At 40.6% G+C, this 72,089-nt stretch overlaps 2 protein-coding genes across 4 annotated transcripts in view; one reads left to right on the top strand and one right to left on the bottom strand.

Annotated features, from left to right (window-relative positions):
- Window positions 1–1,696, top strand: part of ANAPC7 (anaphase promoting complex subunit 7) — a gene marked incomplete at its 5' end in the record, with an annotated part of 8,220 nt that extends 6,524 nt beyond the window's left edge. Inside the window, 2 exons of one of the 2 annotated variants that reach the window (XM_084271945.1) lie at window positions 144–290; window positions 1,132–1,696. In XM_084271945.1, the coding sequence (XP_084128071.1) occupies window positions 144–290; window positions 1,132–1,321 (337 nt within the window). In that variant the 3' untranslated portion in view covers window positions 1,322–1,696. Of the gene's footprint in view, window positions 1–139; window positions 291–1,131 lie in introns of both variants that reach the window. The other variant, XM_084271944.1, reaches the window with a different exon arrangement.
- Window positions 1,697–11,679: 9,983 nt separating this feature from the next.
- ATP2A2 (ATPase sarcoplasmic/endoplasmic reticulum Ca2+ transporting 2) lies at window positions 11,680–58,885 on the bottom strand (the record flags this gene model as incomplete). 2 transcript variants are annotated; one of them, XM_084271823.1, is made up of 21 exons in its annotated part: window positions 11,680–12,797; window positions 18,050–18,170; window positions 18,281–18,398; window positions 19,443–19,576; window positions 19,976–20,061; window positions 21,045–21,247; window positions 22,301–22,521; window positions 22,774–23,109; window positions 24,418–24,636; window positions 24,832–24,954; window positions 25,042–25,173; window positions 25,619–25,721; window positions 28,940–29,028; window positions 31,736–32,200; window positions 32,959–33,044; window positions 34,824–34,904; window positions 46,436–46,574; window positions 49,517–49,621; window positions 57,479–57,561; window positions 57,657–57,674; window positions 58,768–58,885. In XM_084271823.1, 21 exons carry the CDS (start codon window positions 58,883–58,885, stop codon window positions 12,784–12,786), a joined length of 2,994 nt encoding a protein of 997 aa, XP_084127949.1. The 2 variants fall into 2 exon arrangements, with proteins under 2 accessions (XP_084127949.1, XP_084127948.1); XM_084271822.1 differs by lacking the exon at window positions 11,680–12,797 and having other exon boundaries at window positions 17,901–18,170.
- Between the last annotated feature and the right edge of the window lie 13,204 nt (window positions 58,886–72,089).

The following is a 72,089-nucleotide window of genomic DNA, read 5'->3' on the forward strand; positions in this document are numbered from 1 at the left end:
GCAAACAGTATATTGCTACTGTCCCCCATGCTGACAGTTCTGAAGGAAGAAGTTGTGTGTTGTGATGTCTTTGTGTGTGCTCTGACCTTATAGATTTGCCTAAACTGTTAATTAAAAGTGTAGTTTTGCATATAAACAGGTAGAGAGCAAAAGTATGAAGATGGCATTGCTTTGCTGAGGAATGCGCTGGCCAACCAGAGTGACTGCGTTCTGCACCGAATACTGGGAGACTTTCTGGTAGCTGTCAATGAGTACCAGGAAGCGATGGACCAGTACAGTATTGCCCTGAGGTAAAGCAGAGACTGAGATGCCAGTGTGTTTGTAATAACCAGTAATCAATGCTGGTCAAATAGGATGTTCATCAGAGGTGGCTTTATGTTATTTTTCCCGTAGAACAAAGAAAAGCATGCAAATGGTGTCCTGGTAATGAATTAGTTGGTCATAAGGCTTAGAACTGAGAAGTGTGGAATTTAAGGACTGTGTTAATTGGCATGTCACTAGGAATGCGATTCGTTGACTAAGGAAAGGATTAATGCATGGCCTTATTTATAATTATTAATTATTCTATAGTTGGGCACCTTAAGATCCCTTCCTTTAGGCTAGATGGTGCTATATAAAAATGAACTATTGAGTAAATTTAAATAGTGTGATTCAATCTAACATGACCTAAATGTTATTTTAGGGTGTTACCATGTTACTGTATCTTGACTTCAAGTTAAATTTACCTTAAAGCAAGCACATTATGTCCACTGTGAACTTATATAGCTTACATAAGTCAGCTGTTTTATCCTTGCATGTAATTTAGTTATAACCACTTAAATTCTTCCTGCTTTCATGTTTCTTTATAATTAGTTTTGTCTGGAAGAGTTGAGTAAGTTTTCTGGAAGAGTGTGATGTTTAGATAAGTGCATTCTTGGGGATCAAAATTGTTTTATATAAAGATTTAATACTTGGTGTTACGGTCAGCCTGAGGTGAAGTTGCATCATCTCATAAATGGAACTTCTCGATGCTGTTAAACAGGAAGTGCAGGCAATATGATAATAATGGGGCTTCATTCAGTTTTTACAATGGTGTTGCAAAGAGAAAAAGTAAGTTCTAAGACAATGCTTTCTTTTCCTTACTTTCCTCAGTTTGGATCCGAATGATCAGAAGTCACTTGAAGGAATGCAGAAAATGGAAAAAGAGGAAAGTCCAACAGATGCAACCCAGGAAGAAGATGTGGATGATATGGAGGGAAGTGGAGAAGAGGGGGACTTGGAAGGCAGTGACAGTGAGGCAGCTCAGTGGGCAGATCAAGAGCAGTGGTTTGGCATGCAGTAATGGCCTCTCATCCTGCTGCTGCTTTTGGCACTTGAACGTACCACCAGGACCATTCTTCAGAGAACATGAACTATGGCTTTCCACCAACAAAGGACGTTCTTTTTTTTTTTCTTAAAAAACTCTGAAACCATTTAATAGTCCTATGCATCTCCATGTCCTCAGGAGTCTCAATGCTTTTTATTTATCAAGTGTAAGGGACTAACAGTACTGGAGGCTATTTGCAACTTTCATTTAAAAAAAAATCCCGCTGAAGCTAGAAGCATTAGAATCTGAAGTGTGTAATAGCTCTGTTTATGATGAAAACCATGTCTAAACTCTGTCTGGGGCTAAGCGTGCTTGATCGGTTTGTAAATACAGTGGTTTGTACTCCTCTGTGGAAAAGGTCTTACTCTTTTGTTTGTACACTACCATTTGGGCTCTGGCTCTGTTGAAGCCTGGAGGAGTTGCTGTGTTTTCTCTTGCTGCGTTTGAATTATTTTGCCTTTTTCTGAGGCGTTCCATGTGCTATAAAGGAGAAGTTTGGTACACTGGGAGACTTGGACTTACAGGACACTTTTGTAGCTGACTGATTTCTATGTGTACAGAATTGAGCCCATGTTGGGGAATTACAGTCATTTCCTCAGTCCTTACTAAACCCTGTGATCGCTTAAAGCCTGTACATGAACACTTATTTTTAAATGCAGTTTAGATTTGTTTCAGTACGTTACTAAAAGGTTTTACAGCGGTGACTCAAAGCACTTCACATTCTGTATACAGCACTGACATTTAAAATTATATAAAAAGAATTCATCCCTGTTCACTTGCATTGCTCTTGAAACGTTAAATTATGCAAATGCACATATTGTTTTGGATTTGCCATGTTTATATCCTTGGTGTTTTCATCAGGTAGTACTTGAATTCAACTGTTTTCCCCTCACCTTTTCGAAGACAAGTTGCATCGCTTCAGGTACAGATTCTCAACATCAGCATTTCAAGGGTGAGCAGCTTCGTGTAATCTAGAAACTGTTTCAGTTCTGTGGGCTCGATGTGTGGGAGGAGGAATTTGCTCTTATTTTTCTTACAGTACTGATTTCCTTACTCTTTACTAAAACACCCATTTTTATCTTTACATTGGCAATTTAATTCCTCTTGTATTTATGCTGTTACCACAGGTACGTTGGAGCCCACAGGCTTTTTTCAACAAAGCTAAAAAATAGTTGTAAATATCAGTTGGAGGAGAAATGACTATTTGATATAAATACACAACGTGGGAAAGGAGCTGCTCCCAAGCTGTAGATGCATAATGCAGATAAGGGTAAAATCTCTTTCTCTGTGAAGTATGGAATCAGACAATGCACAACGCAAAGACCAGGCAGATCACTTCGATTATCCTCTCGTTTGGAAATACTTGGGTATGTCACATCTTGCAAAGGAGGAGTCTACTAGTTTTCCATTTAAAAAAGAAAACAGCTCGGTGTCTGTTCTCTCTGGAATTTTGTGGGCTTCAGACTTTCCAAAATACCAAATTGAATTACGGTTATTTGAAGACTCTATGGGAAGAACAGAGACGCGGGTGCTGCTGTCTCGGTGGTTGACTTGGCGTGAGCTGTTACTGCTCTTTGTTAAACAAATACACCAGTTCAGTTTGAGCACTCTTGTTAATTGCCCATTCGTTTACGAAGCCTCTGTTTACACCGTTGCCCTGTGCCATAGTGAAATGCAGCTCACTGTGTATCTTTTGTAACAGAAAGAATTACACATCTACAAGCAAATTCAAAGCATCTCTAAAATAAATCCCCAACAACCCAAATAACCTGATTTGTTTTCTCCTCACGCTTGAGCCATCATCAGATCGTACTCTGCAAGTCAGGGAGCTTCACTGGCTTGCTAGTTGTATTCCAAGCCTCCGTTATGGATGAAAGAATGGAGTTCTTGGTGTTAAACTGAAGAAAGGTGGGTTTAGTTTTGAGAGAATGATATGAGGAGTGTGCTGTGTATTTCTCAGGCTGCTCAGCCATTTCACTCTAATGATTCCTTTAAATAGGTCGTTAATTGCAGTTGGAAACCACTGGCCTTGTGCATTTCTCTGAAACATTGACACAGAACAGGAAATCAGAGAACCACAGTTCTTCTAAAACCATTCTGTAGTATGTCTGTAGATAATCTGATAATCTCTCTTTTTAGAACAGACTGGAAACTAAACCAACTTCAAGCTGAGTGCTGTAAAGAAAACAGCAGCGTGCTTGTGTGTGGCTTTAGCAAACAAGCCTGGGTACCCCTGAGAACACCGTAAGGGAGTGGTCAAAATAGAGGTGTATCCTCAGCGTTTTGGTTTTTGGAGAGAACTTGGCTCCTTGTTGAAAGGTCCAGTCAGATCCTGGAGATAATCCCTCTGTAAGTACCTGGTGTATTAGGGTTATACCACGCCTGTGTAGTCCTTGCTAATAGTTGTATAGTGAGGAAGGAACACTGAGGTGCTGTACGTGTCAAGTGTGTTTCAGATTCTATAGCTAGATATATTTAGCACTAGCTTCACAATTCTAGAGGGATTCTTCTTGCCTGCTAATGAGCCTTCATTAGTGCTCTAATTTTAGCATGTGATCTCTGGTTTTGCAGAGATCTTGTACTCTCAAATTCAGTTACTGCTATTCTAGTTCAGGGAATATAACAATTAGCCCATAATAAGCAGCTGACCTCATTCTATCCCTTAATCATGTGCTGTGCACCCCAGAAGAAAAGGTGACCAAACCCTGAAGTTCAGATGTTGTCAAAGCTGTCCTGTAAGCTCAGAGGGAAGCAACTTGGAGTGAGGAGAAAAAGCCATTGCCATCCAGTTGTCTTCAAGTGCCAGGCTGGGTGAGGAGAGTGCCCTTACTTGCTTGAAATCCTTCACTTTCAGTCATAAAGTTCTAATTCTTTCCTCCTTGGCGACAGGAAAGGCACAAGAGTGATGCAAAGGGACACAATTTTTTCAAGCCTTGTGTAGTCCTTAACAGCTCTGAGAGGCTTAATTTACCAGAGTCTCAAATCAGCACGTTTATGATGGAGCAAAGAATTCTCTAAATACTGTGTGGTCTGTAGCAGTGATTTGCTCATGCTTTAATCTGTAATGTGCTGGTAACACCTGAAACATGGGCAGCTTTTCTGCTGCTGATTTCCAGACCTTGGGAATCCAAGAATTTTGAAGGAGAGCTAATAGAAGGAACTGAGTACTGCAGGCCAATATAAATGTTTTCTGTTTAATAGAGGTGCTTTTTCCTTTCCTGTTACCACTGATTACAAGATACTCTTGACTAACTAGGACTTTTCTTATCCTTTCAGTAAGTGTCATCTTTATTAGGCCTGGTTTTGTGTGGTGATTCTTCCTTCCTTGCTTTTCAGGAGCTCAGTGATGTGGGAACTGATCCATCCAGGGCAGAAGCAGGGAGCATTTCTTGATCAGCAAATCTTACTTCCTCAGCAGTAAGGAGATCTCCAAGTTTGCCACTGTAATTTCAGGTTGCACAATTACTCCATAACCAGATCCCTTTCCACAAACAGCCAGATCCAAACCAGTGCAGTCGCTACAGGTCTTAAACTTAGTGACTTCAGGTGGGCTTAAAGTCAGTATAAACCAATGATGGTGAGCTAAATAGCTTTAGGCAGGGCTTAAAGGGGTGTGTTGTAGATGAAGTCACTTCAGTAGCTCTCATCAGTCAACAGATGGGAGTTTATGTAGTGCCCAGCAGAAGTCGGGTACATCAGTCAGTTGTACAGTAGTTTCTTCATTGAAAGGATCCAGCGTGGGCCTAAAGAGTCATTCCCTGTACTCACTGTAGGGTGACTGAAAAGTAATCCTGTGAAGTGGTGCCTGAACCCACCTCAGAAAACATTCCCACTCCTGTCCTTTTCCTCTTTAACTCTGCCAACCTTTTTGCTGCTTGTTTTTAACTATGCTTTTAAACCCTTTCCCTGCTCGCTTCGGAGCCCTGCAGAAGGCTGGTGGTTGGTTTAAGCACATTGAGAAGAGGGGGTGAGAACTGCAAGGCTGTTGTTGGAACTGCTGGAGCTGTGGCCTGAGGCCTTGGTGATGATTAACGTGTTTGTGTGGGTCCAGTGACCAGATCTGGGAGGGAAGGGGAACAGAGCAGGGGTACAGCAGGGCTACTGCTGCAATTCCTGTGGCGTTCCTGGGGCTGGCAGGCTGGTTAAGATGCATTTGGAGGCAGGGCTGTGTTGTGGGCTGGGCACTGGGGGTAATGGGCAAAAAAATAACATATTCTGGTGCAAACACAGCTTAGGGAAGAGAGTTACATGGGAGTTCCCCACAGGAATGCTTCCATTTCTATATTAAGTAAAGCCCTTTGGCTAGTCCATGTCTGTCAACAGCAACAAAACAGAGTAATTTATGTCTTCATTTGCTGTCTCAAGCCTTGTGCTTACATTGTGAAGCTCAGTGGCTCTGCAGAGCTGGGTATAGAATGTGCAGGGGAAGCCTCTGCTGCAGTGTGTCACCAAGGGTTGGTTACACTTTGAAAGCCTCTCTAGCGTCCCCAGAGAGGCTGAGGGCTCAATAACTTTGGGGATCTGATTCCTTTTCCTCCGTTCTCTTTATCAAAACACTGTGCAGGCAGAAGGAGAGTTTGGGGATGTGAGGAGAGTGAGAGGTGCAGTTCCCTAATTCAGGATTTTAAAAGGGGACTGAAGTTTCTACACCTCACAGTGCTGTTTGATAAAGGGCAGCAGATGCCACCCACCGAGCTGCCCTCGGTGTCCCCTGGTGCAGTGTGGCAGGGAATGCTGACCTTGCATTCTGGATATTTCCTCATGGAGATCACAGCTGTCTCTTTTCCAGCTGTGTGCTCCAGGAGTGCTGTGAGCCTTGTCTAGAGGACAAAGGGGAGGAAAAAGACCTCATGTCCCAAGACTTGGACTCAATGTAAATTTCTTAAATACTTGGGCTGGATGGGCAGGGGACAGCAGCACACTCTACTTGGCTAATGGGGGTTTGTCCATTTGGAATATGTCCCAGTTGGGCTCCCTGGACTGGGAGAGTTTTTAATGGTTGGCAGAAGTGAGCTGCTTACACTGGCAGTTGATCCAAGAGCTTGGGTTGAACTGGCAGCACAAAAGGGCCAGTTCCTGTGCAGGAGAGGCGATGCACCACCCTGTGCTTTGCTAGAACAGCTCTAAAGATGCCAGCTCTTTCCATGAACTATTTAAGTATTTTTAAATCCCCTCAATTTTTATTGGTCCTGCTTTTTTTCTGAACGTTCACTCCAGAGTCTATTGTGTTATTCCTTGGTGTGCAGTATAGTTTGTTCAGTTGAAGCTGGTAACTTGGCTTCATCCTCTTGGAATGCTAAGTAGTTTTCCAGGAAATAAGTGTGATGACATCAGTGGAGCAAGAGCAGCAATCTGTGGATTTGCATCTTCCTTAGACTGGTCTGTGTGAGCTGCTGTCCATATGGTTCTTGAGACAAATGTTTGTCTGGAAGCCTGTAAAAAGCTGCTATTGCTGACCAAGGAGACTCTCTTTTGCTTTCTAAAACTTAACAGGGCCCTATTCAGCCTTGAGGAGTGGGAAGGAGGAATAACCTTGGTTTCTGGAGGTCCTGCTGAGATCCATAGCGAGAGGCAGGGACAGTGTCCATATGGGATGAGTTGTTTATGTCGATCTGGAATGTAGCCTGGAATGCAGGTATTGGTTTAACTAGCACAGGGAAGTTTGGCATCACTCTGAAAAAAACAGTCATTTCTTGTATTAGCCACAGTTCTGTCTGGTCAGGCAGCTCCCAGACTGGCATTGCTGCTGGCTGTTACAAGAGGGGGAACAGGATGCAGAGACAAGCTTTAACCTGCCCTCAGCTCGCCAGGACAGTTTGTAATAGGTAGGGAAGGAGGTGATGGCTCCAGCTAACCTCTCAGTGCCTTCTGTGGGGGATAATGCTGAAACCCAGCCAAATCGATACAGATGGAGAACTCAAGTGTTGCTCCCCTTATGGAAGCATTGGGCTCTTAGAAGTTTTAAGGTCCTTCCACCCATTGATGCTCCAACCCTGGAAATATTTGAGCTTGTGCAAAAGGGGTTTAACCCTTCCTGTGCTGTGCTTTGGTTTCTGCTTTTGTTCCTGCTGCCTGCCTAATTGGATGGGTTTTATCTCCCTTTGTGCTTTTGATTGATCATCCATGATGTAAATTGAGTGGTATTATGTTGTGGAAGGAAGAACATCCAACATCTGGCCTTAAGTAGGTGCAGAGATGTTGACTTGCTGCAGGGATTCCTTGGGTAGGATGCTGGGTCCTGGGTGTGCAGCGGTGACCCAGAGGTGAGTGGTGTTGCCTGTCGTGTCTCAGTGGTGATTGTTGTTAGCAACAGGTGAAAGAGGAACCCAGTCCCTTGGTGGGCCGCTGCCAGTGGGGTTTCACCCAGATGGAAGTGCCCTGGTGAAGACTTCAAAGACCAACGCCTGCCATGCAGCTGCTGAGGAGAGTTCATACTATTAGGCTTTAAGATCAGAGCATCAGCAGCTCTGTTGTGTGAAAGGCTGGATGTTGTTAGTCTTTGGAAGTCCATCTCTTGGGTAGAAGCCACCTCTAGTTTAGGTAGAGACCCCTTTATGAGCTCATGGAATGGAATGAGGTGTAGGGAAGAGCTGGTCTCACCAGTAGATACAGGAAAGTAACTTCAGGAGTTAGAGCAGCTTCAGAGAAAAGGGAAGAGACCTGGAAGTCTGTGTGCTCTGGTGAGGCATCAACTTGAGAAAGGAACTCAGGACTTCATTTTAGGGGCTTGAATTTCACTTCAACGCAATTATTAGCTCTGTCCTTCAGCCTGGACTAAGGCAACAAGCACATTGTTCCCTGCTGCGGTTGGCAGCCACAGGCAGCAGAAGCCATTCTCTGGCTGGTGCTGGTGTAGATGTGGTGCTGTGCAGTGCACATGCTCAGTCTTCAGGCCAGTTTTGGCCCGTCACATACAGCTCTTTGCTATTTTATTGCGGAATCTGGTTGACATAACGCTGGGATGTGGGTAGAAATGTTGGCAGTGCTGCTCAGGGAGGTTCTGTAACATTGGGAGGTGGAGAACTTGTCAAAGCAGGTTCTGAGTGCTTTGGAAACTTGGGCTTGGTTTCCAACAGGCCACCTGTGGTTTGCATGCTTTGTCTGACAGACTGGAGCTTGAGTTGATGCTACAGCGATTTCCTTCTGGGTTTGTTTTTGATCTGTGGGATGTTTGGGAGCTGTGTGCAAGGGCAATGGGAGGATTGGGAAGCAGCCCATCCGGAGTCGGTACTCTGGTTGAGGCTGAAGTTTCCAGGACCTGAGGGCTGGTTTGTGATCACAGGCAGGTGGCTGCAGCTTTGGGTTCTTGGGCTTCAGAGAACTGATAGCACCTCAGCAGGGGTGTCCTGCGAAGCAGCTGACAGTGCCCACAACCCAGAGGCTTGATTGTTTTTATTTTAATGGTATAGGATTTGGTACCTATAGCTTATGGCCTGAGGAGAACTGTGTCCACAGCGAAGCTGCCACTGAAACTGGGAGACTAGAATTGCAGGATAGCACGGTGAGGAATATTTGGCAGGAGTCCCTGGAAAGCTGATGAGCTTCACCATGGAGAGTTGGCCTGGCAGCCCCGAGTCAGCCCAGCTATGGACTCATAGCGAGGTTGTTCTCCCAGGAAGGGGACCCATGTGATGAATTAAGGGGTGGTGGGAGCTTTCCTGCTTGCCCTGGGTTTGCCTGGTGCAGGTCAGTCTTGTGCCTGCACTGAAGCTCTGCCTTGGTGCCCAAGTCCCAGCAGGAGAAACTTCTTTTAAGTTCCGACTTCTGCCCGGGGTGTCCTGCCTCACTGCACGTGGGGCAGCAGCAAGAGCAAGATCAAAACGCTGAGTGTTTTGCAATCAGGGTGCTCTGGAGCTGTGTGACTGGGTGGGTTCTGAAGGCAGGAGCTGGGTGCAGCCTGATTGCTGGTAGCTGCTGATGTTATCTTGCCCAGCAGTGAAGCTGATGCTCCTTGTCTGCCTCATAGGAAAAACTGACTCTGCCGCCTGCATAAATCGCAGGGTTGGTGTTGCAGCCTGGATGTGGTGGGGTTTGGGTGGTTGTTGTTGTTTTGAACTTCTGGGGGGGTGCAGGGACAGGGACTGTCCCTTTGGGCTGAGTGACGCGTGAAGGGCAGCTCACACTGTGCGTTGAAAGCTCTCTGTCTCTCATTTGCTTTCCTTGTGCTCCAGAACTTACAGGTGTAAAATCTGCCCCTTTGCTGTGCCTGAAGAGCCATAGGGTGAGTGTCACTTCTGCTCTTAAATCAATGATGCCAGCAAAACCCCGTGTCTGGATTATGTGTGAGCTGTGCTGCCCTAAAAGCAGGAATTCAGATGGAAGTGGCTCAGTGGTCCCATCGTGCTGCACGGTCCCTGCCAGCAGCTCCAGGCAGAGGAAGAAGGTAACTTAGAGATACAGCTGTACTGGGATGAGCTTTAGAGATTCAGCTCCTGCTGTCTCTAAACAAAGGGCAGGGACTGGACCTGACGGGGCAAATAGCCCGAGCCTGCTCATCTGATGGCTGCAGGCTTCTCTGAACTTCCACATGGATAAACTGTTGGGATGAAATATCTTAGAAGACCTCCCAGGCACTTGGAGCTCTGCACCCTGAGCAGGACAGGGAGTGTTGGTCTTTCTCCTGCAGCCCTGCGCATTTTCCTGCAGCTCTCATTCCTCACTGAGGTTGCAAAGTGAATTAATTTGCCATCTCTCCTCCCAGGCTGTTCCTGTTTCTTGCCCACCCTCTTAGGTTTGGATGTGGGTGTAAAAATAGTCCTATTTTCTGCCCTCTGTATTTAGAGTTTGATGTAATATGCCTCTCATGCCTAATAATTTGGGCTACTGGGAGCCGTTTATTTCCTTGGTGGCTGTCAGTGGGCTCCTCCATGCAATGCTTTAGAGCCAGGGGTTTGCAGGGAGGAGGAGGAGAAGGAGGAGGAAGATGAAGCTGTTTATCTCAGCATCTCTTACCACATGCTTTTGCACTTGAGTACCTAGCAACCCACTGAGCATCACGTTCTCTTCAGATGGCTGTGCTCCAAAGTGTCGTTTGCAGCTTAGCTGGGTGGCTGGTTATGAGTTAATCTTGCAGATCATAATTTTAAGAAATGTTTAAAAATAAGTTACAAGTTTGCTCTTGGTTTGCTCGGGGTGAGGTGCAGCCCGAACGTAGAAGTGCTGAAACCATTTATGGGACGTGACTTGCTGTAGCAGCAGCGCAGATGGGATGCAGGACAAGGACTTCTTTATATGGTCCCTAAACTTTACATTTGGTACCGTGCTGGGGCCGAGTGTCTGTGAGGTAAAAAAAAAGGGTCAGCGGCTCAGCCAGGTCCCTGGAGTAACTTTCACACTGCTGTATTGGTACAACACGGTGAGGGCAGTGGTGTGAGGAACTGGAGCCCAGCTGCCTTCTGAGAAAGAAGTGGGCGAGGAAGCTGGTGCTTCCTAACAAAGGCAAGGCCAGAGGTTACAAGGGGAGAAGCAGGTGCTCATGGGGCAGGTTCTTCCACTGTGCTCTGCGCAATTGACCTCACCAGTTTAGCACAGGCATCCATGTAAAGCCTAACAGGCCCCTTGCCCCAGGCTCTTCTGGCCGCAGTGGGCCAGCTCGGAGGGTTTGCTGGCATAAGCAGAGTCCATGTGTGCTGGAGACACTATAAATAATGGGGGGAAGAGCTGGAGCTGGAGATAAGAGCCGAGTGCTGAAGGGGGTTCTGACAGCTGCGGCCCAGGGCTTCGGCGTGGAGCTGGGCTTGCTTAGAACAACACTACCATAGTAGGAAGCGTCCCCAAGCAGCTCAGCCCTACGGCTTAATGCATCCTCCAGCATCTTGCAGTTCAGCTGGAGGCTGGAATTTACCCCTTGTATTTTTAAACCTCAGGCTGTTGTGGTTGAAGGGGCTCAGATGTGTCACCTCGTTTGGATAAGGCCGTTGGCTAGCAGCGCGCCGTACCGCAGGCTGGAGGGCGAGAGGCATTATGCTTAATTTAAAACACGTTCCTGAAGTTGGCTGAGGGTTGTTCTTCGGAGACGCTCCCCCTCCTCTGACTCCAAACAAAACTTAGTTTATGGCTTTGGAGCGGAGCGTTACAGACACTTGGAAGCCCAGCTCTTCCCCTGGGAGAGCTTTAACCTTGCCTAACACCGAACACGGGACGCCTGCGCTGTGAGCTGGCAGAACAACTCAGGGGTTGGGGAACAGAGTAAGCCACAGCCGAGCAAAGCTAAGCATGGTAGGCGTTTGGTTCATCTTCCTTTTCCCCTATGGCAGGGGGAAGAGGCTACCAGCTACTTCAGGCCGGGGCAATTTAGAAACTAGAAAAGGACAAAAAAAAATATTAAAGATGTATTTGGGAAAGAAATGTTTATTTTAAGTTTCTCAGAGGGGTTTTACAAACAATGGAGCATTTTAAAAAAATCGAGTGATCAAAGTACTTGACAGTGTCCCTTAAACACACACACAAGCCCCTGGACAGAGGAAATCACACCAGCGCGGAGGTCAATACTGCTGGAAGAGCAGCTGGCATCTGCATAGTTCTAGGAGGAAAGACTGCAATGGTAGTGGTGCTACTAAGTGTCATCCTGGCATGAATGTAAGAGCGCTGAAGTATGTACGCGTGTACCTGCGGAAAACAAAGTGCATAAAATAACACGCCAAGTATGTATTGTAGAATAAATTTATTTACCCCATACAAATGAAACTAGGTGTGATGCTTCTTACTGTCAGCATGTAGATAGACAACTGATCTTATTTACAACTTCTAAAGGTCACACATGCAGTCGTGGTAACCGGCTACGGTGGTGGTCGCTTTTTTAGCTAAATGCATCACGCTGTTTTGTATTGCACCAACATCTGTCTTACTGCCTTAGACTTAAATAAGTTACATTACAGTGCAAAAGAGGTCGATTTGCACACATGATAAAAAAAAAAAAGATCCAAAGTTATGAACTGGAGGCTTACGGTCCAACATTCGTCTGTAATCTCGTCGATTAAGTTTATAAATAGGATAGCATTGTACATAAGCCGTTAGAGAGTAGTACGTCTGGGTGATACAATACAGAGGTTTGTCTACAACCAAAGGCATGCATTATTTCTGATATTGTACACTTTATAAACTGACAGTTTTACATACAGAAATATGGAAAATTGGCTGACAGCTCCACAATTCTTGTTCAAGGATAAACAAACTCTTCTCCATGCAGCACGGAACCCAAACTTCTCTGGAGAGAGTTTCCCATTCGGTAAGCTATATTGCACGTTTGTACATCTGTATAATGAAGTCCTAATGGTACCACACGTTTTCTTCCACAGAGAACACAATGAGTTTTGTTTTAGGGAAAAGCAAAGAATCTTTACACATGATACATGCAGAAGTTTTGGTAGATGTGTTGCTAAAAACACATGCACGCAACAAAACAACCTTACATTTCTGCAAAATTGTTTAGGAAGCGATTACTCCAGTATTGCTGAAAAGGAAAGAAAGAAAAGGCATCAGTTAATGAAAGGATGAATGCTGAGTATCATTATACAAGCAAGACTAAGATCAACAGTGACAGAAGGAGGAATGTTAAAGTTTGACAACTGGCTGCTCTGTCATTGAAGGGACACTCTCAGGTTACTTTGTTCTCACAGCCCAGGACCCTCCAGGATATGGCTGGGCGATCCAGAGAGCAGCAGAGCTCCCTTCGGCAGCAAAGCCAGCACTGGCTGCAGAGGGCTGCAGCAAGAAAGCTTTGGCCTTTCTCTGCCTGGCCAGGGGCAGTAATTAAGTCTTACTTGTAATTTCTACTCCTGAGTTCCATACAACACAGTTTGAGCTCAAGTTTTTAACAACTTTAGAGGGGTGTTTTTCTACTCAAGGCATTACATTGCAGGTTTGGCCCCAAAGTGACCTAACAGCGTCCCTTGTCCAAGTTATGCAGCTTATTCTGGGAAGCAGTAGGAAAGCTTTGAAGAAGTCATTAAATTACAGAGATTAATGCGTAGGCGAAGGGTAGAGTACAACGTAATAAAGCTACTACTGTACTTTACCCCTAAAATACGGCGTAAGGTTAGCCTTGTGTCTAGGAGAGTGTACTCTGATTCCCTAGAACTTGATGGCGGCTCTCCAAAACTATGCTTCAACACTATAAAATTTAGGCTCTCCTGCTAAGATTTGAAAATGCATATTAATGCAATTAAGGATGTAATTAGCAGAGATTAGGGAAACAGTTAATGGTTAGAAGTGCAAAAAAGTAAACAAGACAGGTGCAAGAGACAGACGACTTTGTATCAGTTTTACCTCCCTTCATCTCAGCAAATTCCACCATCATTAAGGTGTTTACCACATAGATTCTGGGCAGCGGCTGTGTTGGTGGAAGTGACAGGACTGCTGTACTGCATTTTATCATCAGATTAAAACCTCATTTTCTTCCCATTAACTCCTCCAAACCAGCCTCCCTACAAGCAGCATTTTGACAGACCAGTATATACTTTCCTGCAGCGCTCTCACTCTTATTTATTTGTGATAATACTTTGGGAAACCAAGGAAGAACTATTTTTATTGCTCAGATGCCAGCAAAAAGGTGCAGCTCACAAACAGTACTTTGAATCACTCCCATTTGAAAGCAGAGAGGGCCTGAGGCACTATGAAGATAAAAGCCCCTGTCTGAATATTTGACGTATGACTGCAGCTGCCTGACCGTTTTCTTTGCTCTGATGTGGACCAGGCTACAGAACACTGAATTCAGGGGGAGCTGCTCTCATACCAACCCCCGCCCCGGTTTCCCAGGATAAGCCGATATCCTTCCTGCTGTTCTGAGCACAAGGCACCATCAATCACACGATTGATACTCTTTTTATGCGCCTCTGACACTAGAAAATAAGTAGTGATAACGCCAGGACACAAAGGAACCCAGCAAACAGCTCAGTGAGGCAACAGCAAAGGGAAATGAGAAGTACAAATCTCTTTTCAAAACATTGGGTGGGAGAGAAAGGCCGGGTAACTTTGAGTTACTTCTGTTTAAGGAAGTGCTTCCATTTATACATTCACAGGGCTGACAGATGAGAACAGGAGTTACCTATTTCTATCCCCAGATGACGCTCGTACAGCAATGAGGTTGGAGAGGAAATACATAGTGAACAAAAGTTAAGGGAGAGTTTCAGCTCTTGAGATGTTGGCAAGCGTAAATGTATTCTAAATTGCAAAGCCCTCTCTTCCTGGCCTCCCTAAAAGGGCTGATGGCTGAAGAATGGCAGGATCTGCACAATTAAGGACAGACAGTTCAGGTGTTTTCTTGCAGCACATTACTAGCCCCACGCTGTATTTCTATGGTTTCTGTAACTGAAGAGCCATCAGCTGCTTTACACCATTCCAAGGTCAGAAGCTCCAACCACCTCCCACTGCCTGCTCAGCCCAGAGGGGCTACCACCAGATCTGCAGCACTACAGCTCCAAGATGACAAGGAAGCTTGTGGCAGACAGGGATTTTAGGGCTGGGTGCTTCACTGCCCAGGAGGAAGCTCATGGGAGATCTTAACATTTGGCCAGCCCAGCCCACACAAGGCAGTATTAGCCATGTGGTGGCAACACTTGGAACGCAGAGGTACTAAAAGCACAGCAACAGCTGTCACTGAACCGGAGATCAGCAAGTGCTGATCGTAGGGAACCGTAACTGCTCCGCTTCTACAGGGAACTTTCAACAGCAAGACTGGGAGAAATAAGGAAAAACAGGGCAGATTTAAGACTTCTTAGTTTCTTTAGGAGCCCCTTATAAAACCTGACTGTTCCTGCAACCTCAGGAGCCTGCAGGGATGAATGCCAACTCCATTTACCCACCAGGCACCCAGCTTTCTAAGGCAAGCTTCAAGGAACACAAGGTTCTAACACAAGTGCCCTAAGACATCCGATACGAATGAGCGCTCAGACGTCAGTAGGGAAATCCATGACTTAAGCAGCAACATTCGTCTTCAACAGAGACAGAGAGCCAACAAAGAAGCTGTTGAAGCCTGGATTCTACCTTAAATCCCACCAACACAGTGCTCTGGAGGTTCACACAAAAGCAGCTGCCCTGGAGAAAGTTCATCTGATATGTTGGGAGCACAAAGAAGTAACTACCAGTATTTGTTTCTAACAAATCACATACTTGAACATACTTTGATCCCAAGGAATCCTACACCACATGACCTCTAAGTTTCCTGTTTCAAGAAACAGGGACAAGGCTCCCTTTACTCATTTAGTAGTGCTACAGCAAGTGGCTGGTGCTGACCCCTGACTTTGTAGTACACAAAACCTTAGTTTGGCAGACAGGGTTTTCCACACTAAGAGGGCCTTCAACAGGATTTCCATGCTTGCAGTTCAGCAACACAACTACAACATCATCAGGTCCAGCTCCTCTACCTGAGTCACTTCACATCAGCATAAACAAGTCAAAGTCTATATAAACAGTGAGTATTCACAAGGCAGTGGGATTGCAGACCAGCTCCGTGTGTTTTGAGGTTAGCAACTAGATTTGAAAGCTCAAAACCTAGGGAATTATCCGTGCTCACTGGATTCCAGCTGGCACCAACAGAAGGTAGCTTTATCATTTTCCTCTAGGAGGAATCAGAAAGCTGTTTGAGTTTGGTTATTGAAGCAGACTGAGCCAGCACAAGATAACACAGCACCTGCTACTCTATACAAAGACACGATGACCCCGCTACAACTTTCAAAGCCCATCCTGTTAAGCTGAGACTGTTCTTTTGTCTTTTCATGTGACCACTGTACAAAGTGTTTCTACTCTCTGGAAACAGCAAGTTGTTGTTTTGTTCTGTTGTTTTGGGTTTTTTTTTACCCCCAAAGAGCACTGCAGATACCAGAGATGAGAGAAGGGTGGGCAGCTCAGATGGGGGAAAAAAGCTTTGGAGTAAACCAGCACCTGACCACAAGTACCAGAGTGTTCTGGACACTGAACATTCATGTGAACAGCTGTCACTGTCTTAAGTTACAGATTTGTCCAATTTTATCTCATACTTAAGACCAGAAGCTGTAACATCTTGGGGCAATAAGGCTCCTGGCTGCTATAAAACAAGACCCTAAAATACACTAGGGTGCTTTGCCTTTGGAGTCAGTAATTTGAGCTTCAGACCACAAAACAAGAGTCTAAAGTGGTGATAATAATGTAGCACAGCAGAGTTTGACAAAACACAGCATGGGAATGAAGGAAATTACTATTTATTCTTCAACATGTATACAGCATACGCTATTTTACAGCAAATCACCACTGGCATGGTGAAATGGAAGAGAAATACTCACTTTAGTCGATGAAAGTTGGAAGGCATTGGAGAAAAACACCACAGTTAGGACTGTTAATGACTTACACATTGTTGATACAGGACTGAATTTGAAAACATGCTTTAACATTTACCGTAATAATGAAGGTGGTTAGTGCCACATTAAAATAAAAATAGTTCTATACAATATGTTCAATTTAGTCATGTGCTATTTACAGATTTTACAAAACACACACACGAGCTTGTTACTTCAAGTCAGGCTACAACAGGCCAGCAAAGTAACTCCATGTATACAACTGATCATTAGTGCCCTAAGTGTAGGAAATCCCAATTTCTAGCTATGCAGTGCAAGTTATTTTTTCCAGGTCTCATTACAAGCTTTGATCTTGGGGAGGGTTGAGGGGGTGGGGGGGAGAAAGAGAAAAAAGAAAGGATCTGACACATGTAAATAAGGTATTAAAACCCAACTGAAACCTTTTGAATTAAAACAGATTGTGTTTGTTAAAAAGGCTTGGTTTAGATTTAAGTAGACAGAAGTAGCCTTCCCTATCCCTGGCATAATGGGCAACACTGGCAAAAATAAGGTCTGTTACAATAAAATACAATAGACACAAATAAATAATCTTAAAAAAACAACCCCATGTGTGTTGAGAGTATGGAAGAACCCCAGCAGGCTGCACCTGGAATGGTATTTTCTGCACGAGCAAGATTAAGCATACCTCATACAGACTCTGGTGTAAACAAGGACAGTCAAGAACTGAGAGTGAGGGAACAGCAAGTGGCGAAACCAAGAAGAAATCCTGATCGAGGTAGCAGTACTCTCTACCCACTGCAGAAAGTTCTGCTTACGAATAAAACCTGACTTTATGACAAATTAAGTTTGGATGATCATGCAGAAGACAAACAGTTACATGCTTTTTTAGTTTTAGACGACACACATTCATTCCCTAAAATCTGCTGCCAAATTTAGTTTGATAGTGTCCGCTGGCTCAAAAAAAATTTCCTTGTTTTTTCTTTACACGATGGATAGACTATTGAACAGAACACTGTACATGCTTTTCATCTACAAAAAAATATTTGCATAAAATAGTGTTAGTTCTCTGTACATGTCAATGGACACTTTAACTGTGTATAAAAGAGGAATATATTGCCCCCACTGAAGTCAGAAAAAGCAAAAAAAAACAAAATCTAGATTATGAAACCTCCATCACCGGCAAATATGTTCATGTGAAAATTCAGCAGAAATAGACAGTTGCTCTAAACAATAAAAAAATTAAGTTAAACTTTTTTCTTTGAATGTAAAACTTGTCACCATGTCAGTCAAGACCAGAACATATCACTAAAGTTAGTGTCTGTGCTGTAAAGCCAGATAACCAAGGGCATAGTAATGAACACAAACGGCCAGGAAACTCCTTCGGTGCATGCTGACAAAGAACAGGGTTTGGTGGCAGGCCGCACACTATCTTTACCAGGTTCCAGGTAGTTACGGGCCACATATTTAAGTGTTTCATCCAGCAGAATGACAGGTAGTGAGATTTTCAATACCATCAGCCACTGCGTCACATTCAAAGGTGTGATCTGGAAGATAATCTGAAAGAAAAGCCGAGCGTTAGAGCTCTTCTCCCCCTCCAAGCCCCTGCCTTCAGCTCCAGACAAGTTTTTGCTCTCTCTGTCTATGGGTGAAAGCTACATGCACTTACTGGCAGCGGTTCCACGTAAAGGATAAGGAAGTGGAGTGACATGGACAAGCAAATGGCGCCCACCAGCCAGATGTTTTCCCACGGGGGCATCCTCATCAAGGACTGATTTTCTGATAGACTGCAAAGAGAAGCATAGTACAGATGTAAGATACCAACAGGAAATGCAGTACATCATAAAAATAGCTGGGAAGAAAAGCAGGACGGCTTATCACAGTTATCCCAGGCATGAAGGGAAGGAAAGGAAGACACCAAGATACAATTTACCCATGTGGCACCTTGAAACTACCCTGGAATTCTGCTTAACAAAGCTGTCAGTTCAGCCACACATTCGTTTTCAAAAGCTTTTGTCTGTTCTACTCATTCCCCATCTAGTCTACCTTCTTTTGCTAAGATGCTGACATCCTCTCCAGGGGAGGGTAAGGGAAAGATGGGCATGGCACTGTTCACTGTACACCTGCAGACCTACTGCACCCGCTTCTTCTGAAGTTCATTTAGCAACCAGATGCACAGAAGGTCAAGTACTTCCACATCCTTAATGCTGGTGCTTGAGTTCTGCTCTTCAGAGTCAATGTGCACTTAAGGCTCTGCTGCAGAAGCAGCTGAGATCCAGAACATCAGATGTAGAGCAGTACCTTACTATGTAGGACTACTGCCGTACACTTGTATTTAAAGTTTATTTGTTTTTAAATTAACTGACCTCTAAGCTATTTGAAGAAAAATACCCTTGACATTGTGCTATTTAGTGGCTTCCATTTATAATCTAGTATTAATTGGCTAAACCCACACTCCCTTAGGGCAAGAAAAAACTATTTTCCATATCTTCAGCATTCTTATTTTAGTTCTCCTTGATATCACTTTATACCAACATAGGAGAGCTAATCTGATTGATTAAGCTTAGATTAGAAATAATGGAAAACATTTCAGTTGCTCATGCTTAGTGAAATACCAGAGTGAGTTGGCAGACTTAAAAATATACCTTATGATAAGAGATCTCAAATGTTATTTAAGAGAGTCATTTTGTTTGCACTACCAGGATTCAGAAAGGAAATATGACTCATTCTTCATTAGTTGAGCTGCCCATACACTAAGAATCAAATTGCACAAGAGAGGCAGGATTTTGGGTAAGCTGTGCTGAAACTCTGGACTATTAGGACACACGAACCTGTTGAGAGCATTGCACATCTCTATGGTGACAAGTACAGAAAGAGCCATTGTCATTGGATACGGAGACTCAAACACCACACAGTCCACACCAGAGAAGTCAGGATTGTCTTCTTTGCACTGCAGAAAATGGCTCTGGAAGAGAACAATGTGAACTCACTTCCACAGCTTGTTAACAATTACAATGTAAATTACGCATTATGAAATAAGCAGCAAGAATTATGAAATAAAACTCTGCAATGACTCCTGTAAGAACTGGTTTTAAACTATAGCCAGTTTTATAAAAGCCCCCTTAGTCTGTTACATTATGACATTTAGTCCTTCAAATTGTTTAGAAGCTCAAGCTATCCCACCTCTGAGCTCCAGTATGAAAACTAATCGACCATTATCAAATTTTACAGGAACAAGTCTGAAGACATCTCATCATATAAGATTCGGTTAACTACTGGTTTTCTACACTCATTTCACAGAACAAATATGAAAGCAGTATGTACCTCCCCTCTCCCCCCAAAGATACTAAAACTGAGCAAATACCAGCTGGTAAAAGGTAACTCTTGGACCACCATCAGCAGCGATAAACCACCAAGCAGCAGCACCCACTGTGGCAGCACCAACATAACCTTAATGAAAGCAAAGTGGGTTTTTCAGTGTTGTGAACAAGAGAAGAGAATATCATCACAGGATAATAACTCACTTGCTACACTTTACCTTCTACCTCAGTACTGTAAAAAGACCAAACCCAGAAAACCAAACCCAGACTGTAATTTATCTCTCTCCTATGCAAGAAATGTGCCCCACCGCTTGTGACTTAAGTAACAATTAAATACTGTAGTGGCATCTGACTATGGAAGTTGACAGCTAGAACTTTAGGCAAACAAGGATATCACTTGGAGTAATTAACCTGTGATTTTTCTTCCCCCTCCCTGAACTCAATGTGGCTGTTCTTACATTAACTAATACTGAGGTTTACTTAAACATCTGTGAAGTCAGTTCGGAAAATTAAGGTCACGCCTTCTGGCAGGAGGACAGTGTGTGTTAAGTATCCATGTAGATATTTATTCTAGCTTGACAGCTCTAGTGCTACATTTTAAAGTTTAAATCTACATCCACAGATTTCACAAGCTGATGCTTAGTTTGCCTCAGCCCCACGTTCACCTATTCCTGAAGGGCTTTTCTCTGAGGGCTGGAACACCATCCACTACGACAATTTTGAATGTATGGCAGTATGTAAAATTCTTAGTGCTTTCCTAGATGTCAAAATCAGGAGATTCTGACAAGTGGGGAATGTCATACTGATGTTATGCAACGAAGGCTTTTGGTGCCTCAGATGCTACCAGTCACAGTGATAAATCACCACTTTCCTGCTCTGATCACAGCACTGCCTACAAACATGCAAAAAGCAAAGCGTGACTCTTGAAGCAAAAAGCAAGAACACTGGTTTCTTAGAACATCTATTGTTAACTTTCAAGATTTCAGCATACACAGAGATAAGACAAACTGCTTTCAAGTGGATCTCAAAAAACCCCAAACCTACCCAAACAAAACCACTGCCCTACCTGCCTACATTTACTTAAAATCAAAGTAAAAAGCTCTTACTACTTACATCCAATAGCTAGGTAACGGAAGAAGAGCCATCCACTGATCAGTGGCTCTTTAGGGTTGCGTGGTGGCTTATTCATGATATCAAGATCAGGAGGATTAAAGCCCAGAGCAGTAGCTGGGAGACCATCCGTCACAAGGTTTACCCACAACAGTTGGACAGGAATTAGAGCTTCAGGAAAACCCAGGGCAGCAGTCAAGAAGATACTAGAAAAAAACCCAGCAGTTATAAGCTTATTTCTTGTGCATGTACATAAGTCCTTTTAATGCTTTAGCCTAAGCCTCATCACTTCTGTTCTCTCATACAGAGTTTCCATTTAGTATCACAAGCTGAATATTTACATTCAGGAAACTAAAAACATATCCAATAGCAAACACTTCTAACTACTGACATTTCAGTTCTGAAGCATTATCTACTTCTGGTAGCTGCAGGAATTGAGGAATTTTTGCTTTAACCATGTTTTCTTCCTCCACTCTACACGCCTGTATGGGTAAATCCATCCATACATCCATGCATAAAGGCTTGCAAGCCATTTTCTAGAAGACACTGAGACATCTGCAGACATAAGAGCACTTTTAGCTCAAATGACTAAGCTTCATTTAGCTAGGTTACTGCTAGTCCCTGCAACTATTTAATGAGCATGTAGCTTTCATGACTCCAAGCCAATGTGAGTAGACAGAAGAGAAACAGGGGCTGGAGCAAGAGCCGTATGAAGGACAGCTTTAAAGTTTATAAGAAAAAAGGCAAGACAATTGCTGTGTTATATTCTACTCTGGGAGAAAGTATGCTTTGATGTAAGCAACATTTACGTTCTGTTACCAGAAATACATTCTGTGGCATTGGGTCACCATTCCTTCCAAAGACAGAAGACACATTCTTCTGTAACTTGAGGTTAAACAAACATCTAAGTTTATCCACGACTAAGTTATCTGATATACCAGATCTTGTAATATTTGACTAAGGTTTTTGTTTTCCTACTCTGGAGAATTACTCCAATCCTGCAAATAATTGTAAAGCATTTAGCCACCTACTGAGAATATTACTAGAGTATTACATGCAATGCAAATCTCTCATGGTATGCTAAAATTCTCCAGTAAAGACTAAGCTACATGTATGCAGACTTCACACAATCAAAACAGTTATGTAGAGAACCTGTTTCTCTGGTTTTAGTGAGAAATACTGGAAGTAAATAACTAACAAAATACTCCACCATCTCTACTCTTGTTCTAAGGGGGAAAAAAATAGTATTTTAAACCTACCAGACAACTTCTCCAACATTGGAGGAGATTAAGTAACGGATAAACTGTTTCATGTTGTTATAAATTGCACGTCCTTCTTCCACAGCAGCTACAATAGTTGAGAAGTTATCATCTGCTAAAACCATTTCAGAAGCAGTTTTAGCCACTGCAGTACCAGAACCCATAGCAATTCCAATTTCTGCCTTCTTCAGTGCAGGGGCATCATTGACACCATCACCAGTCTAAAACAAGAATTTAAAGTTGAAAGTAGTAAGGCAGGCACTCACATATAGGACTAGAAAGGAATTCTGCACCAGGTGTGGTTTTGGATCTTTAAAAAAAGAATCCCTTCAGTGCAGACCTATTCTGAGATTTTAAGCTCAGGAAAACGTGAAAGAAGCATTTTGTAGAATGAGGCATTAGTCTGACATGGCATAGTTTGGGTTTAAACACAGTGTCTGGCTTTCAAACCAAGTAGAAATTGTATTACTCACCATAGCTGTGATCTCATCAAAAGACTGAAGAAACTCAACAATTTTAGATTTGTGGGAAGGCTCTACACGAGCAAAGCAACGGGCATGGTGGCAAGCATCTCTCTGGGCAGCAAGGGAGAGTTCATCGAATTCACGACCGGTAAAGGCTTTTGTAGAAACATCTTCATCCTCCACGAAGATACCGATGCGACGGCAGATCGCTACCGCTGTGCCTTTGTTATCACCAGTAATCATAATCACTCTAATACCAGCTTGTTTGCACAACTTTATAGATGAAGCGACTTCAATTCTTGGGGGATCCAACATACCCACACAGCCAACGAAGGTCAAGTTGGTCTGAAACAAGACAGCACCAAGTTTTAGTGCAAAATTCTGCTGACTTCTTAGCTGGCAAGATGATCATTTTGCTTGCATGCTAAATACCTCTCAGCATAGTGATATTTGGTTTTACTCCTTGTCTACAATATTCTGTAGTTCTACACTGAGTAATTAAGGCACTGAGACCTAGATCTTCCTGCCATTTGGTCAAATCCAATGTGTTATGATTAATACATTTGCTCTTATCTCAGGTTTTCCCCCCGAAAGGGTTACTTTCACAAGGGTTATAGCTCTGATGCTGAATACAGACAGCTGGAGAAGAACTAACAAGTCACAAATCCACATGCACATTAACAAGTAAGAGGAAATAAATAAGAATTTAATGCTTTTGGAATCACAATGATACATGGCACCATCTACAGCATAAGCATATGGGAGGACACAGTTAATTCTCAGAGCATAACCACACACTGAAATGGAATCCTACCTTTCCAAGCCAATCTTGCTTCACATGCACTTGTTTTATTAGTTAAAATGTGCTCTAGCTGTCAGCCTTGCAAATTCAACCTGCAAGCAGTCAGGTCTTTTTTTGTATCATAACCAGTGCCAGGAGCACAGTGCACAAGCCAAAACCTCATGCAACTGTTGCCATTCCTCCTCTCCTCCCTATAAATCCTGGATACAGATTCCCATTGGAAAATTACAGAGTAACTACGATTATAATCATAACCCTGACAGTAGACTATGGAGGAAGGGAAGTGAACTTGACCCTCAAAGCACAAAATGGCAGGTGTTTCATCACAAGATCCCCAAAGAGGTCTTGCAGTTGAGCAAAGTCGAACTGAAAACTATTAAAGCAGAAACCAAAACATAGTTTGTGGAATATTTTTCAGAATCAGTCTCTGAAAACAGTTTAAGGTGTTATGATCCTGAGGACCTTATGCATATACAGAAAACAATACAATTTGCAGGTGGGTGTCAAACTGATTTGTTTTATCCAAGCAGCAGCATGTGTAACTGCCACCAAAACCACACACAAAGCGTTTTTCTTTTAAACCCAAGATAAATTGGGGAATGAAGTAGGAGTGACAGGTGTCATAAACCACAGAATGCACCAAGTTTTACCCCTAAGTTTCTCCGAAAAGCGATACAGTCTTTTCTTAAACTGAGCATTCCCTTCAAACGTTTGTGTCTGACATCAAAAATAGCCCCAAAAAAGAAAATTCTCAGACATATACTTCCTCAGGGAAGAATCAAGTGCAAGGAGTCACCATTCTCCTGTTTGGAAGAGGGAGAAGTGTTAGAAGGAGATTTTACTAAGCTTACCTCATAGTTAATGAAATTTGAGGAGTCCTCAAGATTCATTTCCTCTTTTCTGGGTGGATTGTCATGGGTTGCCAGAGCCAAGCAACGCAACGTGTCTCTACCAGTTCCCCATTCTCTAATGACAGACATTATTTTCTGCTTAATTCCTGAGGTTAATGGTATTTTAGCATTTCCAACACGGACATGAGTACATCTGTCAATTACACCTTCAGGAGCACCCTGGAGAGGTAGAAAAGTGCAATAAATCTTAATAAGCAAAGCTTACTTAATGAATCCCTTGCCATTACAACATTTGATCAAGCTACAAAGTCCTTCCTTCATCTTCAAGCTGCAGTTAGTTGTGGTGCAATTTTTCAGTATTGTGCTACCTTTGCAGCCATTCCATTACTACACTTTCTCAGGTGAGGAACTGACCTTAACAAACATCTTACTCATGGATGTGCGGCTTGGTTTGTTCGGCGTACAATAGACAGACATAGACTTTCTGTCTCTTGAGAATTCCAGAGTGAATTCTTTCTTCATGAGTTGTTTTATCACCTTATAAAAAACAGCATAAAACCACATTTAGATAGTATATACTACAACACTCACTCCCCCATGAATGCCAGATAAGAGAGTACTGACCGAGTTGCAAGCATTTGCACGTTCAATTCTAGAAAGTCCTTTCAAGTCTGTATCAAACACGTTCATCTTTTCAACCAGACAGGTAAGCGCCGTTTCTGTGGCTTCACCAACCTTTTCATATACTCCCTTAGCCTTTAGTTAACACAAAGCAAACAAAAACACAGGTTAAACCTCACAAATTTCACAATGGAAAAAGGAAAGCTTTAACAAGACTTATTGTGGCTTATGAAACAAGCAGAACTATTTCAAGCCTTTACTCTCAAGATCAACAGAGAAAGATGTCAGTACTTTCATCACCAAGTCGTCACAAGAGGTAGCAGCCTCAAGGAGGTGAGGGAAAGCAAGAAAGCAGCAGTGCATTCTACACAACAAGAGATTCCCAAGTTCCACATTACACTTGCTGCCTGGCTCAAGTTTTCTCAGTATTCAACAAACTAGTAATTCCCAGAATTAATACTTAAAGGGGACCTAAATAGTCTCCCCCTTGACTACAAGGGGATAACTAAAAAGTACATCATAGACAAATGAGAATGAACATTCATCCTCATTCTCACTCTGCTCTAGGGTAAGTACTTACTTCATTGTAATCCAAAGAGGAATCGTTACAGAGCGCACAAATCGTTGCAAGTTCCACAAGGCCATCATACTGGCTACATTTAATAAGTTTGTCATCTTTGTGCCTTTACAAAGAAGAAAACGGGGAGATTTAAGTTAGTTCTTTAGTATTAGCATCCCACCTTTTCCCTTCTTTAATCCTTTTACTGTATTTCTATTTAGTACAATGCTTATTAGTTATGGGCTCAGAACTACAGAACTAGAAGCTATCAAGAAGAGCATGTTTGATAAAGGTGAGTTCTGAAGTTTAGATCAAAGAGTCACGAACAGAATGACATGATTATCGATGAAATCACTACCTGAATCACAAAACCTCATTTCCTCAGTGACAGTCATGCAGCAAGGCAGAAGATAAGAGCTCAGTGAACTGGCACAGGAAGCAGTATTATGAGTATGCACTGAGTTGGAGGGGAGTTCCAAGCACGAGAGGGGTACTGTTGGATACCTGAGGAGATTATCTTCTGTAGTGATGCTGCATATTCTGCAGATTTACTGCCATGCATGACATGCATGCACAGGGCAGGCTTTAAAGCAGATCTGGCCTCTAATTTCTTAAAAACTAATCTGGTCTTTACATGAAGCTCCCAAACCATTTCACTGTGTAAATTTCAGTAGAGAAGAAATACTCTGTTTCCTTAGTCATATACACACTTAATGATGAAACTGGAACATTCAGATAGAAAGAGGGAAGGTGCATTTCCCTAAACTAATGCACCATTTAAGACATCACAAATAATCAACTTTTTCACTATCGCATTTGGAAATAGTCACTGAATTCATTTTCTGGAACTTTAGCATATTTCTAGAGTAAGCATAAAAGAGGCTAGACAGCACACAGTACTGTTACTTCCCCCATACCAAAATTAGTAAGCCCTCATTTATATACTATCCTTCAAGGAGGAAAAAAAGGTCTAGTGACAGAAAGACATAATCACAGCTCCACAGGAATTCATAACATAGACCATGACATGTCCAATTATGTAAGCTTTTGTTCAGTTTCTTGTAGTCCTACAAACAAATTCTGAAGTGGTGTATCATAGCATGTGAACAAAATGCATCTTTTAAAAAAAAGTATGTTTTTTAAAGTTTCATTTTGCATACAATTCTACAGCCAGTGGCTTTAAAGTTTCCACTCTTTAAAGTTCCCAGCAGCTCTCAGTCTGTCCCCTTGTCTGTCACAGCTAATACTTCCTGTTTTTGCCTGTTCTGAACTTGGAGAAAAACTAGCATACTTAAATATCTGTAACTTGTTATACCAGTTTGGTTTTGGTTTGTTTTCCCCTTTGCTTGCGTGTTCCTTATCAACCATTTCTGAAGAATGACAGGTACTAAGTTGCTGGAGTCAGTTTTGGATAAAGGTGGTGGTTTTTTCCCCCCCCTCCTTAAAACTTCAGGCTTTTTGATTAGCTAAAGATGAACTTGTTTGAAGGTCAAATACAATCAGCTTTTGTCACAGCTCTTAAATATTGTTAGCTTTGTGCTCTTGGTTTGCAAGCAAGCATGCAGAAGGCCTGTACTGAGACCCAACACACTACTCCAAAGTCTCTGACAGTCTCCCAACATGTCTGAGAAATCAGTCAGTATGAAATTTTAGGTTTTTTCTGTTAAAGTAACTGATTTTCTATTCTGAACACATCTTAGGGGAACGTTACATATTAAATACTTCAAGAGAAAAAATATTTGTTGCAAACATGCTTAATGGTTATGGAATAGGTTGCATATACAGTTATGGAAGACAACAGTATGTGAAGTGCAACAGAGGAACATCTGTCAGGCAAGAATGGTTCAGATCTGGAGCACATCCCGCTTCAGGGCAGTGCAAAGGACCAGAGTGCCACTTAAGGTCACCAAACTTTTTTCAGTGACAGTTTGCCAACTCAAAGTCAAGTCAGTCAACTTACTTTCAAGTCACCAATTTTTAAAAAGTCATCCATAAATACAGAAATAAATCAGCCCTAAAGGTTTGAGAATTTAGCCATTTGTTCCCTTATGCTCCAATAACAGCCTTTCTGTAGCAATTTCCTTTTCACAGAACGTTCTTTATGTACACAAGTGCTGTGCTATTAACATGCTTATTCACATTTCCCCAGTTTCAGCAAGTAAAAATAGAGCATTAACATACATTGGTGACTGTCTTCTTATACTCTACATCTGTCACCACACTATATTTTATTATTTTGTTTGTCTAGAGCTCTTGCAAGCCCTGCTAAAGCACAACAGCTGAATGCTTTACACGATCTAGAATGTCACCTTGCTTAAGTAAATGCCATCTCCCGAAATGAAAGCATAGGCTTTTGACAGCAATTAGCTCTGAAACAAAAGAGACTTAAGAAATTAAGACTTCCCACTGCTGAGAACACTGTGATCTTAACCGCCATGGAAATTAAACTGAGATTGGTGAAGATTGCAGGGAGTCAGAGGCATGCATGTGAAACTTCACAAGGTCATGTTTACGATAACTGTATCTCAATTTGACTCCGTACATCGCAGAGTTCTACCCTGCAAGTAAAACTGAAGTGTAAGATTAAAAGCATGTGGAAGACTGGCCAAGTAAATGGAGTGGTAACAATCCAGTAAGAAGAGGCTCTCCTAAAAGCAGAACCCTAAAAAATTCCTGAAGTTGCCAGGATGAACACCTATCCCACTACTAGAAGTTTGCAACTGATAAAGTAAACCAAACATACCTTCCTAAGGCACAGGTTTAACGCCAGCTCAAATACCAGAGGCTGAGACAAACGCACATCTATTCAAGCACAGATGCACAAAGTCCCATAAATTACTGAGGGTAGGGGTCAGGAATTTACAGTAAAATTAAGAATTTACTCCAACACATTTCTAAGATGCTTTAGAAAAAAAACCTCATACCTTCTCTGAAGCAGGCAAATTGGAAACACTGCGGTCACAGATGAACAGAGGCTCACCTCTGTATTTATGCAGGTTTTTTTTAAAAGAAGAAAGCAAACCTCACTTTAAAAGCATTGAGATAGCTAATCTCAGTCCAGTAAGACTTCAGTAGATCCTCTCAACCTACCCCTAACTTATTTTTAGATTAATACAGGTTTCCAATATTGCAGTGTTCCTTTGATAAGCAAGTTTCATGAAGGTTTACTTGTCTAGAATTTAACTTCCTTTTACTCTTAATTACTTTACCTCCTCGCCTGTCAGTTTATTAATAAATGAAAACTCAAATGATGAGAATGCAACCATTATTCAATAGTACATGCATCACTTTTCAAGCCTGAAGTAATAAACAGACAAATATTAACTTCAACAGAACACTTACACTTCTCCCATGGGAGCATATGTTGAACCAGTTACAGTAAATTCATTGAGAGAACAGCTATCCCCTTCTACTCTGTCCAGGACAAACATCTGAAATTAAGAGTTAGAAGAGTTACTACCTTTGAACAATAATAAATGCAATAATTAATGCAAGAGATTTAAAAGGCCTTAAGCAAGCAGGTAGAAGAGGCAAGTTCAGGTTCAATAAACAAACCAGACGAAACCAGATACGACACCCTGAACTTCGATCCCATATGTTTGAGCAGTTCCCTATACTGAAGGATGATGAAATACAAAAAACTGCACTTTTGCTCAACAGATCCCATTAGAAAGTTGAATTGTGGCACAAGTACACCAGAGTCAAAACCCACTTCTGCTACATACACTTCACTTCAGCAGTGAAGACTCCTTACAGATTCACTTGCCAATCCTGACTATATCCTCTTCCTAGGCTTCAGACCTGAAAACTCATTCTCATATGTATGTTTCAAACAGCAAATCCAATCAGTAGCAGCACTGGGCAGCTTGGAAACTGACATTTCTTCCCAAAGTGAACACAGAAACATGTCCAAACAGGAGAAGCTTCTAGATCTAAGAGGCAAAGTTTTAGGCAATAATCAGACTATGGCCAGTTTCCCCTAATACCAGCTGTTAAGTGAATGTATTTCCTGCATAGGTTTTCTAATTCTCTAAGTCACTTCATCATACACTAATAGCTTAAAAAACCCATTTAGATAGCTCAAGTGCCCTTCTAGCACTGGCTGAAATGTTATTTTCAAATAAAGAAACCAGTCTGAAGGATGCAGTTGTACCCTGTAAGACACCCGCATCTCCGTCTTTCCTTTGTTTCTGTTTCCTTTCTAGGAGAGCTGCAGGCAGAAGCGAATCTGGGAAGATGGAGATAAAAAACAAAGCGCCCAAAGCTGTCATACTCTTATCACAACTTGCTGGAGTGGTAGTAGAGAAGAAAATTTCTCCCTGATTGATAGTGTAGCTTAATGGAATTTCTTACCCCTTGCCATTTAGCTACATATTAGCAATATCTTAATTTCCCCTCACTGTTCTACCTCATGTTTTAGGCAACCATCTCCACAAAATACGGCCTAATAATTAATTGCACCAATGTCTGGAGATGCTGTGATCTGCAAAATTATTTAAAAAATAAAAAAATCTAGAAAAGCTGATAAATGAAAAGCCCACAAAGCAAAAAAAAGTTAATTCTCAGAGGGAGATAACACAGGACATTAAAGCAACCCTTCAACTCTACTCCTAAAGCGGTATCATTTCTGACAAGCATTTTAGTATAGGATTCCTTTGAACACTCAGGAATTACTATTTAGTATGAAAATTGAAACTAGAAATGGAATTACAGTTGTAAACCAGACTTCTTAAAAAGCTAAGCAGTCTCTCTGCTTAGAGTGAAACCAAGAATAAGCGTATTGTTTACAGGTATTATCATTTTGCCATGTTTGACAAAATCTTGCCATTAAGGTTATTCTGTTGCTGTCAGAAGTTAACAAGGAACCAAGAAAGTTGCACCGCACAAGATTTAAAACATTCAGCCCTCTAAATATGAGTAGTAGAGCATTTTGAGCTTTTAAATAAACACAACTTAAATGATGAGTTAACCAGGAAGCTGCCTGCTTTTGGCATCTGCATGATGAAAAAAATCCCTGCAAAGACTAGGGCAGTTATGCAACTCTACTGCAAGTAACCTCTTCTGGAATACTGATGAGCAGCTGCTTTGTGTCTCCTAGGTATAAATACTACAGTATTTAAGGAAGTAGAACAAGTCAACCACCAATTAAAAAGAAAAAAACATCCATCACATGAGAATAAAGTGCTTAGGGCTTATAAACTTTTGCCAAAAAACACTGGTGTTTAGTGCTCAACAGTTAAACATTTGGTATTCTAAACCAATGTAATGGCTGAACATTTGATGTCAGAGTTGCTACGCCACTGAACATCTACATTATTAAACAGAAGAATTGTATGCTTCCTCCACAGAAACCCTACACAGAGTATATGGGAAGCACAGAGAACCAGCAAATGAATGTGCATTTACGAGATTAGCTAAAACCGTCCCAAATTGATCAATGTGATAAAGAATATTGGGGGAAGGGAGGAGGGGCACGTAAATTATGCTGATGTAAAAACATGCCACACGTTGAAGATGACCCCGGCGATGCTGGTGACATGGTTACCTGCACCTCCATGCTGCCACCTTAGCCATATGATATTGCGAACTGAAAACACTATAGCGACCTACATCAGAGCAACAGGCTCTACTGGAGATAACATAACCAAATAAAGGTGGAACCACTCAGAAACCAAGAGACCTCAGACTACTCAAGCTACTGCAGTAAATATTCCACGTTTTTCTCTTTGCCAAGGTTCTCCACCATTGTCTCCTTGCTAAATTAAAGTCCTAAGTCTTTCACACTTACACAGTGTAACTGCCCCACCTTTCTGGAATGGGATAAACCATATTAAACGATTACCACAGACTGAATGGTTTACATACAAGTCAATGGAAAACTGCTTGCAAACAGCTTTCTCTTCCATCAAGTGTGGGTACAGCTATTTTTGGCCATGACTAAATAAGGGAAGAGATAAAGCTTTAAAAGACTACACAGTGGAAAACTGAATTAGAAGTGGAAGCTTATCTTTCAAAAATAAAGCAAGATTTTGACGATATGAGAACCAAAAGACCCGCGATCAAAAGAATTCAAGCAATGCTGACTATTCAGAGCAGCTGAGGAGAAAAAGAAAAATAGAAGCAGCTAGTTCAACATACCCTGCAGACTGACATCTGATTCGTGGTCAGAGTACCAGTCTTGTCAGAACAAATAACTGAGGTGCAACCCAAGGTTTCCACAGAGGGCAGACTTCTAACAATAGCGTTCTTCTTGGCCATTCTCCGGGTTCCAAGAGCCAAGCAGGTGGTAATGACAGCAGGCAGACCCTCAGGAATAGCAGCAACGGCAAGAGCAACAGCAATTTTAAAGTAATAGATAGCACCTCGGATCCAGGAGCCACCATGAACTGGATCATTGAAGTGACCAATGTTTATTATCCAAACAGCAATGCAGATAAGAGAGATGACTTTAGACAGCTGCTCTCCGAACTCATCCAGTTTCTGCTGGAGCGGGGTTCTTTCTTGTTCAGTAGCCACCATCTCATCACGAATTTTGCCAATCTCAGTGTTTACTCCTGTTGCAATAACCACGCCCATAGCTTTACCAGCAGCAATATTAGTACCCTAATGCAAAAAAAAAAAGGGAAGAGAAAACCTGCAGTCAATCTGGAAACAGGTTTTGATGGTGGGGGTTTGTTTGTTTTTGTGGGCTTTGATTGGGTTGGTTGGTTTGTGTGGGATTTGGGGGGGTTTGTTCTTTAAGATAAAACCCCTTAATCATGTCCAGGCTGTGTATATGGAGAAAGGTGAAGAGGAAGAGAATACCATTCCTGCAGTGTCTGTATGAGAAGACTCCAGCGTAGAATTTCCACTTACAGAATGGGAATCAACATAGTCAGAAGTTAATTTTTCTACATGGAGCCTTGCAACAATGAGAATTGTTATTTTGTTACCTGAAAGGCATTCGATTCTTCCTTTAAGCAAATCTGAGTAAGTTGTTCAATTCCTCTGTACAAAGCCAGTTGTCATTTGCATGGGCATTCTAACAGTCCTAAGAACTGTGACTTTACAAAAGCAGCATGAAGGCACTTTGAAAGTGCACATGCTCCAGCCTTCAGGACTTTCTTGAAGGACAAAAATCAGTTTCCTCACATGAACTGGTTTCAGCAAGCATCTTCCCTAAGGGCAGCTTTTATTAAAAGTCACTTCTAATTTTTAATTGATTTAGTTCAATGTACAGGAAGACACACATACAAATGCATACAGAGAATACAGCAAAGAAATCATACAGATTTTAGGTGAAAATCTGAAGCTCTGCACATTTTTGTTTATCAGTTTCAGTATTTATACAAGTGTTGGAAATTTCAGGACAAATAACTTACAGAAAAAAGCATGTTCTTCTTGTCTTGGTTTACAGCACGAGGATCAGGCACAGGGTCAGTGTGCTTTATAACAGACACAGATTCACCTAAAATAAAGGTAGTAAGTCTTAAGAAGAGATCGTGCATGTATCATCTTGAGTCCTGGAGGGGAATCAAAAACCTATAGTCCTCAGTCCTAAAATTTTAAGATGTTGAGCTTCTTTCCTCAAGTGATTTTATTTAATTGAAACGGGAAACATTTCAGCACACCGAAATAAGTGAATGGCTGGCTTTTAATGAAAATAGGAAAGAATTTAAGTAAACACTTTATATAATTAGAATTAATGAAGCATACACTAAGTCTTTTAAGGAACATGAAAAGTGGTCAAATAAGCAGCTGGTACTCCACTCCTCCTTTAAACGTAGGAAGATGTACTGCATGAATTAGGTATTTTGTGTGCTTCTTGTGCAGTAATGAGCACTTCTGTTCTCTATGCACTGCAAGAGGTATGTTCTCATTTAAATAATTGAATGCTACCAGAGTTATACATCTGCGACGGAACACATCACAGTTATACTGGCAGACTTTAAAAAAAATTGTCATGCAGCCATCTGTTAGTTAACTCCTTTAGTTGGAAGCCTCTGGAGAACTCTTCAGTAAAAGCCTTAAATACATCAATTTCTATAAACACGTCACAAAGGTATAGAAATATTTCTTTTCTATAAAGATACATTAATTACTACATCAGATTTCACAAGGTGGTAACACTGCAACTGAGGCTAAGAGCACACTACTCTTTGTAAGCTCAGGAGAGCCAAAGCTTCCTACTTTTAACAGCATCTTAGACTTCAGTCCTACTTTATTAGGAGACTCAGTCATCAGCTTGAAACAGGCTGAACACAGAAAAGGTTTTCTTTAAAAAAATAAATCTGTTATTGAAACAAAAGCAAGGAATTATTCCCTTTACATATAGACTTCCAGTGCATTTTTTCCACTCATTTCAGTTCAGATATCTTGATAAACATAGAATACCTACACATTTACCCATGCCAAACATAAGTAAGCTTGATCATTTCTGTGCTATTCAGGATCTGTACTTAGAACACTTTGGAGCCTGTTTCAAGACAGATTTGAGGATCAGAAATAGGTTTATTATGAATACTTTACTGCTTTAAAATTCAGGGCTAGTTAACATTAATTTATGCTACCAAAACAGGCAGACAGATCTTCATGTTCCAGCTGAGAGAAAACTGTTACAGCATGCCTGGTTGATTCCTCGCTTCTTTCCTATATTCAGAAGTACTGCTACTTTGTTTTGTTTTCAACGAATCTGAAAAGTACTCTAAATATAGCTCCTGCACTTGAGAGCTGGTACCAGAAAACACATGAATGTGCATGCACAGAATTTCAGCAAATAAGGCCTTAGTGTACTGAGTTTTCAGTAACAGCAGTTTAAAAGCTGCCTGTATTTCTAAAGTTACCCTCTTTTGTGACAGAAAAATGGATAGCTGTTAGTAAGACTTTCATGCTTTCATATTCGAGCAGTGACAAGATGTTCAAACCTAGAAGGCTGCAAAAACAAGAATAGAATTTCTAAATTTTTATTTTAGTTTCCCACAGATTACTAGTATGTGTCTCTTGGGAGGGGAAGCCAGAAAGCATTTCAAGTTTCAGTAAGAATATTCATCCCACTAAAGTGAAGATATAAAGCTAATGAAGCAACACATTCTAAGAGTTAAATTACTAGATTAAAAGTTTACTGCACATAAATGCAGCATAATACTTGCATAGCTACAGGCTTGTTTCTAATGGATTATTCTAAACAAACTGGGAAAAGGCACTTTCAATTATACACATAATTACACAAAATTCACAGAAACTATACCTGTGAGAATTGACTGGTCTACCCTTAGAGTTGTAGATTTGATAGAAGTAATTCTTATATCAGCAGGAACCTTGTCTCCAACTACAAAGAAATGAACATGACAAAGTTAGAATTTTACTGAGAGATTTCTAACCAAGCATACTATTACCTCTATCAGCCAGGAAAATGATTTTCCAGTAACTGTTCAAATGACTAAGTGTATTAACAGCTATTACTACTCTTGTGGTTTGCAATACTCCAATTTTCTGAGTATCCAATATACTTTGGCAATTTTTGCCTTCAAGATCTCTACCCTTACCTAACCTGGAAGAAAGAGGTTGTAAATCACTGGATTGTTTTTCTAATCACATGGCTACCACTTGACAGCAAAGGGAAAACATTCTCAAGATAAAGGTATCAATTTCAGAACATGTATTTATAAACAACCAAAACCTGCAACTAAGGTGAATCAAGTTTCCTTTTCAGAACTGTCCTGGAAAGTCTTCTGGTTGTTTTCTCTGTGCCCACAGCCAGTGTTCCGCTCTCCAGTGATCAGCATGTTATCCACATTTATTTATTTAGAAACTAAAAGAAGCTGTACTTTCCTTTGCAATAGCACCAACTGAGAGAACAGCATTCTTCCACAAATCCGTTCTTTTAACGTTACACTTTGAATACTGCCAGACATTTCAGAGTTAGAAGTAAATTTCAGATCATACACTAGCTTTATTTTTCAGTACTGCTATTCTACTAAATATACCACAACCTATACCCCCATTAAAATTTCTGCAGGACTCTATCCTACGTTTACTCTGTTCTATGTATATCTACTTTGCAGGAGACAATGTGGAGGACAAAGCAAAACCAAACCCCAAACAAACAAAAAAACCCTCCTCCATCAAGCATTGAGACGTCAACACAGCAGAGGATACAAGTTAACTGCACAATCCTAAAGACAACAGAGTAGTGAAGTCAATTTTCAGAGCTGGGTGGCCACAGTTTAGCTCCAGCATCTCTATCATCCCAGATTAATTCTTCCACCTTCCTGCTTTCTCTTACCTAGCTTTTCCTAGTTTTTAAGAAACAAATCAGAACTCCACCATTTTGTAACTACTGCAAATAAATGGCTGAATGCAAATTAATTTGCTAAAGTATATTTATGAGAGCCACATTTCTGACTCATATGGGGGGTGTCTACATTCTGCATGTCAATATTGCTAATAAACGCAAATAATCAAACATTCCTAATTTAATTTAATGCTGCAAGTATTTAAGTGTCAACTTCCTTTTTATTATAAAAGAACGTAAAGAAAGAAAGAAGAGAGACTAACTAGCTAAAAAAGAGCTGATCTTCTCAGTAGATGGACTCTGTGTCCCTGCAGTAAAATTAAAACAAGCTGCAATTCCTGCAGGAACTGCTTATGCAACTAACAGCAATAATGCACATTAACGAATACTACAATGAAGAACTCTGAAGTGGTGTGAGCGCCTTAGGACATACAACCACTGGAAGGAGAATTACAGAACAAAAGAGAAGAATTAAGTGCTACTTCAAATATTAAGTAAACTTGCAACATGTGACTTTTCGTAAGGTGAAAGAAACCTCAACCATTAAAATCCACAAAAGATTGTGTAATTTTGCTTGTAGACTTAGATCTATTTTTGTAAAAGTATGTTTATGAAGGGGTATAATAAATAGCCAAAAATTCCCTTTTTATATCTTTACAGCATATGAAAACTAATTTAAGCCACAATGCCCTTGAGTAGCAAGAGAAAAGAGCATTAGACAAATGGTGACCTAGGCCAAAAAAGGCAAAACTATTCAATATGCTCTCCTGATGTCCTAAGGAGGTTTGTATGCAGACATATAGTAGCAGCTGGTTTTCAGCTATCACTGAACAACAGGCTAATACCTCAGAGCAATGTGGTGTAACGCCTGTCAATCTGCATAAACATTTTCAAAATATTCAAAAGCAGCTGGAAAACTACAGCCAACTAAAATACACTACCACAATCTGACAACACTGCTAAAGGCTTAATCACTCCATAACACAAAAATGGAGCTGTTAAAAATATAATCTTAACACAGTCAAGTAGCTGGACAGAACACACAGCAAAGGTTACAAGGAACTTGCCACCATACTTTTCTCAACAGCTCTGAGTTTTTCCAATCTCACACACAATAGTCACAAGATCTCAAGTACCAAGATAGACCTGTCCCCTACTCCTCCAGTAGACCAATGATACTTGAGCACCAATATTCCCATGAAAACTATCATCATCATTATCAAGGGCCCAAATCACCAGAACTTAAGTGTTATATTTATTGCAATACTGCAGCTTTCCAAATTTATCTCAGCAGTTTATGATAAGACACAATTATTCACTCACCCTCTTGGTCTGAGAAGGCAGCAGTAAAATATTCAAGGCATTTCCAATAGCCAGGGAAGCTGCACTTCGGGGTCAATTTCAGAACTATTTTAAGTAGCTCTTTGTAAAATAACAGCCATGACACCAAGTAATTTAGAGTCTTGAATATACTTTCATGAGCATAACTGAAACTGAATATAGATAGGAAATCACCCTACAATAAATAGAAATTCATGGGAATTCTTAGGTGAGCCATCTAGTGCAGACCTCATCTACAATTAGAACACTTTTTTCTTTCCATACACTTTAACAAAGCTGGTTTCTTTCCTGTGTTTCAGAAATCTTTTATTTCAATTACTTTTCAGCCCACAGAACTAGAAAAAGTACTACCCAAGGCTTGAAATACAAGAAATTAGAAGGTGAATACATATTTGCATTGCTTAATACGAAGTCGCTACAGTTTAAATGAATATAAACCATAGTTTTACACCTAAAATAACTGTTGCAGAAGCATTTTCACCCATTATATTAACCGAAGTTTTTAATCCTAAATAGTCACTTGATTTTTACAACAGCTCTGAAATCAAATGAGCTGCTTTGAGAACCACACAGACATATATTCTTGGAGCATAGTTTAGCCAAATACTTCACTACTGATTAAAACAACCCTTTTAACTATGAAAATGACTACTTCTTGGAAAAGCAAGAACAGGATTTGGTTTGTGTAATTATGGTTTTATTCACAGGATTCTTTTATGCATGCACAGAATACTACTGCAGAATTTCAATGCTGAACTTCAGTACACAATGAAGGAATCTGTTTAAAAACAACAACATCTCCGGGAGGGGGTAAAAAAAAGAAATTCTTTTTACTTAACTGTGAGTCTGTACTGAAACAGACTATTTGCAGTTTCCACTCCTTGACAGGTTGCAATACAAACTTGAAGTTTGTGTCAATTGCTTTAAAGAAGCCATACACTTTTGCTGAAAATACAACTTTTTTAATCAGTAAACACTGTGTTCTTCAGCTACCCATAAGTAACCTGCAGTATTTCCGTGCAATATTCCCACTGATTACACCTGACACTCTAGCCTTTCTTCTCACATTCAAAGCTCACCCCATTTTATCTTACTCCTCCCAGTGTTGTGGCAAGGTTACACATTAATTTCCACCCTCTACATAAAATCGAACATGGATGTAAATGACTGCAAGTGTGGTACAACCCTGGCTATCAACAGAGCACATCAAGCAAGAGGCACATGTATTTGCCAAGATGAAGGGGCTTCCTCATGAGCAAAAGCCTTAGAAGCTTGACCAGCCCAGGAAGATGCACAGAAGCGATGGGCCCCCAAATTCTATGAACAATGAAGCTGGAGGGAAAAAGAGGGTATTAAAGCTGTGTGGATTTCAGTCCCTGTTGTATTTGCAGTTTCATCTAGGTATCAACGAAGAACTTTAGACTGCAACACAAATGACCATACTTATCCTCCAAGTCTCAAATGAAATTCTAGATCTTCTAATCAAAAATGTTGGCAACAGTAGGTTCCGGAAGTAATATCAACTTTACCCCCTCAAAGCTACTATGATATACAAGAGTCCTTAAAACAAAACTACTTTTAACATGTACTTTGAACACAGTTATCAGCTCCACTAACCACCTCTGATCCCTCCCACAAGTGAAGACTTGATAAGTGGACGTTTACAGGCAGATACATCACAAGAAGTGAAAAGGTTTTCTTCCTTTTCATGTTAAGTGATATTCTTAGCAAAGGAAGTTACCTGTTTGCAGAATGTCTGTCTCTGTAACTGTAACTAATCACAGTAAGTGAAAGTAAGATTTTTTTTCCTGTTGAAATCAGAATGATTCTTCGTATACAACACGTACTGAACACTTTCTTATTCATGTTTATCATTAACCAAAGCTATTGTTGAGCTGTGTCTGCTATCAGCAGGCTGAGGTTGGAATTGGACTTTTGCAATAAAGATTATCAGTACAGTTCAAAACCATTCTGCCACTGGTGTCCAATTCTGCAACTTTTTTCAGGCCAGTTCTGAAGAACTGGGATACTATTTCAAGATATGGTTGAACAATTCTGGAACACAGAACAGTTCCTGAAAGGGAGTAGAAGCATGCCCAAAACAAATGCCATTCATATCAAGTGAAAAGGCCAAAAAGGAAGAAAAAAAGAAATAGTAGAGAACTGTGTATTTTCCCCCTTTTTAAGTGTTTTAATAGATTAAAGTTCATTGTTGACGTCATGCATTTTTATTTAAGACACTATGGCCTTTCTCTTACTTTATTAGGATTTCAAAGTAAAAACACTATCACTTTCAATACATGTAACAGCCCACTTTTAACACTTCTCTGATTCAAAATATAGCATGCATGTTTTTCCACCATCAAAAGGAAGGAATAAGTAATAATTCTTTTCCCCCCAAAACATCAGAAGTGTTAGCAACTATTTTAAGTGTTTGAACATGACATTTTAATGGGTATAGTTTAGACCACTTTTTAGGGAAGGTGAGATTTTTCAGCCTCTTTTTAAGGAGTCAATTATTTTCAGGTCTCCCCTCTTGCCCCAAAATAAGTTTCTTATCCTTTAAGCTAGAAGGCATTCTACTCCTAGAAGAATTGTGCAAATGTTTACTAATAAATTGATGCCCTAAAGCTTCCTACGTAAGGATTGGTGGCTCCATAAGGTTTTAAGAACTGAAATGAGTAGGCTTAAAATGACACATATGAGATGCCGCATACTTTCATCAGTGAGAATAGAGCATTGTTTCTGTGGGGGGGTCACTAATACTTACACCTGAACAGAATGGACTGCTTCTATTCAGACACACAGCTGGTTGCAGCACTGTTGTTTTTTATATTAAACTTTAACACAAGCTTAGCATAGCTCCTCTTCCCCCCTGCAAACATACAATCTAGTCTTCCTATTGTGTTTGATTTCCTTAGACCATCAGAAAGTTAATTTTTCTTCCGTACTAGCAGGCTTTAAGTATTTAACACTTCCTGAACAGGGTATAATAAATGCTACCAAAAATCAGAAGCTTACAAAACAGGAAGGTTAAGTCCATCTATACTTTCATAGAAGGCCAAGTGTGTCAAATTGTCAGAATTAAAGAGTGACTATGAAATACATTTTAAGTCTGAGTTTTCACTCCCAAACCCATAACACAGATTTATTAGCCAACAAAACAAAGATAAAAGCACCCGTCCATTCAGTTTTAATCATACTAGTAAATCAGCATTTGCTTTTACTGCCAAGATGACAGTACATTTGAATACATTAATTCTTTGCATTATGATGCAGAACTACAATTAGACAAAGCTTACAGGATTGCAGAACAGCCTTTGCTATCAAAAGCTTTCTGGACAGACAGACAAGATCCACAAAGCTTACTGTGTGCTACATGCAGGAGAAGCGTTATTATCTTAACCTAAGGTATGTTAAGAGATAGAAATGAAAAGTTTTCACAAACCACACATACCACATTCTTACCAATGAACACCGAAAGAAATAGGAACAAAATATTTTAAGGTTGGAACTGAGGGTTCTATAAAGAAAAACAGATTTATTGTATTGAACAATATGTAAGACTAAGTATTCCTATTTTGTTTCTTCTCCTTCTGTAAAAACCTACTTCTAAAGTGGTTTTTTCCCCTGAAGACAGCTCCAGACATTAAACAAGATGTGCAAATGGACAGATACCTTGTCTATAAGTCTGCACTTCACTTTAGTATGATTTGTCTAGCTTTAGCTTTCCGTCAGTGGACCTATGTATATGGTTTTCTAGAGCAAATAACTCTTATGATCCACCTCTAATAAAGACTAACAGCAGAAAGAACAAATTGGTAGGTTAAGCCTCAACTTATGCCAGATCAGGTAGACAGTAACACCACCTTCACACAAAAGCTGAAGTCCTATTTCCAAGTTAGACTGCATATGGGTAACACAAGAACTAACAGTAAGAGCTCTGGAAGTGCAGCCTAACTCCAAGTGTAGGTTTTCTTGAGACTAAAACCCGCTCATTTTGCCAGGGTAACGTGGTATGAACAGAACATTATCTTGATGTTCAAGCGTTTTGTTATGGTACTATTTGTACTTATAATAAAACCCCACTGCAGTATTGGCTCTAATCAGAGTATAGAACATCAGATATATTCTGAATTCAAGCAATTAGAAATAGTTTCACTATTTTTACTTAATAGTTTGGCAACTCTAGAGGAAAATGCTATGAGAGTTGGGAGGGAAAAGAAATGCAAACTTCAAGAATTGGGGATGCAAGTGTGTTGTTTTGCAAGTGACACAAGTTTAGGCTGTGCCCCGACTTGAACCTTGCCAAACTCCAGACTTCAGCAGAGACTGGAATAGTTTAGACTGTGTCTGGTTATCCAAAAGCTGCTGCTGACATGTTAAGAGTTTAACAGCCAAAAGGGTCACTGAAGCACACAGATTTACACACTACTCATACATTTATTAACCACTGATCTGGCATCCATGTTTTTTCTGGGCCAAAAGCAGTACTTCCCAGGCAAAACAAAATACTTAAATCTTTAAAAATCACACCAAACAACTTTGATTAGGTAGGAAAACCCTGAACAATCAAGTTTTTCCACTATCACAAGCTTTTAGGACAGCCTTCAGTAAGTCCCCATGCTTAAACGTTCCTCTATCCTTCTCCCACACCCCCAATCCCAATCCTTTTTTTTTCAAAGTAAATCTGCATTTCTAGCACTGAGTAATGCTGGCACAAGGACCCAGATGTTTTGGAAGTAATATCTGCAACATCCGTGCTTCTTGCTTATACTGTCAAGGAGAATATGTTGTTCTTCATAACCATACTGGAGTGTGATGTAGTTCACCTTCAGAATCTTCCTTCCCAATCTTCTTTACTCCAAAATTTATCTTCCCTTTGTAAAATATCTGAGCTTTAGAGAGTCTTAAAGTGCTCTGCAGTTAGAATTAAAAGCTTCAAAGTAACTTTTGCATATTTTATGCCAGGTACAAACAAAAAGCTACATCTTCTGAAATACACATTGATTTAATAAGCAACAGCTTTTGGGAACTGTATTTTTCAGCTGTTCAGTACTTACAGATATAGTAATGGATGACAAGAATCATCATTCAGCTTTTCAGGGAAAAGAGGAACTACAGTGACTCCAGTTTGGTCACTTAGTGTAATTTAATAAATGAATGTTCATTTGTTGCAATTTAAGTTTGATATTCTGCATCTAAAATTGAATGCTTTAGACAGTAAAACACAACAGAAGTGAACACAGCTCATTCTTGTTCCAAAATACGTTTCTTTAAAAAATACACGATTTGCAAGCAGTTTATCCTGATTTGTCAGACTGGATTTAACACAAAACCTCTGAGAACTAAGGCCATGGTGGTTTAAGTTTCTGTTTAAAATGTTACTTTAACCAAGGCAAACAAAAGCTCAACTAAAACAGACAACTTTAATCTATTAAGATAGCCACTAGTTAGAAATTCAGAGTGCATCCTCCAGTAAACATAATAGCAGTATGATAATTCAATTTAAGACAGGCAAACTGAAAAGCCATTTGAGGACAGCATCTGGATTTTTTTTTCAGTTCATCAATTCTAAGAAACAAACACTGTAGCTTAGTAACCCTTACACACTACAGTTCCAAGAACTATGCCCACCAAAGGTCTGCAAGCAAATTTATGGCATATATCCCAAAGCTGTAACCCCAACTTCATCCCAAAGTGTTGCTGTTGATTGTATACTATCTTTTCCACCATCTCTGGTTGAGTGGCCATAGAAGAAACCCTTCCTTACACCGTTAAGAAATTTCATGTTTGCTCAGAGGCTGTGCAGACATTAATACAGTATCTGCTATTACACCTGCAAATTTTTACTGTAGCATTTATGTTGAATTTGTTAGCTACTACACAGAAGGATAAGTAATTGCCCATAAAGTGTTCTACAGTACATATATGCACACTGATCACGTAAGGCAGAGGTAGTTTATCTACCACTTGAGGGATAATATAATTCAAGTTACTCCATATTTACTGCAAGGTGACAACGCTGACCTGGAGTTTCCCCCATTCACTTTGAGTCAAATAAACAAGCATCCATTTCTTCTGTTGACAGATCAATTAAAGAGTACCTTGCAGGAGCTTTATTTCAGGAAGGCGTGAGGCAGACAGAATAGTCTATACAATGAGGACAGATAAACTCTACAAGTAGTCTAAGGAGCCAGAATGAAAATAATACACATCATTACTGCACTGTCTTTGGGTTACATTAGACCAATCGGGTTTTCTTTGGAACCTCTCTGAAAACATTATTTTGTAAGTAGTTTGATAGTACTTATATTGAAAGAGCTTCCACAGAATAAAGAGACAAATATATTCTCCCATTTCCCCCAAACCACAATACCAATCTACCAATTCCTACAATGAAGAGTTACCTCTGCCAGACCCAGAAACCTGTTATAGCATTAAATACAACTACTTTGTAATGAAAGACCTGTAGAAAGCTGTTCAAAATTAGATTATCAGCACAGGGGAGAAACCTATCACCTGATTATTTATGCCACTTGGTTGAAAGATATTTGCCTGGACACACAAATGTCATTGGCACTCTGCCTAGAATTCCATACCCAGATATGTATCCTAGTATGAAGTGCTCTGTCACTTCCCTACATGGTCATCTTTTTGCAAACACCATGTCAAAGGCCATCGCAGTACTCTTACACTTGAGGCACAGGCATGCACACAGTCTCTCTCACCTCCAGGTCTTGACACTAATGCTGGTACATAGTGTATTGCTCTTCTCTACTTGCTCGGTAGCTTTTCTGACTTTGATTACAACTTCAATTGCATCACTGTCTATCTACAAGTTAGAATTTATTGTTTCAGTATCAGTGTATTGCACTGAAGCACCTATTTCTGCATTAAATGTGATCTACACTTTCTTACCTTTGCTTCAATCTGCAGCTTATTATGTTTGGCAATTAAGAAAAATACAATGAGTGCTTAGGACTAGCTTGAGACCACTTGAACCACCCAGCTTCAGTATTTTAACCAGCATGAGCTCCTACAGTCATTGAACAAGGTAAACCACCTACCTTAGAAAAAATTATCCAACTCTTTGACTGTTTTGTCAACATGAGCACATAGGCTTTGTCTTTTTTTAAAAAAAACAGAGTTCTACACATGTTCGACTATCAGACACTGTTCTACATGCAGATTTTAAATTAATGCAATCATAACCATATGAAAAACAAGACACCATGTTTGTTAAATACAGCCCAGTGTTATAGATATGTTAGTCTGAGGTTTATTTCAAATTCATTTCTCTCCTTCAGACACAGGCCTTTTAAAGAGATGTCTCAAGGCACAAGTAATTGATTTTATGGACACTGAAAATATATAGCAACATAAGTAAGAGCCCACACATCCCCCAGGTGTTTCATATACAACTTCAGTTTTGTTTTTTCCTGTAAGATGAAAATGTAATTCTCTGGAAATAGTAAAGAATCAAGTGGAAAATTTTCTGCACTCTAGACACCTGGCAGAGCAGCAAAATCCAGCATTGTTCCTTAGTGAGACAGCCCAAACCAGTACAAAATACAGAGTCATCAACTTGCAATTCTACCAATACTGCTTTAAAGCATAAAAAAGCCTCAATACCAGCATACTCCGATGATATCAACTGCTTCCAAAATTGCCGTTCTATTGTTGACATTTAGAAACAGGATAAAGATTCGGACTAGGCATCTACTGCGGAATTGGTAATTTATACAGCTCTGCTTGTTTCAAAAGGACATAAAAAGCCTCAGCTGCGTTAACAAAAACTCACTGCAGAACTCAGATTTGACCATATAGTGCAGGAACAGTGAGTCAAAACAGCACAGTAAGTGACAAGGTATCACAATTCACCCTTTACTTCTGCTATCAGCACTTTGTATATGTACTTGTTCTTCACCAACAGATGCTAGAAAGAAACTAGCTTCAGCCTTCATGAGATTCACACTAATTACCCTAGCCAGTGCTGCTGTAGCTGAATCATCCTATGCACAAAACCGAGGCTCCAGGCAGGGCTCAGCAAATGTTAAAGTTTCTCAAGGAATGAAAGCTGGGCAGTCGGCCAGCACAAACTTCATTTTGAGTGCATATTCTTTCTGCCTGCTAATTAAAAGAGGAGGACAGTCAAGTTTAAGGGTATATATTTATCTCCTCTTGAGACTGCTACCACCTCTAAAAGCAAAATGACACTGGGGGGGGGGGGGGGGAGGTTGATGTACACCCTGAATTGTTCTCAAAAGAACAATCATTTAGTTAACAGTTGATAATGACCTAGAAAATATGAGTATGCAATCACTCCTGACATCTACAAGAAACACCTATTTTTATCTGGGAAGGAACAGGAAACACTGAAGTCACAAGTCCAGTTTAAAGAAGATATTAGTGTGGTATTATCACCAAAATTAATGATTTTTAGCTATATCATCATCCCACAATTCTCTTTTTGCACTCCTTCCAAATAATATTTGCTCTAAAAGGTGTATCTAAGTTACCAGAAAGATTGATGCAGAAGTCCAATCTTTTAAGACTGGTACTTCAAATGCTTATATTGGAGAAATAGGAAACTCTCCTTTCTTTAGTTGCCTCTTCGACATCTCTTATATAGCAATAGGCAAAAGCAGCAATAAAGACTTAGGAAACATGACAAAACAATGATGTCACATGCCAGTCATACTAGTCCAGAGGACAGAGAAGTTGAAAGGCACTGCTGCTATCAGTGTAAAAGCTGCAGGAAAAAACCCTGAGACAAAATTAGCTTTTCTTAGATGAAAGACAGAGCATGACCAACAAAAACCCCAAACCTTTGCATTCCAAAACCTAAAGAAACCAAGCACATTCCAAAGCAACGGAAAGAGGTTTTCGCAACAGAAAACAGACAGGTTATACAACACTCCAAAACCAGACTTTAGGAAATAAAGTTTGAGTCCTGACAAGTGTTAAAACCTGTACTCCAATTAAGATACTTAGTTTAATTGGTAGGTCTAAAAGCAAAGTGGCAATTTGAAAAACAATCCCCTCCGTGCAAATGCACATTTAAGTTAATTACAGATGAAGAGAAGCAAGATTGTTCTTAAGCTTATACACAGGCTCTTTGAAAACTGCCTTCCCCCGCTTGAAATCATTAAGACAAGGCCCCCATAACAATTTTAAATTAACATGTTAATACACATATGTATCACATAAACGAGCCTTACCTGCCACTTCTACAATATCACCGGGTACAATGTCTCTTGCTTTAATCCTCTGCACGCTTTTCCGGTCTTGTCGATATACTTTGCCCATTTCTGGTTCATATTCTTTAAGAGCTTCAATAGCATTTTCAGCATTTCTTTCCTAAAAAGACAGCAAAACCGGGTAATTTTAAAAGCCCTGAAGGAAAAATATGCATGTCAGATCTGATTTTTCAATTGCATTATCATATGATTACTACTGACTCAGCTCAACTGCATTTATTCATACAGAAAATTCTGTGACCCCTCCCCGTGTGAGGTTGCTGACTGGAAACCTTTACAATGTTATTCAGGTATTAGCCAGCATTTAGAACCTAGACATTGATTCTTCAACCTCAACAGCATTTCTCCATCAAGAATATCCTCTGCAACTTGTTACAGGGATGCCACACAAAGTTCTATGTAATCTATAGATGCCTTCTGACAGAGACAAAGGCATCACTAAACAGAATTGAGACTCACAGACGATAGTCTTGTCTCAGCTGTTCCTCCCTCACCAGCTCAGACTCATTGGAGCCAACTAGCACTACTGAATTTCACTCTACCGATAGAATCAAGGGTAAAGTCAAGACAAAGCTCAAACAACATATTATGAACTTCATTTCAGGTAATCAAGTCACACTGAAGTGAAATTAAAGCATAAAGACTAGAAACTTCCCCAGTCTAGCAGTTTACAAACTTAGATGAATCCCCACACAACCACCTTTTTAATTCCATTAACACTAAACCAACAGGTTTCCTCTCTCAAGTGCAGTTCTCTGCTAAGCATGGAGATTAAGATCAACATCGTGATGCCACCTAGATAAAAGACAACACAAGAAACACCACCTTATCAGTCCTTCTCTAGCTTTTGGAGAATGAACTTATTTCTCATTTTCAAGCCTTATGACAAATACAAATGTCATACAGCCCTAAGGATTAATAGACAATGGTAAGGTCGCACATAGTTTTAGGATGTGCCCTTCAAATATATGCCAGCCTTTCCAGACAATAAAAACTTCCTCCTGCACAGCTCAAATCAGAACCTTATCTTCAGAAATTCAAAGACTGAGGTACTAGGTACTTACAAGTCACAATGCACCTGAAAACCCGCATTACGAAAGCTACCTTGAAGAACCAACGTTTACATGCTACAGCTCAGTGCCAGGCAGTTCAGAGATACCAGATCCATAAAGCTGTAATTAATACTACTCATATTCCATCAGGTAAATTAATTCTCCTCAGCACAATACCACTGATAGTGCTTTTCTGTGGATTAAGAATTAAGATTAGGCAAAAACCTTAAAGGTATGAAAGAAAAATGGCACAAATGGAAGGTTAGGTAAACAGAAATTTCATTTCAAAAAGGAGAAGTAGGAATTCAGCCAGCTCAATCTCTTAGGCTCTTTTTATTTCCAGTTTGCCTGATGTTACAGTAGACACGACTATCCTGCCAACCAATGAAGCACTAGCAGATGGCACTTGAGGAAAAGGGCACGTGAGAGGAAAGGTTGAAGAGGACAGAGCTAAGGCAAAAATGCATTGCTCACATCTAGTACCTGTAGAAACAGATACATTTATGGGTGGAGACTACGAATTGTGACTTATTTTCCATGCCCATTAAGACAAGGGAATGAGTCATTTAATCTGTACAGCAATTCTGTTTCACAATTCAGTTCACTGTCCATATATATATATAGGTGTTCTTGCACACTATCATGTCTGAACAAATTGGGGTTGTTTTCTACAACAGGGTATATAACCACAAATGAAATTCTCCAAACAATACAGATAGCTTTACCTTGTATTTCATACTTAGAATTACTACATGCAGGATTCTAACTGAAAGTTTCAGGTTAAAGATTAATTTTTGCACAAATACTTTATGAAGATTTTAACAGGAAGATTACACTTAAGGGGACAATGCTGTCATCCCTTGATTGACATTACCTCTTCCCTCCATACCAGCTCTAGCTGTTGCACAGCAAGCTTACTATTGCTAAAGCACTGAGTAGTTTGCATGTTTGTCTTCAGCCAGCTTCCTCAGGGTAGTACAAAGCAGAGCACAGGCATGCGCAGCACTGCCACTTACAGAGAAGCCTACACACTGCAAGCCACCAGAACACGTTTTAACCTGTTACCAGTGCTCCTCCTCTTAATTTTTGTTGTTATTTTGGACAGGTTTGCCTTTTTTCCCCCCCTCAAGCATGAAACCTAGCATGCGAGGATAGCAAGTAATGTTGTCACATCACACCGTCCCAAAGACCTAAACAAAACCTATCTTACAAATACTGTAGATCACCCTAAAAATCCTAGAATACATTTTGTCTGCAGAGAAATAACTCTAATAACACATGCCCTATCTGAAGTGATCAAAGTAGGAAATTAAGAGTTATGGGAACACTTTTGGTTTGGCATCTCAAGAAGTGTTAGAATAAATTACTGATACTACTAGTGACAGGATTTGAAAAAAGCCATCCAAATGATCTCACAGCTTACAACATACAAAAAAATAAATGGTATTTAGATGCTTCCTCAATAAACTTCTGCCTTTTGATAGACTTTAGATGTACACTTAATAGGTACTATAGTAACTGAATAGGAAGAAACAATACTGTACTAAATTTATTACAAAGGTACTAGAACACAGCGTTTTGCCTCAAGAGGAAACAAACAAGCAACTAAATCACAAATGTTCACCTTTTTTCCCCTTAACTGGGACAAAAACCCCCTTTTCACAAATCAATCCAATTCACTGTTTATCTTTGCAAGATTGCACTTATTTCCTGAATTCAGGCCTTGTCCTGGACTGCTCAGTTCACATGTTTACCAGTGATGGACACTTTGTCTTTTTGGCAGTACTTCTGAAGCTTTCATTTTTACCTTTAAGTCAACACTTTCTGTCCAGAAGTTTTATGGTATGCTGACTCTCAGGAATCTAAAGTTAGCAACACATACTACTTGCATTGTATGAAGAACTTGGCACTACACTGTACAGTCCTTCCTCTCAAACAATAGCCCCCTCCCAAGCATTTGTGATTTGATGTTGTAAAAATATCTGCATACCTGCCACACTCCCACAATTGCGTTGGCTACTAATATAAGTAAGATTACAAAAGGCTCTACAAATGCTGTGATTGTTTCTTCACCTTCTTCAAACCAGGCCAGGACCTGCAAGAGAGAAACATTCATTTAAATTACTGATTTACACAGGCACCTTGGAAGCCTGAGACCCATTAAGTTTCAGCTCAATGTTCAACTGCTTAGACTGGAGCAACTTTTGAAACCCCCCCTCAACCTTCCCAGGTATAGCTTTGTAGTTCATGAAGGAGTTGGCAACAGGCAATGGAACAGGAGAAAAATCTTTACTGAAGTAGTACAAAGTCCATTTTCAAGGCTGATGTTTTTTTAAAGGAGTAAGCTATTTATGTGTGAAACGTGCTGTTGCTTTTGCTTCACAAATGAAAGCAGAAGTTGTGACAACAGCTATGGCAGTGAAAAGTTTAAAAAAAAATACTGCCTAAACCATGATGCAATCATGCAATTAGGCTACTTGGAATACTTAAGCTTTGCTAGGATCTGAATATTAACCAAGTTAGTGCTTCCCTACCAGTAACTCAGACACAAAACCAAAGATAGCATTGTAAGTTTTCAGTGAGTAGATACGAAAAATCACCATCTACTTATTTAAATACCAGTAGTGTCTTATTGAAGCATTTAGGCAAACTGTACAGGTACATCTGAAGTTGAGTTCTGAACTGAGTAGATGATAAAACTGGATTTTGAAGGAAAACAACTTGAAGACTTGCATAAAAGGCTCCACATAACTTTATTTTAATTCACTTGCTTTAGAAACACACTCTAGTTTTAGGCTTCTGTCATTCACGTGACATGAATGGGTATATGCCTGTAGTTACTAAAGAAAAGTCAAGCTAACATGACCAGAGGAAGAGCTTTTTTGTCAACATGTTGAGCAACAGGAAGCCTGGAAAGTGACAGTAAATAGGAACAACGTGTTGAGATAATTAGGGCTGGTAGTCAGGCAACAGCACTCTGAATCACTAGAAGACTGCAGCGAGCTAACCGTTACTAAAGCAAGCGCCATAATTCCACCAACATGCTGCTCAGAGCTATTGCTCAATTGTGAAACACTCCAGGATGTTAGATGGAAGGAGCAGCAGCATGAAAGCCTCAAACAGCAAACAATCTGTCAAACAAATTCAATGCAACAACAAATTTTATTACAGAAGGATAAACTTAAAAATCCAGGTTATGATTAATAAGACTGAAACATTACAACTGGCAACACAGTATTCTGAGGGTCTGTGTAATCCCCCTGGAGAGGGGATTTAGTTCGGATCTCTTACGCTCTCTACATCTCAGTATTCCTTTCCTCCTCCCCCTACATCACTAATCTCCAATCCTCAGTATCAACTTCTGCTGTTTAACCTGCTGAAGCAGCCATACAGTGCACTGTTGCCTCCACTGGAGCTACAGAAATGGCTAATGGTGTATTTCAGTTTTCTTTGCCTATACAAGATCACATGCTGCCATCAAAAAAACTGCTTAGCATCAGTTTCTTCCCTCCCTTTACTGGAATTCTGTAGATCCCATTTTGCTTCCACAACTGAAGTAAATTCAATCATTCTGTGATGTTCTGAACAGGCACTGACAAGGTTAACTGGGATAAAGCATCCACTTTACACAATGCTGAACAATAATCTTTTCAGAGCGAAGACCATGTGTATTGTAAAATAACACTGACAAACCCTGAAACTTTTAAGAGGTTAAAGAAAGTAGGTACAAGGACAGCAAGATCCAAGTATGTCAAGGAGAAGCAAAATTAATATTTGAGGGGTTTATTTCAATAAGCCATTACCTCAAAAAGAGCAGATGAATTTAGATTAGCGATCTTGACAGTACAGATCTGATTATTTTAGATCTTCACTGTTCTGGGTTGTTTTTTTGGGGTTTGTTTGATGGCTTTTGGACTTGTGTAGGTTGTTGGGGAAGGAGGGGTGTCAGGTTTTTTTGTTGTGGTGTTTTTCCCCCCCCAAAAAAATTGTCAGTCTTTAACCATTATCCAATTAATCCTGCAAGCCAGCAACACACATTTATCAAAAAAAAAAAAAAAAAGAAATTCTACAGTTACTAACACTGGAACTATCTAAGCTCTAGTTCTACAACATTTGAGCAAATACAGACATATAAGTAACACCACATTGGGAGATCCTGTAGTTACAGCACACTACAGCTATATTAACACTCTGTTTAGGACACTTGTGATACACAACCTATACTGCTCTAACAGGTCAAGTTTATTATTTGACAGTAGCCTAAAGTAAAAACAAAGCCACAGTAAAAACAGAGGAAATACTTGGATTTCTTGTTCTATTTAACTACATGTTTTTAGTAGCAACAAATCATATGCTGAAGCCTGGTAAAGACTAGACAATTCCTGTCCAAAGCGTTGAGCTCTTGTCAAAAAAAAAAAAAAAGGTTCCACTAGCACACTTTTAAGACCCTGGGGAGGTTTACAATGAGGGATCTTTTATTTGACTACTACTCAAAAGGGCCCCACCATATTTCAGCCCTAATCACTTTAAGACTCACATGTAGAACAGCTTAATTTCCAGGTCATTGATCTCAAATGTACTGTTCAGGCAGTATGGTCAATAAGTAAAGTTACCATTTAAGAAGCTTAAAAAGTGCAGGGGGGGAATAGAGTAAGATAATTGCTCAAGAGAAATGTGAGTTTGAAAATATAAGGGAAATTAATAGCAAGACATACAAGTACCTTATCAACAGCCAACATAAGCAGCTTAAAGGACAACTTTCATTTAGCATATTTGCTTTAGGGCAGCTAGGGCTTGCAGAAGCCTATTTTAATCAAAGCCTAATGGGGTGGACCTGCAGGACACTAAGCCAAAATATACACAATGACAAGCAAATAGCACCTGGTTTTCATGGTTATTTGTAAAAAGAGGGCAGAGGTACAATGCAGAAGTCAGTCAGCAATGAAGCAACTATTGATGAACACAGCTAAAAAGAAGCATCCTTACAGCCTTTTGCAGTTCTATAAGTATCTCTGTATTATCAGAAATGTTGTGGAGGCAAATTATCTTAGGTGATTATTTAAGTAACAAAACCCGAATTAAAGAAGGGAAGTTTCAAGGTTGAGTTCTGTTGCCCAGCAGGCTGTACCTGCTTACCACTAACAGAAGAAAAGCAAACAGTTTGTTGTCAGCAACCTAACCAGGCTTTCTGTTTGTTTTTCATTTTGACAATGGAAACTTAGAAGCAAGCTGGGATAGCAAGATCTCAACCTAGCAAAAGCAGCCCATGGTTTGACAAAGACCTGCTTTAAAGAGAGCTTTCTCTTCATACAATACTGTGAATTAAGATTCAGTATGTTTTCAACTGAATACTAGGTACTGCTCAGAAAACCCTCTTTCAGCTTAAAATCAAGCAGGTGCAGCAAGTATCAGTACTACTAACATAGTCTGCACATCAGTTATGTTGATGCACTACAGAAAAATCTCCCAGTTTTAGTTCCATTATCCAGTAGTGGTTTTTTAGATTATTTGCAACCCAAGGAAAGGACACACCGTAACAAAATGGTTCTTCACCACAGGTCTAAGTACAAAATTAAAATTTTTACTGAGTTAGCAGATTGTAAGCACCCATCAGATATGCTACTGTTTCTGAAAATAAACATGTTCCTGTGTTTAGTGTAGCAATACAGAAAAAAAAGATACATAGCACCCATAGTTCAATTTCTACAAAGTAAACTGGAATCACAATTACTTCTCACAGTTTTATCACCCCTATCCATCAGTTGGTATCTCCTGTGCTATTGAGTAATCTGAGTTTAGCTACAAACATGCCAGTGTAATGTTCTACAGCAATGCTTATCTTGTGCCACTACTCTCTGCTACTGACCTTAACAGCTAGCTTTTGGGGTGATGTCAGGGCAAAGCCTGCAGTATTTTTATTGGCACACCTTACTTCCTCCAAAAGTAGCTCTGCTTACTTTTTAACACAGATTAGGTTATAATCATGATAATTTACAAGCTATAATTATCTCTGGACTAAATCACAATATATTGTTTAAGGAATATCTGCTATTGATACAACTCAGGAAACAAAAGAAATAATTGCAAGGGGGGAAGGCTTTTAGGAAACCACATTAACACGTAAGGTTTTGGCAGAGTTTATAGTCTATGCTGCATCTTGTAGAAGAAAATTCATTCCAAGTGTGATGTAAAGATGAGATTGCATGGGTAAGTGTACATCACTGTTTAAAGCACATATACTTTACCAAAAAGATTATTGTACATCAGATGCACAGTTAACACCTTGCAACTTGTCAAAGTCATTTATACAGCAAAGCAAGCTGTTCTTTTATGTAAATACAGTGGATGTGAGTACATACTACGCAAGTAGCAAGAATTAAAAGCCTAGCTGATGGAAAATTAAACATCCTCTTACTTGCACCCAGAAAGTCAGGCTATGAGGGCCCTTGAACTGCTGAGAAACACTCTAGAGGGTAATTTCTACCTAGACTTCACAGATGCAACAGAACACCGAGACAAGGTCCAAGGCTACAGGTAGATCCATTTACTCACATCAGAAAAGTTTCCCCCCCCTTCAAAAACCAGGCATAAATCCAATAAAGATATTGAAGAAACAGCAATGTAAGAATTTAAGCTGTTACTAATAAGGCACATCTGTAACAGCAGTACTGACTTGGAATGTAGGACATAGTATCTGCCCCCAACAAACATGCAGCATATGACCCCTACAATCAGCTAGGGTGACAGAGATTCAGCTGTTAGTCTGATTTATTTTACTGACACATACCTGACAGGGGGTGTGGGAGTAGAGGACACAAAAGGCACTCCGAACAGAGATATTTATATTGTACGTAAGATGGGATGTTTCTGCACAAGAATCTAACACAGATCTCTTAGACAACCGCTTCCGTGCAGACATAACAGTCCGAATCTGATATGATTACAACACAATCACCAGAAAAACTTCCAAGACACAAACCAACCATTTATGTACCTCAAAATCATCCCCCTCATACCTGAATCTTGGACTTTTTTAAAAATTTATGATGTACAGGTAATAAAGTACACTATACATTCACTGCACTAGGAGCACCTAGGCATTTCCTGAACACACAGATTATAAACCCGTCACCACAAGCTCAAAGTACATACACCATTTGATCACCAAAAAAAACCCATTCAGATTAGTGACTTTCCAGTGGCACACGAAGTAAACATTAAAAAAAAAAAAAGAATGAACAAGTTAATGCTATATATTCCTGTCCGAATCCAACCAACACTCAGGCCCTCCCCTAAGCCAAAAGACTTGGGGCTTTTTGGGATCATTTGTTTTTAAGTCCTTGGTAAGCCACCTTTACCCATCCCTTGTCATTCAAAAGAAACTACTTATTTGAGCATCTTGATGAAAATTCCCTTTGGGACATACACCAGGCCATGAAGTCTTCAGTTAAAAGCTATTTCTAACAGGAGCCGTTATCCAGCCTAACTTCTCTTGGTATGCTATACAATGTCCTACTTTCTATTGGAGTGCTACTGTTTACGGTCTATCAAACAATAAATCATAGTAAAAAGCAGTCACTTAAGTGACAAGCAGCACTTCACTAAGTTCCACAGTATGAGTCTGTAGGATCTGACACTGCCCCCAAGAAAGCCAGAAATCCTGACTCATTAAAGTGCAGCTCTCAACAGCATTACTCAACATCCAAAACCAACGCAAATTTAACCGACTCCATTTTAAGTCAAATTGTCCTTCTCAAGATGTCTATGGTACAAGAGGCTTTGCATGCCTTGCAACAATACAAATGGAAAAACTGAATTTCTGAGGCTTGTAGAAAGATAACACAATAAACACACTGAAGTTAAGCTCTAGCATTAAGTTGTTTTATCAGAAGAATTTAGCATTAATTTGCAATCTCAGCATTATGTGCAATCCCAGTTTTTAACACAGTATTTTCAAGTGTCCACAACAGCCTAACAAAGCTATGCATTCTATTCAAAAGCTTTCAGCAACACCAGATTTTAGGCAACGTTACATCCAATTTCTGCAGCAATACAGTCTTTATGTCAATATACTCAACAGTTCTTTACAAGCTGCCACAGAAGCCTCTAATATGCTTTCATAAAGGAAAAAGTGTTAAGACTTAAGGAAAACAGACAATAGATGGTCACATTCTGAACAGGGAAACAGCCAGAAACAAACACAAATGGAAAGGGATTTTAAAGTATCAGAATTTTAATATATCTAGATTTTTCTTTTACATTTTACTAAGAAGAGAAAACCTTTTCTATTAACATAGTTTATTGTGTGTCTCCATAATTCCTATTTAGGAAAGGCAGAACATAAGCCCAAGGTCATATACCATGCCACTTGCATAGAAGCAGAGAACCCAGATCTATCCCACACTCCATTAGACCACATTCTCCTCTTAATTAGATGGGAAAACTAAACCTACTGGGAAAAAAACCTTGAATCCAGTTACTAATCCAGTTTTCAAAAAGGGGTTGGCAGTCATGTTAAATGACCTCTGCCAGTCTGGTATCATATGTACTCAGAATCAGCAATGAAAGCTTAAAGTTTGGTGAATTTGATTTTCCACTCAGTTATTATAAAAACAAATAATGCCCCTTGGCACATTAACATAAACTTTTGTACCCTCCTTTCTCTCATGAGGTGAGAGAAACACTCCTGACTTTTCAGGAACAGAAATATATCCCCTTCTCACCCATCAATGACCTGTTTATTCAGTTTTCTACAGCCAGTCTGATTTCCTCCTCAGCAAACAGATGATTAAGACACATTTGTCTCCATGGTCAAGATCAATGCCACCAATCACTGCTTATATGAATACCCAAACCCAAAGCACTTCGAAAGGTATGAGCCTGGGGATAGCTGACGCCTCTCTTGGTGGAGGATCAGCAACACAGCATATACTGCAGCAGCCGCAACAGGGCAACCCTTCCCCCATCAAACAGAACAGCTTCAGAGTATGTTCTTCTCTGCCCATCCCAATTAGCTTGCCCTTAGCCAAAGAGTCACCACAATTTCCATTCCCCCCTCAAGAGCTAAATTTTTGTTCTTTAATTAGTTAATTACGACTCCAGGCCAAAGTCTACTATAAACTTTTACTTCTACCTAAACGATTGAATATCCTGCACACTTCTGCTTGTCATCCAGCTCCCAAAGACATACAGCCTTCATCTTCCTTCAATACTTAGCCTTTGCTCAGCCTTCCAGTGTTTCAGCACACACATGCCTTTCACACATTATGTAAAAAGATTGCCTAAGTGTACTTTAAAAAAAAAAATTAAGTTAAAAGTGTTCTTGTTCTTTTAATCCTGTATGCAAAGCAAGATGTCCATTTAATAACTAGACTATCCAAAGGTCAGTTACCAAATTTGGTCAACAATGGTGCCATCACAGCCGTCATCATTCTTGTCACTGTCAAAAGCAACAACTGTCACCTTGCTATTATCAGGAAGGGAAGGCAACTGGAATATTCGCCATGTAAATTCTATTTACAGTCCGCATTGCATCCAAAAATGTCTTCCAATGATTATACATTGAGCTTGATAACGATTAACTCAAAGGCAAGAAGAATGTCCAGTTAAACGCTTACTTACTCAAGGTTAGCTTTCAAAGCCAACAAAGGCATTGGGAAATCCCACCTCAAATAAGCAAACCGGGTTGAATGAGAAGCACTTTTTAATACCTGTCTAGTGCAGTTACGTACTTATGACTCATGCAATGAAAGATTCCATGAGACTGTTTCCTAGCATGCAAAAACCTATTCACAAGGCAACTAATTTAAGAGATAGCTATTTAATTTGAATCTTATACTGCTCCCTTTTTTAAAAAAAAGGGGTAACTTCAGTATGTATAGTTCTTATACATTGGAACACGTGGCATTCTGTGATAAAGAAGCCTATGAAATAAAAATATAAGCATACTTACAAAAGATATGCAAGCTGCCAGCAACAAAATTCTAACTAGTAAGTCTTCAAATTGTTCAATCACAAGCTCGAGTAAGGTTTTTCCTGCAATACGTAACACAGCCATTTAGTTACATTAAAAAAACAACCGAAGAGAATTATCAACAAGAATTAGCAGAAGATTTCATGAAGATGCTTACCTTCCTCAGCAGGTAACTCTGAGTGTTGAAGATTTTTTCCAGGAAGCATGTCAAAGAAAAGAAATCATTGAAGAAACACATTAGAGTACTGTAACGCATCCAACAGATATCGTTCCCGCATTGTCCACTCAACTGGGCTGGATTTGACATACATACTGAAAGCCCCACTGAGGTGGCTCTTTTCATTAGAACGTCTGAATAGACCCGATAGTTTCGCATTTTGAGACACATACAGGTTAGCCGGAACGTGCTAATGGTTATAATTCAGCCAAGTCATCACACCAGCCAGCTGTGGGACTTCTGCTGCTGCTGCACACAAAGGGTCAAAGGCTCAAAATTGTCAAAACGCTTTCTGACAAAGGTTTTCCTCCACATTTACTTCAGAAAACAACCAACCCACCAAACTTTTAAATTCTTTCCTCCGCTTTAAGGATATTTTCTTATTTCTGCTCTCCCTTTGATTTACCCGCAACTAGATTTAGTAGCTCCAGAGGCACAAAAGCAGTGTTAAAGCTAAAAAAAAAAAGAATCCCAAAACCAACCCACCGTATACTGTTCTCAGAGCTTTTCCTTTTTACACACCGGCAATGGAATTCAAAAGGGACTAGGGATGTCAAGCAATAAGGAATTTTTTTTTTAAAAAAAGAAACACCTTATGGTCTTAGTTCTGTGAACTGACTCGAGGGAAGAAATAGGGGACAGAAAGGCACTGAAAAGCAGGGGAAAATGAAGGTCAAGACGGACAAAAAAATCCCCCAAAAAAGCCACAGCGCTTCATTTCAGAATGGAAGAAGATTTCCCACCGTTAAGGTGAAAGGAAACGGAGGTGACATCCTCCTTCCCAAAGGAGCCCTGTGCGCTTGGGGTATGAAAGAAACCCACGAGGTGGAGTTCAAGTCAGCCATCTTCTCTCCCTTGCTCCTATTCCGGGTCCTGTAAGAGATGCCGGCTTTGCAAATACACTCACGATAGGCCGTGAAACAGGGCCCCGAGAAGGATGAGCGAAAAAGAAAGGGGTGGAAAAAGGTAGCAGAGGGAGGGGGGAGACGAGTGCCAGCGACAGCATCCCCGCGGTGGAGGGAGGTGGGCGGCGTGGGGCCGGTTCACCTACCGTTGGAGCCCCATTTCTCCTTCAGCTTCTTGACTTGCTCCAAGCTGAGCCCAGTGCTTTCGTTGACGCCGAAATAAGCCAAAACTTCCTCCACAGTCTTTGTGTGCGCGTTCTCCATGGCTGGGGCAGGGAGCAGCAAATGGTGCCTCGCCTTTTCCTTCTCCTCAGCGGCGGCGGGCGCGGCGGCGAGCCCCCTCCTCAGCCCCTCGTTCTCTTCCCCACCACCCCCGTGCTATCACCATAGACCCCTTCCCGCAACAGAGAGGAGCCCCCGAGCCCACCTCAGCGCCTCACTCTTCTCGAAGGAGGCGAGAGGGGAAAAAAATATATATGAAAAATAAAAATTAAAAAATACAAAAAAGGGAAAAAGATAGTAAAGCCGTCCGAGGAAAAAAAAAAAAAAAACAAAGCCCCCGCCCCCCTCCCACCCCACACGCCCTCCGAGGGAGCTGAGCCGATTCTACGGCGGGGATGAGCAGGGTTTCAGGCGTCCCCCGGCCCCGGGCAGGCGGCTGAGGCGAGGAAGGAGTGAGACGCGGGCCCCCGGAGCCGCTGTCGCCTCAGGGGCGCGGGAGGGCGTGCGGGGGCTCGGCGGCGCCGGCTGCGCGGCGCGGCGGGTGCCTACGCGGGGATGGGCCGAGTCCAGGTAGCCGAGCGGCCTCTCCGTTCGCCTCACCGGGCTCCGAGACGCCCGTGCGGAGGGCAATAACGGCACGCCTCACCCCGCTCGCCACCCGAGACGGGGGGGTGGAAGGGGAGAAAAAGGAAAAAGGCGCAGTTGCCCCGCTGCCTGCCTCGCCTCCGCCGGGAAGGGTCGGAATCACCCCCCCGCCTCTAGCAGCCCGAGCCTCCCCTCTCCGGCCAGGCCGCTGTCGCCGTCACGGCTTGGGCTCTCTGCCTGGCCTCGCCGCTAGCTCCCACTCGCTCCGGTCGCGCGCCGGTGGCGGCTGCTCTAATGTAACTTATGGTGCTGGGCCGCCCGGGCCCCTCTCGCTGCCGCGGCATGTGGACGCCGCTCATTGGCGGGACGCGCTGCGCGGGGCGGGTGGAAGGCGCGGCCCCGCCCGCGGCGCTGAGGTGGTGGCAGCGACGCCTGGCGCGGTCCTGCGCAGCGCGGCTGCCCGCCCGCCCTCGGCTCGGAGGAGGAGGCGGGGGCGGGTGATGCAGGCCTCATGCGGCGGCGGGAGCGCTTCCGCTCCGCCGTGGGAGAGGCCCGCAGGTGGGGTGGCCGTTTTCCCGCCCCCCTGCCCCGGCGTGAACCCCCGCGGCCACCCTCTGTCCCGGCCTCAACCCGCGCCCGGTGGCTGAGGGGGAGCGCGCGGCAGCTGAGGGGAGCTGTCCGTCCCCCCCCACCCCGGAGCGCGCGCGATCGGCGCCTCAGCTCAGCGGGTTGGCGCGTAGCTGCCTTGACGCCTGTCGTGACAGGAACGTCAGCCTGCCTGTGGGGACAGCCCTCGGTTCTGTCGTGACAGAAGCCTCGCACAACCAAAGGATGAGAGTGTGGGCCCGGCCGCACCTCTGTCGTGAGGGGAGCCTCATCCAGCCATGAGTGCGCCAGAGGTGAGGCGTGGGGGGCTGCGTGCCTCAGTGCTAGCACTGCAGGGGGTCGTTCCCTGGAGGTCCTGCCCCTGCTCCGAGGCCTGCGCTGACACTCATCGGTGTCTTCTGCACAGCTTCCCTAATTCCGGTCGCAACCATCGCACGCTGCCCCGCCAGCATAACAGTGACACGCACACTCAGCCCTGGCTTGCACAGAGATAACGTAAGGAGGTATAAACTGCACAGTGTGATTTTAGCAGCGCGTGTGGTGTGAGATACCAGCTTTCCACAGCACAGTATCTCGCTGACACAGGCTCACAAACCAATATAGAACACAGAAAACTGACTAATTTAGCCATCCCACCCAATAATTCACAGAAACTTCAATGAACACAATGCAAACTGCGAGAGGAGATCGGTGCTGACATTAATGACACCTGAAATACGTACTCGGTTCAGTACACAATACAAATACCTTCCCTTAAAAGCACTCGGTGCCGAGCAGTGTTCCTGTATATGCGTGCACAGATACACAAGCTGATCTCTACATGTGTGCTGACTTACATAAATGCAGATCCTACATACAATCTGCATATCCATCACTGTTGCAAACCACCCACAGTACCACGCTATAAGAAACCGATATGGAAGGAAAAGATTCTAGTCTTACCTCTGTATTAGCAAAAGGAGTAAGGAGAGGGGACGGCCAATATAAAATCAGAATGTTCTAGGGTATGCATGGCCCTGTATCATTTCTAGGAAAAATACAATTGCCCTAAAAGACTCCCCTGTAACTAGCCAATCTCCAGATAAAGATAACTTGTCTAGAATTTCCAGGGCAGTTTGAATAAAAATTCAAAAGTTCGATCTGGTGATCTAGTTCAGTATGACAATTACTCCATGCTTTGTCTTTATTAATTTTATCTTGCTTATCAGGAGGATTAATGAGCATGGCCAACATAACTTGACTACAGTTACGTTGCTTTTCATATCACTGCCTCACACTGCACATATATAGACATATCCCAACTGTAACAGAGGTAAAGAATGTAAACATTGAGAGGTTTTTATAGTTTATGTAGTTTATGTTTCATACTTAGTTTTACTTCTTTTCTTGATACTGTATGAACACACGATCTCATCATCTCCCAAACCAAAACTGGAGCCACAAGGTGCACATGCATTTGAAATGAATACCCTTATGAAACAATATGTCTTTAAAAATGTGCACTCAGTGCCAACACAACCACTGACCAATGCCTGTTCCCAGTATCCCCTAACAGCCAAGTATGTTTAGAATTATAGAATCATAGGTTAGGTTGGAAAGGACCTTTAAAGGCCATCTAGTCCAACCTCCTGCGGTAAGCAGGGACATCTCCACTAGGTCAGGTTGGTCAGAGCCCCATCAAGCCTGACCTTGTGTATCTCCAGGGATGAGGCCTCCACTACGTCTCTGGACAACCTGTACCAGTGATCCACCACCCTAGAACTTTTCCCTAATGTCCAGCCTAAACCTACCCTTTTCTGGTTTAAAACCATTACGGATGGATGGATGGATGGATGGATGGATGGATGGATGGACGGACGGACGGACGGACAGACAGACCTCTGTCTTCAGACATCTCTTCATGATAGACTCAATGTCAGTCCCTATATTATATGCATATACAACATTTTAAAATACATGATTTCCACTATCATTCTATACAGAGTAATGCCAGCAACTCGAGTTAACATATTTCACTAACAGCACAGTACATCTGTATGACTAGTTTCCTCCTTTCTACCACAACCCGTGTTATACATCAGCTTTTTATAAAAATACATTTAGCACAGCAATGCTTTTACACAAGGGCATATTTTACTAGCCTTCATATACAAGAACACCTGTAAAGGACTTGAAAGTCCTGCATTTCATTTTGCTGCTATTTAAGTATTGTTTTTAAATGTTGTAAAAGAGCAATACCATTAAGCACCTGTAGCAATTTTTAAAACAAACCGGTATTAGAAAGAAACCTGATTCATAGTTCATATTATTTCTCCCTGTGATATAACCCATATGTCATTGTTGGTTTCCTTTTTGTGCCTGTTTCCAAAAGGCTTATGGAAAATTATTTTAAGCATACCAGAACTGTGGCATGTGCAATTAGAGATAGGCAGAGTATATAATAAAGTAGATATGGTGTCCTTTCAGTCTAACTTGTTAACAAGAGGAAATGCTGCTAGGAAAGTGAACAGAATTTGCATTCTAGCAAATCCTGGGGACCTCTTGGCATTCTCTGGGACTGACTAGTTCAGCTACACTTTGACAACTCTACTTCCGTTGTTTCTCTCTTATCCATTATGAATAGAGAACTTGATTCTTCCACCTTTTCCCCATCTTTTGAACATAGACCCTAGCTAAAATCTTGAGAGAATCTGATAACATAGTCCTCTGCCTGTGTTTATTTGTCTTGTGTTCTCTTATGGCTCAGTCAATCTCACTGATTTCAGAGAAGAATGACTGAATTAAGGACTGTTCTACAGATCTTTCTCTTCCAGAGCAGAATAAACTCTGCATTTCTTTCATGATTGCTTCCCTCTCTTTCCACAGATGGATAAGGCTGATTCTAGCTGACCCATGAGGATTTTTTTTGCAGGTGATACCCTCCAAATCACTAAAGATCTTCTGACAGCTGCACATTTGAAAAACATTTGCAGATACAACATTTGGTCTAGACAGCATAGTGCAGAGCGAATTGGAAATACCCATGTAGCTACTGCAGCAGAAGCAGTACCTGCTAATTTTGGCATCACTTGGTATCATACAAATTTAGAATTGTGACTTGAAATCAGTGTTATTTCCCATCACTCTGCAAGGATTCATAAAGTTTCCTAATGAAATTTGTCTTGTCTCTTAAAGAAGATGGTTATCTTGACTCAAATCAGAATGACAGCACTTCAGTTCTGCCTTAAGGAGCACAAGCCTATGAAATCTTCCAGAAGACTGATACTTCCAGCAAGTGCAGGTAGCTTTGCATTCTTCATCTTCAAAGAAGAAGGAAACAAATTTATGTTGCTGCTGCAAAGGGAAGTTGCAGTTTGTTTTCAGAGTGGAACCCCTTAGAGGGGTGCCTTGGAAAGAAACACCACAAAATGGGCCAGCTTTGGCCTTGATTAAATTCCATTCACATAATGGAAGCATACCATTCATACATTTGGCCTACTAGCTTTTTTCACTGTAATATATTAAAAGGAGCAGCCAACACATCAGGCAACAGCATTAAAACGATTCCTGTAATGCTTACTAATTGAAGTAAATGGGAATTTGGCCTGAGAGAGGACTGCAGGATGCTTTCTTTCAAGTTGCAATAACATTAAGTCACCCCTATTGCTGCAGAGCAGCTTCACAGCAGAGTTATGGGTTGCAATGTAAATTGTCTCTTGCTGTACACAAAAGCATGTTTTGTATCTCAATTTTTGAATAAGATTAATGGCTTTTACTGGAGCTAAGCACAGCAGAGAAGAGCACTACACAAAATGCCAGTTTGTTGAGCAAATACACCTGAATGCTGAGCTGCAATAGCTCCGTATTTCAGGCCTGGATCTCTTTCAGTGGACACAGACAAAGTTATACCATTCTGTTTAACTGTGCTAAATTATGTCATGATTTTTGCAGACTGGCTAATTGCCTAATGAGACTTAGGTTGAGACCACCAAACTCATTGTTCTTATTACCCCAGCTGATTTCAAATACAAGTCCTCATGAGTGACAAATGGGGGCATTGTTTCTGCCTCCTACGGTACTATTTTATTCCTCTTAAATTACGGTTATTAAAATGTTTCAGCCACTTGAAATCTACTAAGACATATTAAAATACTGAAAAAGTGCTGTATCAAAGTGGAAAGGTTTTAAAACTGCAGTTCTGTCATAGGATAATGCAGTTTAAATATAGTAACTGTTTTTTCCAGTCAGCTTGCTCTTTGATTTCATGGTATTATGTCAAGGTTTTTTTTTTCCCTCTCCCCCTTTAAGAAGCTTATAGCTTAAACAGCAAAATGTGAAAAATTGCCAAGATGAAACAGTTACACAAACCCACTAGAAAAAATCAGTGATAAAATGCAAGTTTGAATTTTGATAATAAAGACAATCTGCATTTGTTCTAAATCATTTTTATTCCTAGATGATGTGTGTTCCTGTATCAGCAGCAGGTAGGATTTGACTTCCATCGAGACACTGAATACAAAGGATAGTGTGGCTGCTGGGAGATTTCTAGAACTGGATCACTGTTCCTGCACAAAGCAGCTGCTTGCTGCTGCCTTGGTAGTGAAAAAAAGACCGTGAGACTGATTCTGATCTCAATGACAGTAGCTATAAGACATCACAGTTTGGCTTGGTAGTTTTCGTCTTTTATTTCTTTGTCCTATTGATAGCCACTCGGTTTGTCGCTGAAAACTCCATTAGAGTATTTACACAATAATCTCCATTTCCCTGTTTGGAAAAATATTTCTGTCTATCCTAATGCTGACGTCAATAGATTGAGAAGTATGGGAGAGAGCAACATTATATCTGAACCAAGATTCATCATGCATATCTGAAAAAATAATTTATCCTTATTTGATGGCCAAGTCATTTCTCTTAAAGGGAAATCAGCTTGACTGCTGTCTTAAAAACGTACAACTTAAAAATAAAGCGCTGGTCGGTGCCCATGAGATTTGAATTCTTATCTCATCCTGACCTGAATTTTTCATCTAATTAAGGTCTAATTCTGATTAATTTGGCAGCTAGCTGCCATTTTTTCCTGTGGAAAATATCCCTTGTGTGCTTCTGGATCTCAATTTTGCGCTCTGTAGAAGGGGCTAGGGATAATGCAAAGCGTGCATGGCCTGGCACAATATTTATAAAACAGCAGAGTGTGACATGTGTAAGGTGTTACAAAATTGCCCTACATGTTCTATCTGTAACATGTTGATGGCTAATTGGGATGTCATAGGTGTGACCATGCTACTATTTATCTGTGGAACTTAACAGTGTAATGAAAGTTCAATTGCTTTACCATAGGACGTGTGCCACCACTTCTGAGCAAAGAAGTTGCTTCAGTTTTGAAGCTATCAGTGTGTGGTCTCTGGCATTCAGGAGAATGGTACCAGTTCCAAGTTGGACACATAAATACACAACACAGCACATGACTTTGTTTCTTGCAGGCTCAAAACGTGCATGGTTTCTTTTTGAGCATGTTAGAAACAGAAATGCTAACTTGGTATTTAGAGTTTACCTTGTGCTGTCTTCAACAGGTAATGCACACTGGTTTCTAGTTGTCAGGTTCAAGTGAGCTAGTCTGGTACTTAGCAGGCTAATGGCAAGTCCTAGAAACTACCAGCTACAAGGTAGGGCACTAATTACTGTAGATTAATAGTCCCATTGTATCCGTCTCTAAGGACACTATCAATTCAAATTCCTTTCCTGCTTCATATTTACAGGGACAGAACCAAAGTCTTGTGCACTGAAAGCAAAACAGAGTGGATTGTACTCATCCACAGTGCTCTGCCTGATCCTATCTGTGATAGGATGGATGAAGGAAAGTAGGTTCAAGTACACAAACAGCTACACTTCTCATGTTTGCATTAGTCCATGCATATTGATGTTTATATTAATCTTAGAGCAGCAAGGACAACCAGAAGGTAGCTCATTGATGCCAGTTTTCAATCTTTTTCACATATTTACTCAGGCTTTGCACAGTAAGACTCAGGTTAAAGTGAACCATCTTGTTTTGAAAACTATTTTAATCTCTTGACTTATCAGAGGCTGTAATCAAGGTGGTATAAGCAATATCTATTTCCATTTTTTCAGTGGTATAGTACTGTACTGTGAAGAGTTCTACCATGCAACAGGCATCTGTCATTTCGTATGTTTACTGAATCACAACAGAAAGTCACATTCTCTCTAATTTTTTGAGTTTTAAAGGAAGATATCCAGATGCTCTCCATGTAGGTGAGGAGCTATAATGTAAGATTGAAAAGCTTTTCTTAGTCATGGAGTTTACTTCATTTTCAGCCATTGTTTGGGACTAATGGCACATGACTACCACTTTTACTGGACTTGTGACACTGTGATATGACACAAGCTGAAGACACTTTCTGTGTTTCTTGTGGAGGATTTCCTCCAAACCACAGATAGTTATTAGTAACATACTGAAGTAACATATTGTGGTTTTCAGACATGTTATTGGTTGTGTGTTATATTAAATAAAAATTCTTTTATATTGATTTTTCTTTCTTTTTCAGGAAGTAACACAAAATGAGGGATAGAAACCAAATGTTTTGTTTGGTTTACCAGTTACATTCTTCCAGTCTGAACTATCAAAAAAACCCAATCTATATGCTGGTTGGTTGGGGTTTTTTTAAGAGCAGTATTTCTGTGGTAAGATGAATGGGTGCAACTACACTGTCACCTTTCCCTACCTTTTGTAACGTCTTCATAGCTGCTTCCTAACATGGACTTTTAACAAGGAAAAGAGAAGCTGCTGGACTGCCTTCAATCTCTATTCATATTGACTCTAATCAAATTTGAAGACATTTTCCCACTATATTGATCTTCCTCACCTCATCTCTACCATTTGATACAATCTATATAGGTATTTCACAAACATGATAGATTTTCAAAGGGCATTTACAATCTATATAGGTATTTCACAAACATGATAGATTTTCAAAGGGCCTTTAATCTCTCAAGTTACCCATGGCAATTTTTGGTCACTCCTAGAACAAAAATTCCTACAATTAATCTGTCAGAGCTCAAGGTTTCCAGTATAAGAAATCTGATTGCTGTTTATGCATAGATTTCTTACATGTCAGTGGTGTTACATGGGAATTCAAATTATCCTGACCTACAATACTTGTTCTATTTCAAGGTTCTGTGTTTCTAAAAGACTGTTTGACTCCTGGGTGGCTTTGGGTTTTTTTTTTCCCAGTTCTGTTAGAAAAAGAAAACCTCTCCTGAGTCATATTTTAAAAATACTGTTAAGCTCTTAAAGCTGCTTCTGCTCCTATGTCACAAAGCATTATTGAAAAGATACTCATTTTTACCACCTACAATTGCTCAGATGGAGAACTTGAAGAACTGTTTTTCACTCCCATGTTGAAGCTTTGCCGGCAGCATTCGTGTTCCTCAAAGTGTACAGCAATGATCTCCCTGCTATGTGCAGGTTGGGTTTTTTATGAGAACAATGCTGTCAAGTTTATCATTTAATAGTAATAACATTAACAAACGTTATTATTATTAATAGAGCTGACACTGTGAGTACTATTACTTGATTAATAATTTGCGTTTGCAATGTCTTCTAATCAAGGATCTCAAGCATTTCATAAACCTTAATGAAAATTATATTATACAGTGTCCCTGAGAGAACAGTGAGTATTACCATCTCTGTTTCACAAAAACGGGAGCTAAGGTTCAAAGTCACAGTCACACAGTCCATGGTGGAACTAGAAATAGAAATAGTCTCCTGGCTCCCAGTCCTGTTTCTTCTCCAGTCACCCTATATAGTTTCTAGTGTAGTTTTTTAAGACATTTAGCACATGATTTTCAAAAATCTTGCCCTCTTTGTTAAGGAAAAGGAAAAAAAAATATTAAGAAGTGATTAGAAAAAGAAAAGACTACCTAATTTTTGAATGAGGTTGCTGAAATTATTCTAGCTGTTTCATGGGCAATGCCATCCAAGTTTCATGAGTTAATCCTGACCCTTCAGTACCCCTAAAATAGCTATCTTTGCCTCCAGCTAATCAACAGGCTTACTAAGATTGCCTAAATAATTTATGTATAACCAACTAGTGGAAACTAGATCTTCTGTGATTTCCCTAGATACATATTCTGCATGTATCATGTATATCCTTGCCTATTTCTGATATTCATTTGAAATTCAGTTGGGACATTTCAGAACACTTTTATACTCCAGCTGTATAGCTCTAAGAAAAAGCCAGCTGGAGACATAATACAGTATCTTTCAACTGGGCAAAATAATGTTTAAATCCAAGTGCAGAGTAGATGAAAATTCTGAATTTTCTTTTAATGAACAGCGGATTAGAATTAAAAAATCCCCACAGTTCTAACACCAGCCCATGTGGATAAGCATTTTGTCTCTCTGTGCCCCACAGAATAAAACTAACATGCCCTCGTGCAATAAAAATAATGGCATTTAGCAACAACAATTCAAAGATGATATATTGATATGCAGATAAATGATTAAATATGAGGTAAAAGAGGATGATTAAAAAATGAAAAATGAAATCAATTTATTTTCTTGTTTATAGCACAGAATAGGTGGAAAACGCACAGCACCAAGTTGTGATTTTTGGATGTACTTGTGTAATGTCACCTTCAATGGAATAGTGAAATGAAGCTGTGAGGAAAGCAGATTTTCTTTTCCAGTGCCGGCAAACAGAAAGCAAAAGCATTAGCAGACATTGCCCTTCAAGAATCTGTTTCACATCTGCAGCTGAAATGGAAGGTACAGTACAAACTGTATATCTGGAGTTCATAACTTTTATCCAGAATTCATAACTGGAAAATATATTCTGTCTCATTGGATAGCAACTGCTAAAAGACAATTCTTGCTCACATCGGCTCCTCTGTGCCAGGAATGAATGATTTGGACTGTTTACTGTACTTGTTGAGACTAACTGCGAAATTAGGGCCAGGTTGTAGCTTTAATCAGCCATGCAGGAAGTGGAGGAGGAGCACCAGGTACTCCAGGAATAATTTAAGTGTGGCAGCCAGAAATTTTGCAGCAGTCTGAAAGAATACAGCAAGTGTTGTCACTGCCCCACATTGGCTCCGCTGTACTGGTAGGTGCTGCCTTCACCTGGAGCAACACTGAACTAGAACACAGCTTGTGTGGCTCTCTACACCTGTGCAAAAGAAGTGTGAAGCACAAACCCTGTCAGTTAAATGCACCTCTACACCCCATGCTATTTTTATCATTCCAATAATGCCCATCTATTCTTACAGTTAACAGTGTCACCACGTTCCTCGTATTTCTGTCTTCACATATTCTATCTCTGCACAGTTGAAATTCCTTCAGGCCTAAGCCTCAGGGCAGTATGTTGAGTTCATGTACCATTCCCAAATGTGAACTTGATTACCTTGCACATACAAGAGTTTTCACATTTCAAATGTCACAGAAAAGACCAAGAAGAAAGACAAATTAAAATCTCATTGAAAATGGTAAAGACTTGAAATGTTCCTGACGTTAGTTCATGTAGCACCTGTTTACAACAACTGTAGGAAAGGATAAGCAGGGTTGCTAATTCTCATTTTCTGTGCAGAATTCCTTGCTGGTCTGAAGAGGTGGAAGATCTCCACTGCTTAGACTGACCTTTAAAGGCAAGTACCTCTTTTTCTAAACTCACTGAGACATGGTAGTTGGGTAGGTATTCTGTCAAAGCCTGTGGGGGCTCATTGTCTGTAAGAAAACTTTGGGCATTCAATATCCTCATATTTAAGAAAAGTTTAGGGAGTTCTACATTGTGACACCTGGTAAGGCCTCAAATCTGAAAATTGGGTATTTTTTAGCCATGTTATGCTGAATACAATGCTGAATACAATTTTTATGGAGCCATAAAAAACTTCTGTTGGTTCTAAGCCTCTTGGCTCTGTACAGGTATCTTGTCTGATGGGAAAGAGAAAAACATGTATTTTTCCATGTGGCTAGGGATGTATGAACTCACCTCAGCTGTTGGAAAGTGCTGTGTCCAGCTTTCTGATTATATTCCTAATCCTAATTTTTTGATTACATCTCCTACGCTCTTACAGTTTTTACTTGAAAAGCTGTGTTTGCCATCTGAAACCACGACTTTCCAGTTAATCCTTTGGTTTGATCCTGGCTGACACATGCGAGATTGCCATTTGTTACTGCTTCTATACATCTGAATTCCTTCTGAGTCATCCAAAAAAGAGGCCTGAAGAGCATGGTAAACTGAAGCAGTACCCGTAGTTTACATTTTGCTGCTTTGGCTCAAAGAAGAATCAATTCAATTATTCTGATTAAGAAGGAGGCTCAGAGAAATTCATTCTCACTTCAGTTTGGTGAGAGGACATTCTTCCTTTCCTTTCCTGAGTATGATGAAATAAAATGCATACATTGAAGGGTTGGGTTTTTTTTTTTTTTATGAAGGGAATATAAAAATCTCAGGCTATAAATTCACTGTGACAGTAAAAATATGTATCAGATTTTTCTGATGGATTGGCTTTGTGCCAGTCAGCAGTCTGTACGCGAGATCATGTGCTGTCTACATGAACCCTTTTTACTTTATGCTGCTATAATCTCTATCCGTCTGTCCTCTCACATGCTGAATAAATGTCATATAGTACATTCTGTCCCATTTCTCACAAGTGCTATTGTGTGTCTACCCTGGATCCATATTGGATTAGTATTGATGAGAGATCCCAGGTACTTTATACAAAGAGAACATCAAGGAGAAGGTATACAAAATGCAGATACAAAAACAAAGCTCAAATGCTCATTTTTGGAAGTAGCTACAATTAAAACTCTGTCGAAACATATTTTGCAAGGCCATTCTCTTATTTCAAGAGATGTTTGGGACAAGTTTGATGTTTTTATTAACAATTGTTAGTCTTTGAGGTGTAAAACAGCTGTTGTGGCATTCACATGAGTATCTATGTAAGTATCTGAGATAATACTTATAATTAATATACTTTCAGAAACTTCTAGAAAAAGCTGTACTAAACATAGAAATGCTACAATCTCAGATCCTCCCAAACCAAAAAGTAAATGATACCTAACTGGCAAGACAGGAATCTCCCTTTTCTGAAGGCGTAAAGTTTCCACTTTTAGCTCTGGAGTTTCACGGCCTCCCACCTGCCACTGGGCCAGAATGATGACCATTTGTTGGCTTGCAGGGCAGTGTCATTTCAGAAAGAAATTCCACTTGAAATGGAGAAAGTGAACATTTTTGTGAGGTACATATTCAGTTACTTCCATGACAGCTGCTTGAAGAAAGAAGCCAAGCCCTTACAAGAATGATTTTAAATAGGCAGATATTCTCAACAAACCATTTGACTTTCTTTTAGCTGCATTCATAGAGAAACAGCAAATAATTAATTGAGACCAAAATACATGTCACACTGAGTATGCATTAGTTGCAAGGTTTGGAAATAATTAAGAGCAAAACTGTTAATGCTCCATTTAAATAGCTGCTGCCTATCTGTCCAGTATGAAAGCCCAATCTGTTGTATTCAATCAGCTTTCAGCTGCTACTTGCCAGCAGCTTAATTCCCCTGTCTTGTCTCTGTGCTGTGCTTGTGCATTCCACTACCTGCTAAGTTAAACCCCGCTGTCCTGGTTCTGCATGGAGATTTCTGGTGTTATTCAAACTATCCACACTGGTTTGGAATATAACCCCCAAAACCTGTACGTTCCGTTGAGTATCCACACAAACATGCCTGGTTTCAGTGGAGCACCACGTGGGGGAAGAGGGGAGTCAGCAGCTGTGTAGTTTAGCTCACAGGATTAGGAGTGTGTTCATTCATACCATTCTCTGGTTTTATGCAGTTTTGGAGTTTTGACAAGCTTTTGACCTGCAATATTTCCACTTTTGTTCCTCCTAAGGTCCTAACCTTAGAGTTAAGTTGCTCATCCAAACTGTGGTTAACCATTGGCACACTTCAAACGATGGCCTATCTGAGTTTTCCTAAATCTCTGCATTTGTGTTTCAGGTTTGGCATACTGGCTAATCATTGCAAGAGGGTTCAAAAACCAATAATTGAACTCCTTATGTCATTAGCT

Source organism: Gallinula chloropus (assembly GCF_964237585.1).
Source record: "Gallinula chloropus genome assembly, chromosome: 17".
Lineage (NCBI taxonomy): Eukaryota > Metazoa > Chordata > Aves > Gruiformes > Rallidae > Gallinula > Gallinula chloropus.